Source organism: Lissotriton vulgaris, chromosome 6 (assembly GCF_964263255.1).
Source record: "Lissotriton vulgaris chromosome 6, aLisVul1.2, whole genome shotgun sequence".
In the NCBI taxonomy this organism is placed as follows: domain Eukaryota; kingdom Metazoa; phylum Chordata; class Amphibia; order Caudata; family Salamandridae; genus Lissotriton; species Lissotriton vulgaris.
Genome location: NC_141694.1, coordinates 1,738,010,796 through 1,738,082,884, shown reverse-complemented (window position 1 = coordinate 1,738,082,884; position 72,089 = coordinate 1,738,010,796). Strand labels below are relative to the sequence as shown.

The window sequence follows — 72,089 nt, the reverse complement described above, 5'->3', positions numbered from 1 at the left end:
TTCAGTGCAGTATACCTTGACGACATTGCAGTCTTCAGCTCCAGTTGGGAGGACCATTTGCACCACTTTGGAGAAGTGCTGAGGGTCCAGCAGAGAGCAGGCCTCACTATCAAGGACAGTAAGAGCCAGATTGGCATGGCTCTTTGGTAAGAAGGGGGTGGCAAGGTGCACCACCTACAACCAAAAATTTACACCATTCTGGCTTGCGCATCACCCAAGACCCAGACAGAAGTGAGAGCCGCCTTAGGCCTCACTGGATATTACAAGAGATTTATAAAGGACTACGGCACCATTGCTGCCCCCTTGACAGAGCTGACTTGCGAGAAGCAGCCCCGTCAGGTGATCTTGAAAAGGCATGCCAGACAGCTTTCGACACCCTAAAGGAGGCCATGTGCACAGCATCTGTGCTCAAGGCTCCGGACTTTTCCCAAGAATTTGTGGTGCATACTGATACCTCAGAGCATGGGTGGTAGCCGTGCTCTCACAGCTAAATTAAGCTGGGCCTAGACCATGGGTACTCACAAACTTTCTCTCTGGTGCCAAATTTACAGTGTGGTTTGTGGCCGAGGGCCGCACCGGTGGGGGCGGGGTCAGTGGGGGAGGGGGCGGGGCTCGAGCAACAAAAAAAACTGGTACCATGAGGTTGATCACTGGTCCCTGCAGCGGACGCCTTCGTCTACTGAGCCACCAGACCCGACATACACACTCTCTCTCTCTCTCGTTCTTTCCCAGTCTCTCTCTCTCTCTCTCTCTGTCTCCCTCCCTCGCTTGGTCTCCTTCCCTTGCTCTGTCTCCCTCCCTCGCTCTGTCTCCCTCCCTCGCTCTGCCTCCCTCCCTCGCTCGCTCTCCCTCTGTCTGCCTCTGCCTCCCTCCCTCGGTCTCCCTCCCTTACTCTCCCTTGCTCTCCCTCTGTCTCCCTCCCTCGCTCTCCCTCTGTCTGCCTCTGTCTCCCTCCCTCGGCCTATGTCTCCCTCCCTCGCTCTCCCTCTGTCTGCCTCTCCTTTGCGCTCCCTAGCTCTCCTTTGCTCTCCCTCTGCCTGGCTCTCCCTCGCTCTCCCTTTGTCTCCCTCCCTCGCTCTTCCTCTGTCTGCCTCTCCCTCGCTCTAACTCTGTCTGCCTCTGTCTCCCTCCCTTGGCCTCTGCGTCCCTCCCTCGATCTCCCTTGCTCTCCCTCTGTCTGGCTCTCCCTCTGTCTCCCTCCCTCGCTCTCCCTCTGTCTGCCTCTGTCTCCCTCCCTCGCTCTCCATCACTCTCTCTCGCTCTCCCTCTGTCTGCCTCTCCCTCGCTCTAACTCTGTCTGCCTCTGTCTCCCTCCCTTGGCCTCTGCGTCCCTCCCTCGATCTCCCTTGCTCTCCCTCTGTCTGGCTCTCCCTCTGTCTCCCTCCCTCGCTCTCCCTCTGTCTGCCTCTGTCTCCCTTCCTCGCTCTCCATCACTCTCCCTCTGTCAGCCTCTCCCTCGCTCTCCCTCTCTCTCACTCTAACTCTGTCTGCCTCTGTCTCCCTCCCTCGGCCTCTGTCTCCCTCCCTCGCTCTCCCTTGCTCTCCCTCTGTCTGCTTCTCCCTCGCTCTCCCTCTGTCTTGCTCTCCCTCAGGGAGGGAGATGTGTGTCTGTCCTAAGCCCCCCAACACTCACCCCAGTGTATGTCAGAGGAAAGGAGATGTGTATCTGTCCTAAGCCCCAGCCCAATGGTTTGGTGCCCAACCCGTCAAACCTTAACTGAGACCCTTAATTAAAACTCATTAGCCCCATCTAGACTAAGGATCAAACTCAAATTCCTCTTCATATATAGACATTTTAATATAACATATATTTGCTTTTGTCTTCCCTTAAAAACGTGTGCCATTTCTTGGAACACTTTTTCCCTTTTTAAATAGTGTTTCATTTTCCATTTTCTTCCAGATACAAACAGAATGACAAACCCTTCTATGCCAACCTAATAACATGACGTTGGTGACTCCGCCCCACCTCATTTGATTTCCAGATAGGACCTAAACTGAGAAAATAGCCTGTGCATGTCTATAACAAAAACAGTGCGGCTGAGTTGTCATTTATCAGTAAAAACCGAGAAGGTGTTAAAGGTGAGACAATAGTTGCTGCATACATCTGCCTTTCTGCACTTTGAAAATGCAGTGACCAGCGTAGTAGTCTTTCTTCATCGTTTAGCTGCACAAGTGTGGCTGACGCTGGCCCAGCCCCGTCGGCCTTACAGGGTCTCACTCGTCCAAAGCCCTCATTCCCTTACAGATGCAAGGCTGACCTGAGACTGGTTCTACCCTAGCTCCCCCTGACTTTTAAATGGCGCCATTTGGTAGGTTGGCAGACAGGGATGAACTGTACCTCTTTAAGACCAGGTAGCCATCCATCCTCCCCCTGGTGCCGGTTTGCTCAAAAATACCAAATATAGATGTTTTTAGATTCAGAAGCCAAACTATAGTTGGTATAGCTAGCATCAATCTCAACTAGATTTCCCCTTGTTTAAAGCACAAAGCCTACCAGATTTATACACACCTTTGTCTTCCAATCCTGCCTGTGTGTGCCTGGGCTGAGACAGTTTCCGGGCACACACACACACAGCCGCACCCGAGCAATTAACAGGTCTTTAAAAGACCATTCCCATGTTAAAGAGGCTTTGTTCACCTCATAGGCCCCTGCAGCTCCACTGAATCGCCCGGTCCCGGCCCCCACAGAGCAGCAGTCTCTTGACTCGCGCTGCCGCAGGGGTGTTTGCTAACACTATTAAAAAATATATATATATTAAAACACAGATCCGACGGGGGAGGAGCTTCGCGCGTTTCCAAGATGGACGCGTGAGCACAGGGCTCCCGAGACCCTTTCCGCCTCCTGCATCTATCCTGCAAAGCATCCTGATTTCGACGACGGGTACCTTTTGCTGATGCCCTGCTGATACAACAACTCTTTTCAAAAACCGATTTGGCCGCCGAGAACCGGACTTACTGCGCTTTGAAATTTGCGGCCTATATCGTAGACCATCCACGGGCTTGGTGGTAATTGAACAACAACGGCTGGTGTGACACGTCTACTGCCCCTGTGGTACTTTCGGTTTCGCTCTTGGTCATTGTTGACGGCGATTGCTGCCGATCTGCACGGCTGACCTGATTCCGCTGCCAGTCCTACGCTTGCTCGTGATCATCACCCTCACGCCTCTACAGACTTGCCGCGAAGGGAATCATTCTGACCAGATCCCAACGGTTCCGTCAGAGCTCGTCGCTCATCATGGCGGGCAAGGCGGATGCCGAGAAGCGGGCCACCAGGGGCTCATATCGAGGTGGGGTTACCCAATCCCAGACCATAGATCGCTTTACTCGCCCTAAAGGATCCCCAGGCGGAGCGAGCAAGGTCCCTGTGGAGACTGGCGATGGTCATCCTACAATTGAAGATCCGACTTTGAAGGATGTTATGGGCGCCATCGCAAGTGTTAGAACAACTATGGGTCAGCAGTATGAAACCCTTGCAGCTAAGATAGACACGGTGGCGATCAAAGTCAATCTTATCAGGACGGACTTGGGGAAAACCAATGAGCGGGTCAAGTCCCTGGACATCAAGACCGCGAGCCTGACCACGGATGTCTCGGATATCCAGGCCGAAGTTCGCAATCTCTGGACTTCCAATAACTTGTTTGCCCGCCGGCTGGATGATTTTGAGAGCCGGGCCAGGCGCAACAACGTCCGCATCGTAGGTGTTCCGGAGAACTCCGCGGACGTGTCTACAGACCTTCTGGTGGAAGACCTTGTTCTAAAACACCTGGCACCGAAGGGCCTCAGTAACTTTTTAACGGTGGAGCGTGCTCATAGAGTCCCCGGTGGAAAGCCCAAGCTGGGGGCCACCCCGAGGCCTATAATTGCCAGGATTTTTAATTTCCGGGACAGGGACGCTATCCTGCAAGCTTCACGTACCAATGGTCCCACTAAATTTGAGAATGCGTCGGTCAGTTTTTATCCGGACTTCACACAGGCGGTACAGAAACAACGTATGGGTTTTACGGGGGTGAAGAGGAGACTCAGGGACATGGGACTGAAGTAGGCCATGCTTTTTCCGGCCCGCCTGAGGATTGAATATGAAGAACGTGCGTTCTTTTTTGACCGCCCGAGGTGGCCAGTGACTGGTTGGACACTTTGCCGGCACACCGTACCAGCCCAAAGAGTTCGAGAGGTGCCGAAGGCAGCTTGGAAGAACAGGAGTAGTGAGTCTGCGCTGGCGAGCCAATTTTATGGACTTATGGCAGTGGCTCTGTGACTATTATGTTCAATACAGTGTGGATACCCGGGGTGGGGGGAATCGGGACTCTTCCTCCTCTGGGGACTTTTTTCTCTCTTCCTGTAGGTTAGTTTAATGGGGCGACAGGCACACTGCAAGTTGGGGTGGCTTTCTGGTCTACCGCAGGGGTCCAGGGTGGGGGGGGGTGTTTTGAGGGTTCCATTGGGGGTGGTGGGGGGGTCTTTCCCTTTTTGTATGTATCGAGGCTACGCTTTGTTTCAGATTTTATCCTATGTGCCTGTTTCGTGGCGGGTGAGGCGGAGTGTTTATTACTGGGATGGGGGGTAGGGTGCTGAGGGTGCTGAGCTGGAACGTTAACGGTCTTGGTGAACGGGGGATAGTTTTGCAATACTTGAAGCGATACTCCCCAGATATAGTTTTACTCCAGGAGACACATTTAGAAGGAAATACGAGCCATGCACTGAATAGACGGGGCTACCGTTTGGTGGCCCATTCCAGATTTACCACTGGGTCGAGAGGGGCGGGTTTCCTGGTCAGGAACTCCCTCACCCTGGAGATCGACGACACGGTGCTGGACGATAGAGGCCGCTATGCGGCTATTACGGGTCGGTGGGAGGGGAAGACGATCTCCATTTTGTCTGTGTATGTTCCGCTCGGCCTACAGTCCACCACATTTACTGATTTGGGAAGGGTGATCCTGGAGTTTCCTGATGGCATGTTGGTTGTGGGTGGGGATTTTAATTCAGTAGTTAGTGGAGATGAAGACCGTAGCCCCCCCAGACTCCTGCCCGCGTCACAGCTATGGCTGGGGAGTTTCTTGGACACGTTGGGTCTAGTTGATTGTTGGAGGCAACTGCACCCTGGGCAGCTCCAGTATACTTTCTACTCGGGAGCTCATGGGAGTCTCTCGAGACTTGATTATATCCTCGTACCAGCGGTGCAGATGGTCTCTATAAGGGAAATCAGGCATTTGGCTAGGGGGATTACAGACCACTCTCCACTCTGGCTTACTATTGATGTACAATTGGGGGCCGGGGGCCGGATCGCCCCGATCAACCCCTGGCAACTTCGTAATCCTAAGATTAGAACGGAGGTGGTTAAGTGTATGGATTACTACTTTGCTGAGAATGAGGGTTCGGTGTCCTCCCCTGTCTCCTTGTGGGAGGCTTATAAAACTGTGATCCGTGGTCAAACCCTATCTTTGATTGCTAGCGAGAGGAAGAGCAAAAATGCGGAAGTGGTGGGTCTGGAGAATGAAATCACTGAGTTGGAGGAACAGATGGAGTCTGGGGTCACACCTGAGGGACTACACTCTTTGGCCCTTAAACAGTCTGAATACAGGGCTCTGGTGACTGATGCGGCCAAGGCAATGAATCGTGAGCAGCAGGGGCGTTTGTATGATGTTGGTGATAAAGCGGGAAAGTTGATTGCTTGGCTGGACAGAAGGGATAGACTGAATCGGGTGGTGCCTGTTGCTGAAAAAGTGGATGGTACGCGAGTGGTGGACCCGGTTGAGATAGTTGAGGTCTTTGCCCAGCATTTTCAGACGGTGTATGCGCCAGTCTCGGATGGGCCGGAGGAGGACTCGCACTTGTTGCTGCGGGATATCGCGCTGCCTAGCCTGTCGGAATCGGACAAGGAGCTTATGGAGGCGGAATTTTCCACCGATGAAGTAGCGCTCGCTATCCACTCACTTCGTTCTGGGAAGGCCTCAGGTCCGAATGGTATACCAGTTGAACTGTACAAGCTGTGCCCTGACAAAATGGCGCCACATCTTCGTCGGATGTTCTCGGCATCGCGTGATCTCGGGTCTCTTCCCCGGGATCAGAGACTGGCGTCCATTGTGGTCATTCATAAAGATGGCAAGCCCCGTGAACACTGTTCATCATATCGGCCGATTTCGCTTTTGAATGTGGAACCCAAAATTCTGGCGAAGCTCTTGGCAAACCGGCTGATTACGGTGATCAGTGACTTGATCCACCCGGACCAATCCGGCTTCATCCCCCATCGCAACACCGCGCTCAATCTTCGCCGTCTTCATGGCGTCTTAGCAAGGGCGGGGTCTCTTAAGGAGCCGGCCATCTTGGTTTCACTTGATGCCTCGATGGCCTTCGATACGGTGGAGTGGCCATATCTGTGGGCAGCCCTTGCCAAGTTTGGTTTTGGCCCCAAGTTCATCGGGTGGATCAGGTTTCTGTATGAGCAACCACTGGCTCAGGTTGTTGTCAACGGCAGGGCCTCGGAATCCTTTGCTCTCGGACGCGGCACGAGACAGGGATGCCCTTTGTCGCCACTCCTTTTTGCGCTTGCCCTTGAGCCCCTGGCCGCATGGCTCCACTGGGAACCTTCGCTTAAGGGCATTCGTTGGTCCCCTGACTTCGAGGATCGGATATCGCTATACGCTGACGACATATTGTTGTACCTTACCTCTCCCCGTAAATCACTGGGTGTCCTATTCGACGTCTTGAGTTCCTTTGGAAAGAACTTTGGTTTAGTTATTAATTGGGCCAAGTCTTGTATCTACCCACTCACGGGAGATTTACCCTCGTTACCCCGCGGTTGCCCGATACCCGTTTCTAGAGTCGGCTTTAAGTACTTGGGGATCTACATTTCATTAAACCCCAAAGTCCGCTATGAGCGGAATTTGTTACCTCCGCTTTCCCGGCTTAGGTCAGATGTTGCGGCGTAGTGCGGCTTGCCTCTGTCCCCCTTGGGAAGCTGGTGTGGGGCGGGCGACCGCGCATTGCATTGGCAAAATTGACTTTGCCCTGGTATGACGGTGGTATTGCGTTGCCTGATATTAAACGCTACTACTGGGCATCCCAACTGAGTGCTGTTAACCATGCCATGTACGGTCCTGTTCCGAATCCCGCATTCGAGATGGATAGGTGGCAGCTGCCCGGGGGCGACTATAATAGAGTGCTCTACTCTAGAGCCGCCAGGAAGAACCTGACGGGCCCCACTGGGGTGGCGGTGCGAATATGGGGTAGTGCAACCATGGCTACGGGATGGACGGACAAGCTGACTAGAGCGACCCCCTTATATGCTGCGGAGAAATTGGGTGGTCTATGGACATCGAAGGGATTTGATAGATGGGACCTTATTGGTATCAGTAAAGTGGGCGACCTTTGGGCCAGGGACAGAGTTAAGACCTTTGATGAACTCAAGCAGGAGTATAAATTGAGTGACAGAGAATATTTCCGATATCTCCAAGTCCGACACGCACTCGAATCGGTTTTCCCAGCTGGAACTACGATCCCGGAGCCTTCCCCCCTGGAAGATAGAGTGCTAGACGGGTACGTCCCTGACAGCACTATCTCTCTTATTTATAAAAAACTTATTAACGACCGCTCGGACCTTCTTGTGCAACTTCGGGATGCCTGGACTGGCGATGGGCTGGAATTGGATGATGAAGACAAGCAGGCTGCGATATCCTCCCCTAAAGAGGTCGCGATTCCGGCACGTCTCAGACTGGTGCAACTGAAGATTCTGCACCGTGTTTATTTCACGGGTCCATGTTTGATACATATGGGCTATTCTGTGGATGGGCTATGTAGGCGTGGTTGTGGTATGCTTGCTACTTTGCTTCACATTATATGGGAATGTCCGGAAGTAGTGGTTTTCTGGAATCGAGTGCATGCGGTGATGGGTGAAGTGACGGGTGTTGAGTTATTGCCTGAGGCCAGACGCTGCCTGTTGAATATTTGGGAGCCGAATGACTGCATTGCTGCTCAGACTCAATGGGTCACACTGGGCAACATGATTGCGAAACAAGACATAGCTCAATTGTGGGGATCTCAGAGGGCACCATCAGTCTCAACTTGGAAAGAGAACATGGACTGGTCCATGTTTAGAGAAAAAATTGTGTATGTCTCCCGTGGTAGGCCCAAGAAATGGGGAGGATCTGGGGTCAATGGAATTCGTACCGTGGAGAGATCTGCACTCCCCCCTTCATTGAAGCTCCTGATATTCCTCACTCTCCTTGACTGTGCGTTTCAGATTTTTAGCTTCCCGTTGTATGTGAGGTATCGTTTTGCTCTCGGCCCCCCCCCCCTCTCCAGGATCTCTCCTCTTTCATAGCATTGCTTATTAATCATTTGTCTCCCCTTGCCGTATGAGACAGTCATTGCATTGCACGGTCCCGCCTCGATTCTTTTTTGTGTTCAGTTTTTGTTCTTTATTTATAAAAGTACAAAATATAAAACCTTTCACTTATCCTCTTGTCGCCACATGCTTTCCACTATATCGTGACTTTTCGCTGCCGAGCCCTTGGGTTGTCGGCTGATGAGCTGTGTATTATTGTGCTACTGGTGTTGCGTGTAACTGACCAGCCTCCGTGGTTGTAGGTCTGTAACTGTACTTTCTTTTTAAAAAATAAAGGTTTTCAAGAAGAAAAAAAAAGAAAAAAAAAACACAGATCCGATGTTTGGACGGCCCGCCAGGGAAGGCTTGCCGGGCCGCCACCGGCCCGCGGGCCGTACTATGAGTACCCCTAGCCTAGACCAACCTATAACCTTCATTAGAAGTAGTAGTTTTCAATGTCATATACAAGCCTTAGTTGCTGCTTATTTATCTTATGCAACCAACAACCATTGACAAAGCCAATAGTCCTGACTTGTTTTAGGTATGATGTTGCTTGTATCATATATGTCGATGCAATGACAGAAACAGCAAAATAAAAGTCGGGCGGCACACTATGCTAAGTGTAATGTCCGCAGCGGTCTAGTCGCTGCACGCACACACGCATCCCCACATCCGCAGGCCAGGCGTGGCCTGCGGGGTTGAATAAAAGGATGACGTCCGCTCGGGGGCGTCACTTCCGACTGGTATCCTGTGTCGGTGTGGTTCACTCGCCGCTGCGCGACCTGCCCCCGCGCTACATCAGAGGCCTAAGTGAGGCCCAGGTCTCCCCACAACGTAGCACACAACATTGGCGACGAGCGGAGGGGGCCCAACCCTCGCCCGTGCACTGGGGACTGAAGCGGAGCGACCGGCTCCTCTACGCGGCACCACCGCGTGTCCGTCTGCTGAAGCAGCCTGGCCTGACCCCGCCTGCACAACTCTGCCTCTCCCCACCTTGGCGCTGGAGACTCCTGTACCTGCCCGCACGACACGGTGCAGTAGAAAACAGTACCGGACTGGAGGTGCGACACAATGCTGTTTCTCACGCATCTCGCGTTAGTCGCGGGAGGCCTGCCAAGGCTCACGCATTGCGCGTGAGACGCAGGAAAATTCTCTTGGTGTTCCAGTCTGCGCCCTGGAGGGAGTACAAGTGGCAATCTGACTTGGGGAAGGACATTACCCAGGACCCAACATCCCTACGTCACCAGACGCCTGCAACACGCTCGACGGAGCCGAGGTAGGCCGCCCGGCTACCACGTGGTGTCACAGAACTGCGCAAGGGGGGAGACGATCAACAAGGGCACGCACCATTCCAATAAGTCGTGGGAAATAGGGAAGGAAGGGAAATCCATCCCGACGAGCTGCCACCATGGGGGACGAAGACGCGCCAGCAGCCACCATTAACATCCCGTTCCAACATGCCGCGTCGGGGGTATTACCACCATTTAGAGAGAAGAGAACCCGCATACAGCGTCTCCAAGGTGGAAAATATGGCTCGAAAGACTGGAAAACGACTTTGTAGTCACGAGAGAGACAGACAAAGCAGTGAAGAGGTCGCTCTTATTACACTATGCAGGGGATGAAATATTCAGACTGTTCAAACACTTGCCCAATACGGGGGCGGCGGATGACTATGATGCTGCAGTAGCCGCCCTCAACGGTCATTTTGATCCACAGCTGAATTTAGACTTTGAAGTATTCAAATTGGGCAGGCACGTCAGCAGGAAGGCGGGACCATGGACCAGTTCTATGCCCGTGTAAGGGAGCTAGCCAGCTCCTGCACCGACGAGGATCAACCGAAAGCCATACGAAGACAGATCATTCAAGGGTGCCGAGACAAGGCGCTGAGAGGATCGATACTACGCAAACCAGGGATCTCGCTAGAAGACATACTAATCTTGGCCAGGTCCCATGACCTATCCAATGTCAGGGCCACCGCTATGGAACAAGCACTCCACAAGCCCCAAATTAAATTAGAGACCGTCAAGAGTGAGCGGGCAGATGCGGTAAGGACCCAGCAGCGTGGACCACCCCAGCGAGAGTACCGGAAAGAACAGGCCCGAGCACGGTGTGGGTATTGCGGACATGAGCCCCACGCGGCTAATGACTGCCCAGCCCAGGGCAAGACCTGCTCGAACTGCTGGATCCCAAACAATTTCACGACGGTGTGCCGAAGGAGGAACACGTCAAGGACTTTCAAGAAACCACGGACGCCTACCAAAGCTATTAGGCAGCTGTCACTAGCTGAACCACCACCACCGAAGACAGAGAGGTACCTACCCACAGTAGATGACGACTCGGAGTCGGAGGATGAAGAGGCTACATTGTCTCATTCGCGCGAGAACTCAAACAGCGGCGGCGGCCGCAGCCAACGTGCATTGTACAGATGGCGGTAAATGAAGTCAAGGCAATAATCGACACTGGTGCCACAGTAAATGTAATGGGCCTGCAGCAGTTCAGGAAGCTACGCCCGCGCCCTCAGATACTGCCGTCCAAAACGAGAATATTCACATATGGAGCGGACACACCGCTACCCCTCAAAGGGAAAATCACAATACCCATCCAGGCCGACGATTCGGAGGTGGTGGCGACAATCCACATAATTAACCGAGAGGCTGACACTACTAAGCATCCACACAGCCGAAGACCTCAAATTAATAGCGTTTGCCAACCGCATCAGGGGACACCAGGTAGACGAGCTGCTGGGACGGTTCCCCGAACTCTTCAAGAGCCTGGGTTGTGTAAAATGTGAACCGTTTCACCTACGTCCCTTGGTGGAGAAAGAACTTGAAAAGCTGGAAAACTTGGGGGTCATAGAGAAGGTCACGGGGCCAACCCTGTGGGTATCGCCAATGGTTATTGTGGAGAAGCCTAAACAACCGGGTGAAATCAGACTGTGCATTGACATGCGACTACCGAATGCCGCGATCCGGAGGGAGAGACATCTGACCCCTACCATGGACGATATTATTGTTGACATGAATGGGTCAAAATGGTTTTCAAAGATTGATCTCAACGCTGGATACCACCAATTACCATTAGCGGAGGAGAGTCGTTTCATAACCACCTTTAGCACCCATCTTGGCCTATGACGGTACAAGCGGCTGAACTTCGGCATCTCCTCAGTGGCTGAGGTGTTCCAGAATACCATTAGAGAACTCCTGTCTGGGCTGCATGGGGTAATAAACGTCAGCGATGACATCCTGATCCACTCCGCCACCGCGTCAGAATATCACAAACACCTCAGGGATGTCCTGAAGAGGATGAGTGCCCATGGAGCTACACTGCACAAGGAAAAGTGTCAATTTTTCCAGCCCTCCATAGAATTCTTCGGATACGTCTTTAATCAGGAGGGTATCCAGGTAGACCTGAGAAACTCCAAGGCCATCAAGGACGCCCTGGCGCCAAAATCCCCGACGGAAATAAGAAGTTTTCTTGGGATGGCCACTTACTGTGGCCGGTTCATACCAGGCTTAGCCACCTGGAGTGAACGCCTACGAGCACTGGCCAAGGCAGATGCCATCTGGCAGTGGGTCCGAAGGAAGACGATGCCTTCCAGGGAATCAAGGACGCTCTCCTGGAAAAAGCCACCCTGTCATACTTTGACCCCCACGAAATGTACGGAGGTGCTAGTGGACGCCAGTCCGGTGGGCCTTGGCGCAGTACTGACCCAGGAACATGAACCCGGCCAGTGGACGGCGCTAGCGTTCGCCAGCAAAGCCCTCACTCCAACCGAAACAAGATATGCCCAGATCTAGAGGGAGGCCCTAGCCATCAAATGGGCCTGTGGCCACTTCCATCTGTACCTGCGGGGACATCCTTTTGTCATGGTCACCGACCACCAACCTCTGGTGTCCCTCTTCAAGGGGACAGCTCCACACCCACCGCCTCGCATAGAACGTTGGGTGATCCAACTCCAACCATACGAAATGGAAGTTGTATACCGGCCGGGGGCCAAGAACCCTGCGGACTTCTTATCGCGACACCCATCCCTACCAGAGTCAGTGGACGACGATTGTGAGGAATACGCCCAGTGGGTGGCACTCACGTCATGCCCCCAAAGCATGTCGATAGAAGAAGTGAAAGAAGCAGCCGCGACCGATAACATCTACCTGAGGTCGGCAGGCAGTCCAAGAAGGCTCGTGGGCTGACTACCTCCGCCCCCCCCCCCCCCAACTCCTGGTCGGCGGGAGACAGAGAGTCTCTCACGAAGATGTGGCGAGTCCGGCACGAACTCAGTGCTACTGAAGAAGGGGTGCTGCTGAGAGGGTCACGTCTGGTCATCCCACGAAGCCTGAGAGACAGGGCAGTACAACTTGCCCATGGGGGCCACCAAGGCACGACGAAGATGAAGGCGCGCATGAGGGAGAAGGTATGGTTCCCAGAGCTAGAGAGCATGGTGGAGGAGTACGTGAGAAAATACATGGCCTGTCAGCTGACAAGTGACCCTGAAAGACTCTTACCCGTAATCACTGAAGAAGCTTGTACATCTCCCTGGACCAAGATTAGCATAGACTTTGGGAGCTTTCCAGGGGAGGGACACACACTAGTGGCCATCGACTCCTACTCAAAATACCCCCTAGTGGAGAAGTTGGCCTCCACTGCGTTCACACACGTAGGACCGGCACTAGAGAAAATATTCTCCATGTTCGGATATCCGTCGGAGGTCCGGAGTGACAACAGACCACCTTTCCAAGGGGCTGAGTTTGCCACGTTCCTCCGACAAAGGGGAATTCAGCACCGCCGCATCACACCTCAGTGGCCCCAGGCAAATGGAGACGTTGAAAGATTCATGCGGACCTTAAACAAAATATTCCGGATAGCAGTGGTAGAACAGGCAGACGTGTAGCAGAGGCTACACGAGTTCCTGCGGGAATACAGAGGCACTCCCCACTGCACCACCAAAAGCAGCCCATGGACCCTCATGTTCCAAGGACCACGAAGAGACCTTCTCCCCAATGCCCCGGGGTGGACACCATCCCCAGTCACCACCGGTGAAGCTCAGGAAAGGAGACGCCAAGGGAACCAACGGGCCAGTCGCCGTAGAAAAGCCACCCCCAGGATAATAAGCCCAGGGACCCGGGTGATCATACGGAACAGACGCCCAGGGGGGAAATTCCAAACTCGATATGAGCCAGGCACCTGGACGGTCACATCCACAAGGGGCACTATGGTCACGGCCCAGAAAGGAGAGGAGGAAGTATCAAGGAATGCCTCCTGGTTCAAGGCTATACCGCCCAGAGATGACCAATGTTCAGGAGGGGACGAAGGGGAAACCGACTCAAATGCGACGACAACTCCCGAGGACGAAGATAGCACCTTGATGGGGAGCCACGTAGATGACCCAGGATCTGTATCAGTGTCCCAGACATTGCCTGTCACGACCAGAGAGACCTGCCAAGACGCCGAAGGTGGTAGGACCAATTCACAGCGTTACAACCTGCGGCCCAATCCAACACCAAGTCAGAGACTGAGAGACTATGCTCGCCTGCTGAGACCCTGAAGCTGTCATCAAGGGACACGCAAGTACCTAGGCAGTTGTTTTCAAATGTTTGCTAACCGAGACTGTTCTGTTTTGCTTCACAAACAAAAAAAATATAGAGTTGGATAGGGATGTAATGTCCGCAGCGGTCTAATCGCTGCACGCACACACGCATCCCCACATCCGCAGGCCAGGCGTGGCCTGCGGGGTTGAATAAAAGGATAACGTCCGCTCGGGGCGTCACTTCCGACTGGTATCCTGTGTCGGTGTGGTTCACTCGCCGCTGCGCGACCTGTCCCCGCGCTACATCAGAGGCCTAAGTGAGGCCCAGGTCACCCCACAACGTAGCGCACAACACTAAGCACAGATTTTGGACGTGTGTTTTTAAGCCATGCCTTAATTACGTTGGCCACACCCCTTTGAGACCCCCTCCCCAGTTTTTTCATACCACTTAAAGCCCTGGAATTGCCTACATGCACACACACCCAGAATCGCCCCAGCGGAGATTTTACTATGAGAAGGGTCATGAATATACACCCCCTCCAGGCAGAGGCGCTACTACAGACAGATTTGGGGGGGGGGCAAATTCTAGCTGCAATAGGTGTTACGTTGGCACTTTCTCCGTTTGCCTTTTGTCCCCCTTTTGCCCCCGTCCCTGCCGCGCGACTCTTGGCATTTGCATGCGTTACGTCAGAGAGCTATCTGACAGTTGTGTTTACAGTTTAACGCCATTAATTGTAAGCCGGTGACCGGAGCGCTCTTTCTTACCGGTGTGTTGTATATAACATGAAGTAAAGTGACACCTTCAAGAATCTGTGTGTTTACTTTACAAATTTGGCAACGAGGACGGCACACCGGAGAACCCACAACTTGAGGAATATTTTAAATGACGTGACAAAGTGCACGAAGGCATAGTGAAGAGTGTATTCCCAAACACGAAGCATTACTAAGTTGAGGAAAAAGAGTAACCTCCGTTATTTCCGGGAATTTGATATATGAGTGAGTTTAAATAATTTCCCTTGGACTGTAGGCGGATTATATGAGACCAGTGAATTCTGATTGAACTTTGGGCGTTCTCGTGAAATTGAAATATGACAGAAAAGTAAGACCTAAATTGATGAACACTGGATCTGCGCAAGTTCATGAGGTGAGCCCTTGAAGCCGGGTGTGGAGATGTGAGCAGGGCAAGGAACGAAGTTAAATCTCCAACGTGAATTCGGGCAATTTTGATATATGAGTGAGTTGATATAATTTCCCTTGGACTTGGAGCGGATTAAATATGACCGGTGAATTCTAATTGAACTTTGGGCGTTCTCGTGAAATTGAAAAATACAGAAAAGTAAGACCCAAGTTGATGTACACTGGAATCTGCGCAAGTTCATGAGGTGAGCCCCTTAAGCTGGGTGAGGAGATGTGAGCGGTGAAGGGAACGAAGTAAAATCTCTGACACTGCGTTTGAAATTGATCTGAAACTATGCATGCGTGTGAAGCGTGTTTCTCCTCATAACTTCAACTTAAATTTAAAAAAAAAATGTAATACATACAGGCGTCAAGGGGCCATTTTGAGTACAAAAGCCACCGCGTTGTGAAACTATTAAAACGCGTGTGTTAAAAAAAAACTACACTAGGCTTTTAAGTGAGCCCTGTATGCCGGGAGGAGGAGCAGTGAGTGGAGCTGCGAACGCGATAAATTCTCTTAAACCGCGTTTGAATGACAAAGGAGCGTGAAAATCTCCTCAGCGTGTGGCGCGAACAGCTGCGCAACGAGTTGAAATGAATGGCGCCACCTAGCGATGAAGGAATAATGAACTGAGGCAAACAGTAATTGAACGAAGATAAAAAGAAGAATAACTAGTGATTTGAATTGAAGCTTTGCACGATAGCAGGAAAAAAGATTATAACATTTTGCAAGTAACCCAGCAAGTGAATTTAAAATTAAGGAAGTGTAGTGATATAAGGTGTAAAGAGTTATACAACCAGTGAAATATTATTGAACATATATAACAGTAAGTAGTAACTGAACGATTGAATAACTAATATAAAAGTTGGAATTTAATGCAAAATTAACATGGATAAAAACAAAATGTATAATTTACCGCCACCGGAGCCATTTATTGAAGGAGATGGTACTAATATTGCTGAATGGGAGGAGTGGAAGGAATATTTTAACAATTATATATCCATATTTGACGAGGAGGAAGAACCATTAAAACCAGAGGAGAAGGTAGAAATATTGTTACACAGTTTAGGAGCCAGTGGACAAAAAGTGAACTATAACATAGAAAAAGAAGTCAGTAAGGGTGCAGACAGGAATGCATTTGAAAATGTAATGGATGTTTTAGATGAACATTATAAGCAAGTAATGAAGGTCAATGCACAAAGGAACGTAGTATACAGGGAGGATGAAGATCACAAAATGGAAGTGGAAAAATTTGAGGAAGAGGAAGAACCATTAAAACCAGAGGAGAAGGTAGAAATATTCTTACACAGTTTAGGAGCTGATGAACAAAGAGTGTACTGTAACATTGAAGTGAAAGTCAATAAGGGAGCAAACAGGAATGTATTTGAGGATTTTATGGATGGAATAGATGATCATTACAAACAAAAAATGAATGTCAATGCAAAAAGGAACAAAATTTACGAGGAAGATGGTGATTGCAATATGGAAGAGAAGAAAAGTGAAAACAAACCTAAGTGTACCATTGACATAGGTGGAGTAGAAATTGACGTTATCGTTGATTCAGGGTCACATTGTACAGTGATAAGCAAAAGTATATGGAAGAGTAAATTAGAAGTAACACTTGGAAATGAATTAGAAGAAGCTGACACGTCCCTGACGACATACACAGGAGAAAAAATTAACTTAATTGGATGTAGAGTGGCGAAATTGAGTTACATGAAGAGAAGTACATGGAGTAAAGTATATATTTCAGATGAAGGGACCTCTGTACTGGGGTGGGAAGAGCAAAAGAAATTAAAAATAACGATGAATCCCAACGGTACAGAACCTGTGAGTAGGCTGCCAATAAACAACAGTAGACCAATTACAAGGTTGGAGATGTCAAGTGAGAGAACACCACCATCTAAGGCAAATGTTGGATGGACAAGGGCTGCATGGAGTAATCAATGGAAAAATGAAGCAGCAAATGACGGATCCGAACAAAAACAAAATACGTTATTGAGAAAAGATGTGGTAGATAATATTAGCGGAGATTACAAGGAAAAGATCAGTGAAGAAGATGTGGTAGAAAAAAGGGAACTTGCCTATAAAGGAACGTGTATGGTATCACAATCTACGATGGAAGAGGTGGACTTTTGCAATGCGAACTGCCTCAAAGATGGGGAAGCATGGCGCTCTATGGCACTGATTGAGTCAAAAACTATGACAAGAAAGAAATATGCTGATGACATTGACCAGGAAGAGGAAGATGGTCAGTGTCTGGTTGAGGTAAAATGTAACATGCAAGGAGAGTACTATGACTGGTTATATAGAGAAGTGTCAGAGAAGGAAAGTAAGGAGGCACACAAACACGTACAATGTCCACACCCCAAAGTTCAAGTAGGGATAACAGGGCGCTTATAGAATGCCGGAGAGAATATGAGTTAAGAGACACAGATGACTCAACCACATTCTCATGCGGAACTCACTTGATGAAATTGGAAGAACGACAGGTCTTTGATGAGGCATGTACTGAAGGAGGAGGATTTATTGGAAAGGAGTGTACAAGTGGCATTGGTACAGAGTACAATAAGAGAACTGACGTTAGACCTAACACTGATGGTGAAAATGCAAGGGAAACCAGTTGTATGAGTAGGCATAGACGCAGCGTAATATGGTCCAGGAAATATCCCAAGAATAGGGATCCTAAGGCTGTTTTCTCTCACCGAGATGGAGAAGTTGGTACGAGTAATAACAGACAGGAGCACAATACCGAAATGGATTGCCGAGGCGGGTTGAACTATGAGGAATCAGAGGAAGAGAATAAGAAGGCACACAAACCTGTACCATGCCCACATCATGTGGTAAACTTAGAAATTGACTAGATGCATACTGGATTTGCGGGTCGGCACAAGTACAGTGGATCAGAAGACTCTGCGAGTCCTTATGTGAAGTTCATTCATCCACGTTGGGAAATGAACAGAACTCAGTGTGGGCCTACATGAAACAAAGGAGGGTTATACAATGAAGAGTCAGAGAATGAGGAAAAGGTCACACTCAAACACCTACAGCGTTCACACTCAGAAGTGTACTCGGGAGCTAACTGGTTGCACATAGCGAGTTTTTCAGAGTGCACGAGTTCAGCGGATCATAGGACTCTGTCTAGTCCTCCTGTGAAATTCATTCATCCACGTGGAAGATGGACAGGACTTAGTGTGGGCCAGTATGGAATATAGACTTTGTTGACAGCAACACCACCAGTTGTTCTAGAACAAAGAACAACCAAAGGTCCGCAGTTGGACTCTCCCCATATGATGTCAACGAGGATGAAACCAGTTACCAGAGGCGACTTGCTACCTTGTGAACTGACCCATAGAGTAGTAAGATGTTTGGTTTGACTTACAGTTATATGTTCTTTTCTCTTCCTTTTCTTTCCTCCCTCCGGAAGGAGATGTGTTACGTTGGCACTTTCTCCGTTTGCCTTTTGTCCCCCTTTTGCCCCCGTCCCTGCCACGCGACTCTTGGCATTTGCATGCGTTACGTCAGAGAGCTATCTGACAGTTGTGTTTACAGATTAACAGCATTGATTGTAAGCCGGTGATGACCAGAGCACTCTTTCCTACCGGTGTGTCGTATATAACATGAAATAAAGTGACACCTTCAAGAATCTGTGTGTTTACTTTACAATAGGCAGGGTGGAGAAACAGGGACTCTAAGACGGGGCGACAAAAGAACAAAGCCTCATTAAAAAGCGTATGGTCTTCTGAAGACCTGTGAAGTACTCGGTGCGGCAGTGTGTGTGCACAGGAAGCTGTCTCAGCCTGGGCTGCCTCACACGAGGGGGAGGAAGAGGGGGGGCTGAAAGCCCTTTGAGTCCAATTGGCGTTGCGAGCCTGTCTCCAGGAGTCGGTGTTACGAGTGCGGAGCCCCGTCCCGGCGTCCCCCCTATTTCAGCTGGACAACAGAGGACATGTTGTGACGCGCACGCAGTCGTCGCGGAAGGGTCATCACGTCATACTGCCCCTGTGGCAGCAGGACGTGCGCCCGCAAGAAGTGACGGCGGAGAGTGAACCCCACGAAGCACGGCACTGGTAACGCAGGGTCAGGTCGCGTGGCTCCTCTAGGTAGAAACAACTCGAACTGCGGGGCACGGGGAGGAGTCAGGGCCGAGTTCGTGACGTCGATACCAGCCGGGTGGCTCTCGTCCCCGGAAGTCAGTTCACCAGCAATAACAACAACAACAACGTCCTCGATCGTCTGGCTCGGAGCGGTCGCCCAGCTGTCTCGGGTGTAGACGTCAGCTGTTTTCGGTGTCGACTTCGCCCATTGAGGGGAACGGAAGGCAGGCGAGCGCGCAGCAGGTGCATTGGGTGCTAGAGGTACGTATGGTAGGAAGGTAGGAACCCGGTGGGGACTTCGGTCGGCTGTCCCGCTGTGTCGAGGACAGCCGCGGGCTCGCTCTCCACCCCCACTGCGGCATTCCCGATTCGGCCAGCGGGAGACTGCAGTGGTGTGCTAGATTGCTCTGTTCTGTCCTGGGCAGCGAAGCCAGTGTCAGGACGGGCCTGTCTGTCCCTCGAGCCCCGCATATTGTTGGGAACAAACATTTGTTTCTTGCGCTTTTTTTAGTGTGGACGCGAATATGACTTCTGGATTGTTCGTACGTCCATAAATTATTTTCACCCATGTTTTATCTTTGAGCGTTTTTTGTTCAAACCTCGGGTCTCTTTCTGTTTGTTTACAATGGGCGTTTGCTTGGGGCACAGACACTCTCGGTCGCGTGAGTCATCAGTACTGTCTTATCCAAACAATTGCCTAAGCAGCAAAGCTTCGTAGTCAGGGCAGGCACGGCTTCTCTGCCTGTAGCAGTCCATGTGTGACTAAACAGATCCTTGGTACAGCAATCGATTTCCAAAGCATGTTTATCCCAGTAGAGGACCCACGAATGCTCACCAGACCGGCAGCACAGCAAGCGAGTCAAAACCATCTCAACAATCTAGAACACCCCCTATACATGCCAAATGCAAATTCCAAGCACTAAAGAAACATGCATTATTTAATTTTATTTTAAAGGTTTTATATAGCGCTGGCTAGACCCGGAGGTAGCAGAGCGCTTTACATGAGCATCAGATCATAGTTACAGGTGACATCGTTACAAAGTTATTAGAGCATGGCAAACATCTTATCACTTGTATAGAAATACAACACCCATACTACACCATTCCCTCTTTTATAACAAATGAAAATAAGATACATAATCTTTAAACCTGACAGTAGCCACTCTGATCCTACAACTCCTGAGCAAATTACTTCCATCTCCATCCTGACCATTTCCACCACCTTTATTCCCCTTGTCACCGCCAGTAGGAGGAGAGACTGTGTTAGGTATAGTCTCATGATTGTCATTAGGAGAATGGGTCATCTCACCCAGACCAAGCCAATTATGGTTTTCAGTGTCATTCTTTTCCCACACACGCTGTTGACTGAAGTGATTGTTAATAATGCCCGCCTGTTCGTTGCTCAATTTGACAAGTGCATTCCTATTCCACCACCATTTGTCTTACAACAAAACAGCCTTTTTTTAACACTTTAAGTACTTTTGCAAATTCAGAACAATTAGTGTCCTTTCACCTCTTTCATGGTTTTTTTAATAAGCACACAGACACCAATCTCATATCTTTAACATGCTTACGCTGATCCAAATTTCTTTTGTAGCCAGCTTGCCTTTCTACAGCATGTTCAAGTACCTGCTGTAAATCCAACGCACCATGGACTTGTCCCACGCTATCAACCAACCACGCAGGATTTAAAGTAGAGATAGGTTTTCTTCCTCTTAAAAGAACAACTGGGATAATACCTGTTGTACTGTGAGGAGTAGTATTGTAACTTCATGCTTTATGTTCAAATAATCTGCTACATTACTTTTATTAGCCGTTTGCACTCCTTCTTTCAACCAGCAATTTGCCCTTTCAACAAGTCCATTAGAAGAAAGACAATTACAATGGCATCTGAACATGCTTGATATCCTGCTTACTAAGAAATCTGGCCATTTCCTCTGAAACAAAATGCACTCCATTATATGTCACAATCTCCTTTGTGGTGACCTCAATAAGAAACAAACATTCCAAAAATTCACCACTCTGCTGGAATCAGCAACTTTGACAAAGGTAAAGTATAACCATTTTGAAAAGTAGTCAGTGGCCACAGTGAAAAATCGCTTATCACAACCCAAAGCATTAAATGGACCAGCAAAATCTAAACCTATTTTTCCCAGCAACTTTAGGCCATTCCATGGGACACAAAGTTGTTGTGGTAGTCTTCCAATGTTTGTCCGAACACAAATACTCAGCACACTTCTCAACAGATTGTCTAACTTGACCATCCACACCTGGCCACCAATAACTTTGTGTGATCCTTCTGGCAATAGCTGTAAAACTCAGATGCCCTTCATGAACAAGAGTAATACATTTGTCTGGCAAATCTACAGGTGGCACAAACATGTCTTATCTAACAAGTGTGTCATTAACAAGAGATAACTCGGCCCCCACCTGAGCAAAAGATCTATATCCATGGTTAAACTCCAGTCACATGGCCACCCACCTACCAAAAACTTCTTAACGCTGTTCAAACACTCCTCCTTAGAACAGCACTCATCCCACTCCTTTTTAGTTATTCTGAACTGTTCTGTAATATCACTTATGGTCAAAATAAATTCATCTTAATTCATACATATTTCTTGACTATCTGCATCTTCCACAGGCAGATGCGAAAGACAGTCCTCTCTAACATTTTTACCCCTCTGGCAAATACTTAACACCAACATTGAACTCTTCTAAACTTAACAGTACCTTGATGAGTCTAGACAAAGCCTTGTTAAAACAACTGTCAGCCAATATGTAGCTCATAAGTTTGTGATCAGTGTATAACTCAAACTTAGTTGTCCAGATCTCCATCTTGAACTTTTCTGCTGCCCCTGAGCAATCTAATGCCTCTCTCTCAATAGTGCTATAGTTCTTATCTGCAGCACTAAGTATTCTAGAAGCAAATGCCACTGTCCATTCTTGCCCTTTCACCAGTTGGCTCAATTCAGCCCCCAAACCATTCCAACTTGCATCCACAGTAATGATTCTTCTCTCCCCATGAATAAAAGTTCTGACAGCAGAAGCATTAACAATAAACCTTTTTACACAATCAAAGGTTTGCTGAGTCACCGCAGACCATACATAATTTGTGTTTTTCTTTAACAAGTCTCTCAAAGTTTGTACAATTACGCATACCCCTGCACAAACCTAGCATAGTATTCACTAAGACCAAGGAATGCTGTGAGGGTATCTTCGTCTGTTGGTACAGGGCTTAATTGCTTGAGTTCAACAGAGATAATTTAGGCTTTATTCCTTCACGTGAAATATTATGTCCAAGATAATTCACATCATCAATTACAAATGTACACTTGCCTACATTGACTCATACCATGCTTCTCAAGTTTATCCAAATCTTTTTCTTACAGAACATAGTGCTGCTCAAATTTCTCAGTATGAATGAGGATACCATCCTGCTATGCTCGGATACCAGTTTTCCCCACCAAATATTTGATCCATTAACTGCTGAAAAACACTGGCAGTCGATGCCAGCCCAAATGGCTTGCACATATATAGGCTCCAATTGGAGTTACAAACGTTAATGGTTTGAATTCCACAGTAAGTGGAATCTAGTGGTATGCTGAACGCAGATCAATGGGAGTGAAGTGCTTACTTCCTCCAAGACTAGCCAGCATATCATGAATCCTAGTAAAAGGGTGACCGGCAACTAGAATATTGTGGTTAAGTACTCTGAAGTCCGCACGTAAACCTATTTCGCCTGATCTTTTGCATGCTATTACTGCAGCGGACACCCACTCAGATGAATCCACTGGTGTAATAATACCTTGTGAGCACATGTCATTCAACCAATTTTAAAGTTCTTTGCTTCCTGAAATGGGTATTGGTCTGACATTTTCTGCAATAGGGGTAGCATCAAAGTTAAACTTAACAGTATTCTGAAACCCTTTAACTGTCCCACCCTATCACTAAAAACAGAAAACTATTTCGTGACAAGACCATGCAATACCCTATCATCGTCCCTTTGCTCACGTGTTTCACAGATAAAATGGGTAAATCCCCTAAAACAACTGGCTCAGAATGGCCAGGTCTAAGAATAACGCCCACATTTGTTTAATCTTGCAATCCTAAAATATCCTGCTTGTTCAATGCCATATATATCTTTATAAATACCTCTCTTCCTTTCAACTTAACCATTTTGCTTTTGGGTTAACATCTGTTGGTTTCAATAAGATATTGGACCAAAATATTTCAAACGTAAGATCCGCAAGGATGGCAGTTGGTGAACCAGAGTCTGCCATAACTGAATGCACTATTTTGCACCTCGCAAATAGGACCCGTACAAGTTTTGTGAGAACCAATAATTGTATTAACATTCACCTTTAATAAAACATTGTTCAGACCTTCACACACTGATTCATCCTCTACACTAACCTGGTTAACTTTGTATTTCGTTTTTACAGGTTTGCTTACAGTGTAAAAATGTCCAATTTGTTTGCAATTATTGCATCTCTTATGCAGGACATGTAGTACTATTACCCAGGTGATGTTTAGATCTGCATCAGGAGCATGCTCCTGTCCTCTTATTATCTGCACCTTTCTTAGTTTTTTTCCTTTTAAATTCGTATTAACATCCGTATCATCAATCTCTGCTACAGCAGCAACTTGCATTCCACTTTTAACTTCTTACGTTTTATCCCTGAAATCTTTTGTTAAAATTCTAGGTGAAATCACAGACTGCTATATACTGTGCACAATATCCATGACTTCAGTTAAAGAAGAGTTTTTGTAAGTTGAGATGCGTTCTTGAATTTGTTTGTTAAAGCAGTTAAATACAAGTTGATCTTGTAAATATACATCTAAATTAGTACCAATTTTACATTTTGCTGCTAAGACCCTGAGTACAGCCAAATAATCTTCAACAGACCCATCCAACATCTGCTTACGGTAAAAAAAAATCTCTCTAGAATGACAGACGGCTCATCCACATGCTGTTTGTCCATGCAAGCTAAAGATTCTGCGTACACATTCCAAGTGTGAACACATCCCAAGTGTCATCACCAGCAGGATCAGCCACAATCGGTAGATTATTAAGCACCTGCTGGCCAGTTCTCCTATGTGATTAAACAATAAAGCGTCCCTTCTAATGGCAGGGTACCTAGATGCATCTATCCCCACCAAATACGTTTTTTAAAATTCCCAAACCATTTATTCCACACCACTGATGGTTTATCTGGATTCTGTAAAACAGTGGTGATTTTACTACATCACAGGACGTAACCATTATGAACAAACACAATAAGTAATAATTGTCGTATGCCTGTCACCTTTGTAATAATGCCCAAAATATAATATATACATAACAATCTTGAAAGAAATATGTGCCTGTCACAGTATGTATCAGACACAAATGTACCTTGAAAGAAATGCTACAGAAACTGCAAAACATGTTCCTGTCATGGTATGTGAACATTATGTAGGATGGGACTCCAGAGCCCCAAGACCTCTCGCACAGCTTCATGCCGCCGCTGGCGTGCATGTTTTTTCCCCAAAAATGTTTCCCTTTGAATCCATTCTCAAATGTTCCATCAATACTCTTTAATCTTCTTTAAATACCTATTTCTCTTTTTTCAAATCCACATCAGAGGTATACTTCCATTTTTCAATTTTCTAATATTCAATCTGTGCCAATCCAGGCCTCTTCAAAGAATATGAATAATGCAAAAGTTCATCTCAAGCAGTCTTTTATTTCGCTTAAAAACCCAATGCATTTCGGGCTATATGCCCTTCTTCGGGGGTTACTACAATTAAAATGAACACAAGAATTAATGCTACAAATCATAAGAAATATGTCATCTGCAACATGATTTCATTATTATGTCTTTTTTTTTTAAAATCTTTTTTTTAAAAAGAACATTTCGTTTTAGTACATTACATCATCCTCTGTTTTAGCTCCACCATGCAACAGTCTTTTCCACCCCGACCGTAATCCAACAAGCCTCCAACAGCCCATTTCAACCCACTACAGTTGTCAGATGGTCTCGGAATCTCTCCCTCCCTTCCACGTGTTCTTGCTAAATCCTTCCGTCCTATACTACAAAACGACGAAGCAAGCCCGTTCTTACTTTTAACCTATTCCGATGAAAAGACATTATTTGTGCTTCAAACCACCTGTGGTGCTATGTTCTTCTCACCCTGCTGCAATAACGTATCTGCCTGAAAATGTTCCTAGGCCTCCCGGAGCTTTTAAATACAAGTAAAATGTGTCTTGCATCCCACTCTTCAGCATACCTGCTGTGCTCGTTTGAAAGCCTTCCGTCCTCATCCTCTTCCTCAACCAGTTAGCTGCTCCTCTTCCCTCCCGCGCTCTTAAATCCCTCCACCTGTGAGCCCATAAACCCTCACAATAGGCTGCAACCCAAAATTTCCCGCCTGCTGCGTGCCCCATTTGTCATGCAAACTACATTACCCAACAAACACATCGTTAGAATAATATGCAATGTTCATTTGTATAAACGGAAACATGCCGCTGAACTTTTCTGTGTTCATGTCAATGTGTGCTTGTCCGCTTGCGATGAACTTAGATGTCGCGCCAACTGTGTGGATCTTAACGTTTTCCTCAGTTTTCTTATTTATCAGTCTCTTTCTCCCACGGGTGCAGTCCCTATTGGTAGGGCTATAGTTATGAACATTTTTTTATGATATAGGGATGCACACCTCTTTGTCAGCTTTTTCTTATTCCTCATTTTTTAGTCTCTCTTTCTTATAATTGTGTGCAGAAAGGTGATAGGCATGCCCAACTGCCATAAGGTAATGGTGAACTTTATGTAGGATGGGACTCCAGAGCCCCAAGACCTCTCGCACAGCTTCATGCCGCCGCTGGCTTGCATGTTTTTTCTCCCAAAAAATTTCCCTTTGAATCCATTCTCAAATGTTCCATCAATACTCTTTAATCTTCTTTAAACACGTATTTCTCTTTTTTCAAATCCACATCAGAGGTATACTGCCATTTTTCAATTTTCTAATATTCAATCTGTGCCAATCCAGGCCTCTTCAAAGAATATGAATAATGCAAAAGTTCATCTCAAGCAGTCTTTTATTTCGCTTAAAAACCCAATGCGTTTCGGGCTATATGCCCTTCTTCGGGGGTTACTACAATTAAAATGAACACAAGAATTAATGCTACAAATCATAAGAAATATGTCATCTGCAACATGAAGCTGTGCGAGAGGACTTGGGGCTCTGGAGTCCCATCCTACATAAAGTTCACTATTAACTTATGGCAGTTGGGCATGCCTATCACCTTTCTGCACGCAATTATACGAAGGAGAGACTTAAAAAATGAGGAATAAGAAAAAGCTGACAAAGAGGTATGCATCCCTGTATCATAAAAAAATGGTATGTGAACAGCCACAAATGTAGAATCGTAATAAAACGGTGTGCCTTTCACAGAATCAACAACATGTGCCCATCACGGAAACAGGCAATACAAACCAGATGTGAAATGCGGGCAAAGAACAGCGCGTTGTGCTCAAAGCATAATAAGTAGCAGCCAACTGTTCAAAATGACATGCTTTCTAAAGGAAGTAGATGAAGCAGCAGGCAGGCGCAGACGTCCCAGATGAAGACACAGGACGTCAGGTTTCAGATGTAGATCAGTCTGAAACAGGAAACTGCAGGCGTTCACGCTCAAACTACAGATGGGTGTGTTAAACTGGTAAGTGCGAGTATTAAACAGCATTCCCTCCCACAGACTCCAGAGGCTGCATTACGAGCAGTCATATATTTTAGAGCTTTTAAAATCGATTTTTGATCGTTTTACTATCCCTTGTGTCCGACCCCCCCCCCGAGCTGGATTTTGCACAAATACAGGGGCTAAATTGAAAAAACATTGCAGACTTGCACTTTAATACTCTTTCCCTGCTCCCCAGGTGGTGCTTGGCCGATCTTAGGGCTAAACTCACCGGGTCCCGGATGGTAGCAGTTTGGCGGCCATCTTGAGTAGGGCTGACATTGGTGGAGCGCTCTAGTCGCTCTATTTAAGGAGGGCTTACAGGGCAAACAGGAGATTACCTCCCACAGACTCCAGAGGCTGCATTACGAGCAGTCATATATTTTAGAGCTTTTAAAATCGATTTTTGATCGTTTTACTATCCCTTGTGTCCGACCCCCCCCCGAGCTGGATTTTGCACAAATACAGGGGCTAAATTGAAAAAACATTGCAGACTTGCACTTTAATACTCTTTCCCTGCTCCCCAGGTGGTGCTTGGCCGATCTTAGGGCTAAACTCACCGGGTCCCGGATGGTAGCAGTTTGGCGGCCATCTTGAGTAGGGCTGACATTGGTGGAGCGCTCTAGTCGCTCTATTTAAGGAGGGCTTACAGGGCAAACAGGAGATTACCTCCCACAGACTCCAGAGGCTGCATTACGAGCAGTCATATATTTTAGAGCTTTTAAAATCGATTTTTGATCGTTTTACTATCCCTTGTGTCCGACCCCCCCCCCGAGCTGGATTTTGCACAAATACAGGGGCTAAATTGAAAAAACATTGCAGACTTGCACTTTAATACTCTTTCCCTGCTCCCCAGGTGGTGCTTGGCCGATCTTAGGGCTAAACTCACCGGGTCCCGGATGGTAGCAGTTTGGCGGCCATCTTGAGTAGGGCTGACATTGGTGGAGCGCTCTAGTCGCTCTATTTAAGGAGGGCTTACAGGGCAAACAGGAGATTACCTCCCACAGACTCCAGAGGCTGCATTACGAGCAGTCATATATTTTAGAGCTTTTAAAATCGATTTTTGATCGTTTTACTATCCCTTGTGTCCGACCCCCCCCGAGCTGGATTTTGCACAAATACAGGGGCTAAATTGAAAAAACATTGCAGACTTGCACTTTAATACTCTTTCCCTGCTCCCCAGGTGGTGCTTGGCCGATCTTAGGGCTAAACTCACCGGGTCCCGGATGGTAGCAGTTTGGCGGCCATCTTGAGTAGGGCTGACATTGGTGGAGCGCTCTAGTCGCTCTATTTTAAACGGTCAACCATGTCTCCGCGCAGCGGACGCGTGCAGCGGACTCGCCGGACCTACGCCGGAGTCACGCCTGAGTCCAGCCCGTCTGCGCCCGTCCGTGCCTCGGACGGGCCGTCGGGCTGGACCGCAGCAGGTGAGGACAGGATAGAAAATTATAGCAGAGAGGCACTACTCGCCCTACGGCCAGCTTACAATGATTGTCACAGATTAGACCCCGCCTCAGGGACTGGCCCAGAGTCCTGCCTACACTGTGGCCATACTTTCCTTTGGCCACAGATTATTCCCAGACCTGCATTAAATGATACTTTTAAAGGAGGTCTTCTTAATGCTAGGTCTCTACCTAGACACGCCCAGCATGTCTTCGATCTATTGGTTGAGGACAACTTGGACTGTTTATTTATTACGGAGACATGGCTAAATCCGTGCTGTGTCCCAGATATGGTACACTCCTTGCCACCAGGTTTCAGTATGCAAAGGAGAGACAGAGGAGGAGATAAACGAGGAGGAGGAATAGCTATAATTCACAAGGAGGCATATATATGTTCGGTGATTGAACTCCCTGAATTAAAGGAGGCGGAGGGGATGGGTTTTTGCATTAAAATCAGCGAGACCATGACATTTGCGGGGGCCCTCATTTACCGACCACCTGGTACATGTAAAGACTTCCTGGAAAATATAGGAGAGGCACTGAGTCCTCTGGTGCTCAGATACTCCAACTTTACACTATTGGGAGATGTGAATATACACTTGGAGTCTACCACCGATACCGCAGCTGTCTCTTTTAAAGAATTAATGGAAGTCCTCGGACTAGAGATTGGGACAGTTCAAGCTACCCATGACGCAGGTCATGCCCTTGACTGCATAGCTACCAATCTGCAATCGCTTAAGACAAACTTCCCAATACCTCAAACATGGACAGACCATGCTCTAGTACCATTCATGTTCCCCTTTCAGAGCCCTAAGGAATGTAACAATAAGGTTAAGTACGACCAGGCTGACCTACAAGAATGGAGGGCCTTAATGGCAAATCCAAATCTGATTGAGATGGCTAGAGTTTGTAAGCCTACCGGGTCAGGCTCAGGGTTTTCAGACCCCAGCACTTTCAGAGAATGGATGGTTGAATTAAAAAATATGACAGGGCGGCCAAACAGGACTCGAAAACAGAATACTAAGAAAAAATCAGCTCCATGGTACAATCAAGAATTAAAAATAGCACAGGGGGAGCTCCGTAGAGCAGAACGCAGATGGAGAAAAAACTATAGCACGGAAGAGCGGGGTAAATATAAAAGGGCTATAAGCACCTACCATGCGCGAATTAAATCAACAAAAAGGAAATTCTACGAATCTGCCATAGTTGCTGCAAAAAACAAACAAAAATGTATTTTTAACATTGTAAATGATTTTAATAAACCCACATTTTTAACACAGGAAATTCCACCCTCAAAAGACCTCTGCGAAAATATAGCTGATTATTTTGAGGACAAAGTACAGGGTCTAACCAAAGATTTTGAAATTCCTTCTCTGGAACCCAGTAGAGAAAGTGGAAGTGCTGATGAAATTGTGAACCAGTTAGCAACATTCCGCCCAATTAGCCTGGAAGAAACAAAGCAGTCAATCCTAACCACAAAATCTGGGTCCCCATTTGACCCCTGTCCCATAAGACTCCTGCATCTCATGGTAGATGAAGTAAACACTATGATTAACGAAATCGTAAATCATTCACTTTCCACGGCCAATGTGCCACTGGAATGGAAACTTGCGGCAGTGAAACCCTTACAGAAAAAACCCCTTCCTGACCCTGCGACTCTTTCCAATCTGCGACCTATCTCACTTCTCCCAGCATTATGTAAGATCACTGAATCACTGGTTAACAAACAGCTGACCATGTTCTTAGAAGTTAACGAAATATGGCATCCCAATCAGGCGGGGTTTAGAGCCCAGCATTCAACAGAATCGGCTCTACTGTACACGACAGACACCATTCGTACTGCCCTAGACCAAGGAAAGAAGGCCGTCCTGATTTTATTAGACCTGTCAGCGGCCTTCGACACGGTCTCTCATGCCATCCTATTAGATCGGCTAAAAACATCGGGCGTGAAGGGGACGGTACTAGAGTGGTTGGAAAACTACCTAAGGGACAGGAGACAGGTGATAACCCTGGGGGAATTTACCTCCACGGAAAAACATCAGACGATGGGAGTACCCCAGGGGTCCAGCCTCAGCCCGACATTATTCAATGTCTACACTGCGCCTCTGATTAAACTAATATCATCTTTTGGCATAGAGGTAGTAGCATATGCCGATGATACGCAGTTAATACTGGTTACGGATAGGGACAACCAGTCATGGGAAGAAACATTCAAGGAATGTTTAACTGCCACCTTTGATTGGATGCGGAAGAATCACCTAAAATGTAATACAGGAAAAACAGAGATCATTCCGCTAGGCCCAAATAATGACTTTATTCCCAGGCAATGGTGGCCAGAAAGGGCAGAAATACCGCCTCATACAACCATAGTTGCTCGGAACCTGGGGGTCACGTTTGATTCCAATCTCGCCTTCAAGCAGCAGGCAATAAAAGTGGCAGGAATGTGCTTTGGCTTAATCAAAAGCCTGAGGAAATTCTTTGATTTACTCCCTTTGGAGGCGAGGAAAACTGTTGCAGTAGCGTTGGTAACGTCGCGCTTAGATTATTGCAACAGTTTGTATGCTGGCACAAATAAAGAAGTAACTTACAGGCTTCAGCTAGTGCAAAGCGCTGCTGCCAGATTGGTGCTAAAATGGCCAAAAAGATCGTCAGCCTCAGGGGCATTAAAAGCTCTTCATTGGCTTCCCATTGTAAAAAGGATCCTGTTCAAGGTTTTGATTATAACATTTCGAGCAATGCACAAAACAGGACCATTATATCTACAGAAAAAATTCAAGAGATACTGCCCAACCAGAAACCTACGATCATCAAATTCCAATACTCTGGTGATTCCTAGGTTTCGTTTAAAAACCCGTGGAGGAAAGTCCCTGGCAGTACTGGGTGCAAAGGCTTGGAATACTCTGCCTCTTGCCCTGAGAACTCTGGATAAAGAAACAGAGTTCCGCAAAGAATTAAAAACTTGGATATTTAAACTGCAAGATAGCATGGCCAGAACTCTAGTTTGATGCTTGCCTCTGTTTTTGGTCCAACTCTGAGTCACTTTGTCATCTGGTAATTTGCCGGAGGTAGCGCCTAGATGCTCCATTGGAGCGATTGCTGCGCGATATAAATAAAATTTTACATTACATTTACATTACATTCCACAACAGCACAAGTAGCAGCTCGAGCACCCAATGGTTTCCACAATAGATGAAACTCCAGCAGCCTTATGTATGCAGCTGATCCACAAGAAAATCCCAAACGCACATGTCAGAATGAATCTATACTGCACGTTTGGATGGACAACCAAATCCGACCAAAATCCGTCCAATAAAAGTGTCGCTCCACACTTAAATATTGTAGCTGATAATAATAATGTGATGGTTGTCAGTGGGTCCCAAATTCTTCTCAATCGCTCGTTGCCATATAAATGTAGCATTCCATGAATAAGTAAACAGATCCTTGGGACAGCAGTGGTTCTCCAAAATAGGTTTTTTCCAGTAAAGGACCTGCGGCTGTTCACCAGAATGGCAGCACAGCCAGTGAGTGAAAACCATTTTATTTATTGCGGATTTATAATGCGCGTAGCTGCCTCAGCGACGAGGCATCCCAGCGCAACCAGAAACCCAAAAAAGCCAGGGCCATCCCTTCTCTCTAGAACACCCCCCCCCCCCTCCCTACATGACATAGGCAAATTCCAAGCATTAAAGAAACGTGCATTAAGGCATTTAACATCGTAACACAAAAGTATGGAAACACAACACTACACCAAAACTACACTGCCCGATTGCTGTTTCCTGACCTGCATATTCATAGCACCCGCAGACACCCCCACCTGTTGGTACAAAGGCAGTTGATGTCATTTAAATTAGATGGGATTGAATCCAAGTACCACTGATGTACATTACTGTTGGTCCGTGTTGTGATCAACCACGTACCTTCTTTTAAAAGCAATTTAAATTGTACAGTTATACCTCCCAGTTCGGGGATAGAGGGGTCCTTCAAAAACATATATTGCTGGTAAAAAGTCTATTTTTACATTTACTGTAAGTGAAGTGGGCCTCACAGTAGGTAAGGAACTATTATAGAAATGCCAGTACACTACTGTTGTGTTATTAGATGCTTAGAATTCCGAGCATTTATGTTTCTTGAACCTCTGTTATTTGTATTGTTATCCTTTCAGCACTGGGCTGGTGCAGGCAGCTTTGGGCCCTTGGTGAAGTGTACATATATATGGAGACGAGCATCGCTCATGCCTATTTTGTGCTGCTCCGTGAGGTTATAGAAGAGGGAGGGAGCGCAGCTAAATTTGCAAGGGCCGGCAGGATCCTGATCTCGGTCTCTTGTTGTTGACGAGTAAATACCCCGAATTAAGCGTGGAGTAAGCCTGGGTGGAGTTCGCGGAGAGTGCAAAAAAAAACTCAGCCATGCAACTTGGAAATCCGCAAGCGGAGAGTGAGTTAGATAAATGCTGTTCGTGGTGATTTTCAGTACCATGTAATAGTACGCACTGCGCAATCTTCGCAAATTGCACCATGCAGAGTGCAAGCGGCCTCTGCTTCCTTTCTGCCCCTCGAGAAGACTTTTACTTGAGCGGCAGCATTCTCAACGAGAAGGGACGCTTTCTCAACGCGAACGGTCGCGAGCATACGCGAATACTCACAATGAGAAATCTGACCGCCTGCGTTGTGAAATCTCACCAGGAGGTTGATTTTCCACACTTGCGCTTGGCAACTTGAAGTTGATGGTCGCGAATGAGGAAAAAACTCACCGGTTGGTGGATTTTCCTCACTCGCCAACTTGACTTTGACAAACGCGAACGAGGGGAAAAAACAGAACAGATTTTTTCAGAACTCCGTGTCAGGCGGAGTGCTGAAAACTCTGCAAACTCCGCGAGCAGAGCGGAGTTCACCGCCCAAACTTAGCGTGGAGGTGCGCGCATAAGCAAATTAATGAGGAGAGCTGAGGCAGGGCTCTACCTGACTGTAAAAGCCTGACCATGAGCTAAGCCACAAACATATTCGGCCTGTCTTCCTGAGTAATCGTTTCTATTCAGTAAGCATATGTTTGTTAAGTTTAGCAAACTCAGTCTCATTTGGTGGTGCAAGTAATTGAACCATTACAAGAAAATCAAACTTCCCACAAGCTACTTTCCATCGAATGTGCAAACAATTGTCTTAGCACACATTGTCGGCATGAAGCCAGATTAACATGCCTCTCCTAAAGAAGTATGTCATTCCCCTCCATGTCTAGGTAAAGGAAGTAGTCTTCTCCATACCCATGAAACTGCACTGACTTGCTGCATCAGGCACATTGAAATTGCCAATAATACAACAGGTTACCAAGCCCAGACACAGTGTCTCTCTGAATGAACATCTACTACTCTGACCAACCTCAGCTAGACTGAAGGTACAAGACACGCAAGTCGCCTCCTTCCACATCCACATACTTGTGTCATTCTCCCATTTTCTCCGAAGCATTCAAATTTGCTCCTGAAATTCAGTGAAGATTACAGATGCACTTATTGTTTCTGTTGTGCAAGCTTTAACATCGGCCCTGAAGCCCTTTTAGGTTGTTTCACTTTTTCCTCCTTTTTTAGTGACTTTTGCATACTTTGTGTAACATCACCTTAGAGATATGTTCTCTCTACTGCATTTTGATCGGTAGTTCTTTGAAGGTCCTAACATTGTGCCTGCACTGTAGAAGTACCCTAATTAGAGAAGATTGAGTGAAACAATTATTGGCAATGTTCCATTTTTGACTTCTGGTAATTGTGTTGGTTAGCATGCTATGGGGGTCATTATGATGGCGGAAGGACCGCCACCGCCGGGGCGGTGGGTATCGCGGAAGACGCTAAGTCCGTCCGCTGCTTTTCCACCATAGGCAATCGCACCGATTGCCTGGTGGACAGTGCAGGGCCCCTGAAATGGTGGCGGTGCCTAGCAGGCATTGTCCACCAGATTAGGATGTGGGTCTGGGAAGGCATTTCCATGGCGGCGATGCCGCCATGGAAAAGCTGGAGTGGATTGGGTTTGGGGACCCGTATCGGGCCCCCCTTGTGGGGTGGGGGGGTGTCGCTGCACTGGGGGGGTACCCATGGTACACCCCCCACCCTCCCTCATTTTCAGACACCAAATGGCAGGCACCCCCGTGGTGCCTGCCATGTAGTGCAGGGAAATGCTGTGCATGCACTTTTCACATTGCATGCTGTGCTGCAGCCAGCAGCCCCACCGCAATGTGAAAAGCCCAGGATGAGAGCGCCCGTATGGAAGGCGCATTCTAATCGCTACCATAGCGGGCGGTCGTAATCGCCTCCTATATTTCCGTCTTTGCCTTTGTTTACAAACTGACAGTTTACTGTGAAAAGGAGTGAGCTTTTGTACTTGATTGCTGTCTTGGGTTGGTTTCGAAGAACTACGAGAGGTGATATTCAGATGATCCCACCGGCACATGCAACCTTTGGATATTCACACTGACTCTCCATTTCATGGTGCTGTATTAGCAGGTGTGGGAAATGGGAAGTTGAAAAAAGTACGCTAAAATGTGTGACAGCATTCATTGTCACCAAGAATGCCCTAAATCGTCATGTCTTCCGGATGAGAAATGGCTTACAATAGCTTAACATCTTTTTGCTGGTAATCTATGAGTCTCCATGTGATTTATTTTTTAATTTGTCCAGAAAATGGCACACTCTGAAACAGTTAATTTGCACTCCCTCAGCTGTGCTCTTCACTCATTATATCTAACAACAGTGGTCCCATGCAAGTTTAGAATCAAGAGATAATCATATAGACACAATCGAACTATATTTGTTTTAGAGTGATTTGTCCAGCCGGACAGTGATCACAGGAATTTTTACTATATATAATGAAAAACAACAATTCTCTTACATTCAGCAAAGAGTGAGACACAAGCCTGTGCCTTCACGCTTACAATTCGGCAAGGTGAAAGGAAAGGAAGAAAAAGAATCTTAGGCAGAAAGTGAGCGATTTCTGTAAAATATAACAATGACAGAAATTCAACTACACCATAAATAGCATATCTCAATGAATATACACATTCATATATGGTGCGACAAGAGGTCGACGACGTTTCGATTCCATAGCCTAAATATAAGGAATCATCATCAGGACAAAAAGTGTTATGCCTAAAACCTGTTCTACACAATAGCCTGTATGGCAATTGCCTGAGAACCCCGACGTCTAAGTGCAGGGATGGCGCCAATCATGGGTTGGTCTGGGCCAGGTCCTATTATTGAGGTTTATAGGAGACTGTTCGATCAGTTGTACTTCCGAAAACCGGAGGTGCCTCGCCTCTCTGTGTGTCGGAGGAACAGGGAGGTCACCGGTAAAGTTCAGGATTGTCCACAATGGGGCACTGGGTAATGATACAGCCGCCAAATGAGGCGCAGTGAGGCGAGCCGGAGGCTTCGCAGGGTCCAGGATACCAGCAATGTGGTTCCGCGTTGTACCTTGTACCGTTGCCATACAGGCTATTGTGTAGAACAGGTTTTAGGCATAACACTTTTTGTCCTGATGATGATTCCTTATATTTAGGCTATGGAATCGAAACGTCGTCGACCTCTTGTCGCACCATATATGAATGTGTATATTCATTGAGATATGCTATTTATGGTGTAGTTGAATTTCTGTCATTGTTATATTTTACAGAAATCGCTCACTTTCTGCCTAAGATTCTTTTTCTCCCTTTCCTTTCACCTTGCCGAATTGTAAGAGTGAAGGCACAGGCTTGTGTCTCACTCTTTGCTGAATGTAAGAGAATTGTTGTTTTTCATTATATATAGTAAAAATTCCTGTGATCACTGTCCGGCTGGACAAATCACTCTAAAACAAATATAGTTCGATTGTGTCTATATGATTATCTCTTGATTCTAAACTTGCATGGGACCACTGTTGTTAGATATAACGTAAGTTACCCGAGGTCCTCTGCTGACTGACTGGGTGCCCTTGTTGTTTTCTGTTAAGTTACTTCACTCTCTCATTGGCATTCTGAGTAGGTCCAGCCCAACACTACACTTTACACTCTTCAAATTATTCCAGATGGTATTCAAATATTTTGAGCTATTTTTCCATTTAAGGAATATCTTTACTTTATTCCTGGTTTCTCCATGTATTCTGTACTTACTATATATTTGATGGTCTGTGTTGGTGTCTCTACCATTTGAAAATGATCTACTAATCTACCATCAATCACATAATGATACATACACTTCTTCAGTTGTGAAGAGGGAATATCTTTTAGGACAGTGATCCTCATTAACTTCTCTATGAACTGTCTGTAAATTAATTGAATTACATTTTTGGGTAGCTCACAAGCATATGAGCATAATCCTTCTTGTAGTTTGCCTCCATGCCTCTTCATCCTTTTTTTTTTTTTGCTGATAAATATAGTGTTTCCCAACTTTTGTCTGAGTTGACATTCTTTGGTAGCCCTACTATCCAGGCATTTTTAAGTAGAAAAATCTGTTCATACTTATTTCTGAAGACATTATGATTTAAAGAATTCTAATAACTTTATAGTTAAGTCGAAGCTGTCCCTACATTTGTATCCATATCTTATACAATATGCATGTGCTTTTTGTCCCCAGCTGCTTGGGGTGATATAATTCTGTAGCTCTCTGTTATGCAACTTTGTTTCTTCCTTGGATTTTCTCTTTGCTTATGGTTATGTTTGTAGTTGACTAGTTCCATGTAAATTCCTCCCCGTGTTGTTAATATTTAGAATAAGTTACATGACTTGCTATTGATCTCGTATATCCTCTCTTAATTTTTATATTGAGAATGGGCAGGTTAGATATCTGCTTTGGTGTCTTTAGAACTGGGTGCCTCCCAAAAAGTAATCATGTGCTATGGGCTTTCTACATGCAGAACTCTTACATATAACATAATGCTTATTTGGCAATGTCCTAACATTCTGTTTGTCTTGCTAGGTTGTCTTCTGTGAAAAGAAAGGTGTAATAATGGGCAGAATTTTCTTGGACCATATTGGAGGAACACGCCTCTTTTCCTGTGCAAATTGCGATACAATTTTGACCAATCGGTCAGAGCTCATATCAACTCGATTTACTGGAGCTACAGGACGAGCTTTCCTTTTCAACAAGGTACTGACTATTCCTTTTAGAAGGTAGCAAACTTGTGGTCCAAACTGAACAAAATATTTTTGTGAGTGAGTAGGAAATTAAAAGCAGATAGTTGGTTTTGAAGAAGACACTCACCTACGTGAAAATTGTATGTATTCAACATTATAAAAATGCTTTCAATTGTAAATACTTTTTTGTTTTCATTTCTTACGGAAGAAAGAAAAAGAGACAATGAAGTCACTGCAGACTATCTGAACACACCACTTTCAAGGTACAAAAAGGCTGATTCGCAGATGTGTCTGCCAGAATGAGCTAATTCAGAAAAAAAATCACTAGCAAGCGCACAATGTTATTGTGTGCCGGATAATTTCTGAGGTCTGTAATTGCCCCAAGACGCTCTTATTGTGTAGGTGCACTACTCAGAGAAGACAACATTGAGTCACTATATCGCAGGAACTACATGGAGACTCACTACATCACAGGAACTACATAGGGATTCACTACATCATAAGTAAATATATGTAAGCATTAAAATATATTTATGAATACTTTATAGAAACTAAGAACAATAGACCATGGTAAAAGATTAACAAGCTATGACAAAATAATGAATACAATAGAGAATACATTCAAAAATAACATTTTTTTTAACACACTTTATTGGTGACCGCAATATCAGGTACATCTCAAACAATGTTCTGCTAGATACAGTCTTTTTGGGATTTTTTAACCCCGTCCCAGGGTAACAGTCTCATCACAAATATATATAATCAGTTGTTTTACAGCGTTTCGAATGGTATAAGTGTCACAGAGGTCAGTTTCGAGCTGGACACATGATTAAACGGACAGGAGACATGATGTATCGTCAGCGGCCTTATAAAGTTGTGTAGAATTATGTTCAACTAGTTAAACTCATACACAGTCATTACCCCCCCCCCCCCTAATCCCACCCTAACCCTCTCCTGGTCAATCCTACTCCAGCTACCACAGTGATTGCAGGGAATGAGCATTTATAACACCCTCCTAGAGGAAACCATGGACAAGGCAGTGGCACAATACCTCTGGTTAGCGGGGCAGGAGTACAGATAGTAGCCGGACCCTTCTAATTACTGAGACGCTGTGGCGGGTGGGGCAGATGAGTCTAGTGCCTCCAACTCGAGTATCATAGCCTCCCATTCTAAGGAAATGTGTTGTTTTCTCAGCCCTCTCTCCTCCTCCCTGCGAAGAGCTGCGCCCTCTTCCCTCCCCCATTGGAGCATGTCTGACTGACAAACAACCACCATTGGACACCAAGGCAACTTCCACCTCATAGTGAGCTCCCTGATCGCCAACATGAAGACTAGGTCAAGAAACTTCAGCCGCACCTTCTGGACCTTCGAGCGTCTACGGAGGCCCATATGGCAGGTCACAGCCTCGTCCTGGACTGGTAGTTGTGTTATCCTGGCCAAGGAGTGGCGTACTCCCCCCCCCCCCCCACCCCCCCAGTAATCTTTTAGGCGAGGGCAGGACCACAGCATGTGAATAAAGTCTGCTTCGTCTCCCCGACAACGGGGGCAGCAATGGGGGGCATATGGAAACATGCGGTGTATCTAATGTGGTGTAAGGTACGATCTATGGAGAATCATTGCCTGTATGAATTTGAGCCTCGCATTACGTGACACTTTTTTGGGTTGTTCTAATATGCGTTTCCATGCTTTGTCCATAATCACCATCCCTGAGTCCTCCGCCCAGTGTGAGTGTAATTGCCCCATGTGCTCGTATCCCAGTGTAGAGCCAGCGCACCAAATGCCCACCCGGTCCCATGTAATATGAAAGATGTACCAAGGTATGTTGTGGTGGTTCAATCCTCTGTGGGGCCCACTTTGTTTTGATATAATGCGCCACGGTAGCGTGTAAAAGGTACAGGCGTGGTAGCGCCCCGGTAGCTTGCATGAAAGAGTCATGATCCAGCATAGTGCCATCCCCAAAGAAGGCTCCTATTTCTTCAATACCGTTGTCTGTCCAGGCCTCTGTCCTAGTCCGTGTGAGTCGCCCCTGTGGTGTGGGGATGCCGAGCAGAGGGACATTTGCAGCATATGGGATCGTCGCAGACGTGTACGAGAGGGCTTTCCTCCAACAGAGTAAAGCAGTCCGCAACAGGGGAGGGCAATTTGTGGGGATCCTAGCCTGTGGTAATAGTAGAGTGTGGAGTTCCCCTTGATTCAGACTATGCGGGGTGAATCCAATCTCATTTAAATTTCGTCCCTCAGTCCAGTAGGATAACCACTGAAGCTGGCTAGCATAATAGTACCCCCGAAAGTCAGGAACTCCTAGGCCGCCGCTCTGAATCTCCAGCTGTAGCTTCCGGAGACTTATCCGCCTCCGGCCCGCCCCCCAAATGAGAGTAGTCAATATGGTATTAAGTGTGTTAAAAATGGATTGTGGGAGGATCATGGGCAGATTCACAAAGTAATACAATAGGCGAGGCAACATCACCATTTTGGAGATAGCGATCAGTCCCATTACTGACAGGGGTAAGGAGGACCAGAACCCCACACTTGCACGGAGCCCCGTTATGACCCGCATAACATTGCCCTCAATTTGATCCTCTTGTGCCCTGTACACATATATACCAAGGTATTTAAAGGTGGCAGGAGCTACTGACAGGGTATAGGTGCCGAATTATAAGTGGGATATGTGTGGCGTTTCCTGGAAGAAGTAACCGGTAGATTTCTCCGTGTTTATGGCCAGTCCCGACAAGCGTTCAAAAACAGCAAATATACCCGGGAGAGGGGCATTATCAGCCGTTAGATCTCGTAGATATAGGAGTATATCATCCGCGTAGATGGATATTAGATGGTGTACCCCATCGATGCAAATGCCCCACTGGCCCGCCGATCTCTGAAGGGCCAGAGCTAGAGGCTCCAGTGCTAGCACAAATAGCAGAGGGGACAGAGATGTAGCAACCAGTACAGCCCTGGCCGTAGGGGACGTGTACAGTAAACAGACCCGTTTAAGGTATGTGTCCGGAAACCCGAAACAAAATGAAGTAAATTAGTAATGTAAAACATATTTCAAACAGTAGGTGTGCAAAGCCAATAGATCTGATGTTGGCTACCAGACTTTTGCATTTGTAACAATCATGGTTTTGTCATGGTTTTTGCAGAACTTAATTGTTGGGGAATCTGCTGGGCTCATGTCATTTTAAATAAATAAACTTTGACTAAAAGCACATATATATTTTTTTAGTCTCATAAAGCACACACTGTTGTAGCAGTCCCTGGCACTGAAGGGAAATAGTTTGTGTGGATACGCTCCTTGTGAAAGGGCAGAATGGCGTCTCTCAAAGTGAAGTTAGCCAGTAGCTGAAGTGGGCTTATCTTCAGCCTCATTGCATGCTCTAAAGGGGGAAATTAAAATGTGAATGACACTATAATAGATAGATGGATGAAGAACACTGTCTGAGACCCTATAGGTAAGTATATATATTCTTCATGTAGTTTTAGTCAAATCAAAAAGTCGTGGCTAACACCAGACCTAAAGAATACATTTAAAGTAGTTTATGAAATAAGTATTTTAAAATTAAAGAGGTATATAACTAGGAATATGGGAAAGGAAACTTGTATAGGCAAATAGTTGATGTGAGTATGTACACTTATGGATATATATGTCAGTTTATTTAGTTTTTTTTTTTTAAAGGAGCGGGGGGTTATCCATATAAGGGTATAAATATCTGATTCACTGAGTTTCCATTGAAAGGAAGTAAAAAAAATGAACTTTGTTTGTAGTTTCAATATTCTGCACAAAGCTTTCAACATACTTTATCTGATTTAGATTGCGCATGGAATAGAGGAAGGATGGAAAATAAAGATGGAATTAAAAAAGCACAGGATTCACATAGGAGAATCTCCGCTACAGAAAATGAAAAAACCCTAGATGGAATTACATCAAACATGGTGTGAAACAATAACTTTACCAATGAAGAGACTTTGCTTGATGTGGTCAGAAACTGTTAAGTCATTTTTGAGAAATTAGTGCATTAAAAAAATCTGTGTGGGCTATAAACTGTTAAAAGTTGAGATAGGAAGTCTGCAAACTGCCCTCTAACCCAGGTTTGAGGACATTTGGTTGACCCAAATAAAAAAATTAAGTATATACAGAAATCTGATTGGACAGGGGGGAGCCTGTACAATCCCTGCCTCACACACCAAATGCATTGCTTTTGACACCACAATATTTATGCCAATAACCACACCTAAAAGTGTGTCAATTACAACACCTAAAAGTGCGTCATTTACAACATATACAATCAATTACTAATATTATATTCTGTGTTGTCTCACTGATACCGTTCATGGTAATGTGTTATGATAATGTGATATGTAATCTGACCTGTAAAATCATTTGTGACATTTGTAATTCCAACTGTTACATCACAGTTGAGGTCATGAGCATTTCTTTAGGTGTCTGAGTTAAAGTTTGCTTGGCTGTGTTGTGAGTTGGATTGTGGAGCTATCCATCCTTTCGCAATTTCAGTCTGTTGTTTTTGTTGTTTTATTTTTAGTTTGTATCCATAACAGTACATATTGTTTTTTTTTTTAATAATTACATTTCAGAGTGAAATTTTAAAAAGTGCCACGTGTTATAACCAATCCTAGCCATAGCTTCACTTTAACTGTAGTTTTTTAGGTCTCGCCTGAGCCAGCGCATGCGCTGCTCTGCAAGACATTTAGTATATGGGTTTAAAAAGTGCTACCAGACCTCGCTGGCCTAACACTTGTCTTCACGCGAGCTTGCACGCGCGCAGCTGCCATCTGCCTCCCTTTAAGTGCGATCACTGCTGCGCGTGCACCACTCGCGTGCTTACCACCGAGCACGTGATCGTGATCACTTTCGCTTTGATAGCGAACACTTTCGCTTTAACGGCCACGCGGCAGCGCTGCCAATGCTTATTTTCATTACATCAGCTCTTCGCGGTTTCTTGGGAGTCTGTTTTCTCTCTCTGACAGCTCCAGTAAGACGTGTTTCTCTGATATCTTTGTAAGAGCAGTAGACCGCTCAGTATTCTATCTCTGTACCTTCCACAGCGCAGTATGAATTGTCCGGGTTTCTGTTTCTTTACTGTCCAAGGTTTCTTTCTCTGTACCTTCCACTGTCCAGTAGGCAGTGTCTTCGGGTTTGTATCTCTGTACCTTTACAGTGCAGTAGGCAGTGGCTTTGAGTATCTGTGTGTGTTCCTTGATAGTGCAGGAGGTGAGACAGTAGATCGTGGTTTCTCTCTCGGTCCCTTCCACAGAGCAGGTAAAAGCGTGCCCTTGTTTATATTTGAAGAATGTAAAAAGTGCAGGAATGCTTTAAAGGCAGTGACGCAAAGTGCCCAGCTTCTGCGTATTTTCTCGCCAGGGTGAGGCTCCGCAACTGGAGTTCCTTTGCTAACATTGCAACTCTTAATGCTAAGTGTAGCTGAATTCCAAAGAGTTCACGCTCTCAATGGTGTGGGTTATCGGGTGAGTAGAATTATCCACCTAAAGGACATATAGTCAGTTTGTTCTATTGTCTCTATTCTACGCTAATAGTCTCATAAGGGAGCGGGCCAAGTCCCCACCTAAGCATCATTTTAATTCACTAAAGTTCAGGCATGGAAAAAGTCCAGTGTTTGTTTTGAGTGTACGCTTTTCTGCTTTATTTATTTGACTGAACGCTGACTATTTACCGACAAATAAGCAATGACTCTCTGGAATTATTTAAAAAAATTAAAAATTACACCAATTGTGCTACTGTATACAACAGAGCTCTTTAACTCTACATTTCTCACAGTAAGCCTTTATGTCGGATTAATCAGCTAAAATGGGATACGCGTGTGCATTTTGCTTTGACACAGAATATGTATCATATGAAATGAACAATGTATCTTCTGTGTCAATGCAGAATGTAAGCCTTTCATTGTTTCAATGATTTGCCTCTAAGAATCTCCATTCTTACAGTTAATGGTAGAATGGTTGTTTATTGTGTTGTGTTTGGAGTGACCGATTAAGATTTTGCTATAATGCTAAGATCAGGAGGGAGTTCCTCAATCCTCAGGGTTGCTTACGAGGTGAACATGTTTTAAGAATGCTTGGCAGGACATCCAAATGAGACTTTGCAGGACAGGGCTATTATTTTCTAGGACTGATTTAGTTTACCTAAGCCATTTTAAAGTACTCTTACTGCTATGGTCTTGTCGGGCGTTTCTTTAGTGCTTTTCAGGCAACAGGAATGATTTCACAGTAGCCAAATGAGCATCAGTATCTTTCTTCAGTCTGCAAACACTTTTTCCTTCACATTTTCTTTGTACTGTTACAGTTGGACGGGTGTGCTTTATGATTGACCTGGTGGGTATCTCCACATCATAACCCTTTCAGTACCTACCTTTGTCCCATGGAAAGTTTCATGGCCTTTCTTCCCTCTATTTACTCTGTGAGACAGCGTGCCTCTAAACAAAACATTGTTTTTCTTTGCCTCGCCTGGCAAAGAGCTTCACTGTGGAGGGTATGGGAAACTTTGTGTCCCTGTGGTTTCTTGTTATGGCTTTTTCCACGTGTGCATCTTTACCGGTCCAGGTACTAAATATGGTTGTTTTTGACATAGCTATCCCAGTCACTGCATGTGGTACTAAAGTTTCCCGCCCTCGTGACTGAGCCAGCAGACACCTCTGCTTTGGTCATCCATCCATCCTACCTTATTCACCTTAAAATCTAATAAATTAGAGTTTACCTCTCACTTTATCGATTCACTGTTAAGGAGCAGGTCTATCCGGCCTGGCATACTGTGGCTTTGGCAGGGGGCTAGCTAGCAGTGCCTCCTGCCCCCAGTTTAATAGTCACACCAGCTGTGGCCCTGAGGCACTTTCAGCGCCTCCCCAGGTAGGTTTGCCGAGGATCTGTGAGGAACCATTCTATTTCAGCAGTGACTTATGTTCTGATTGGTTGTGGCTCCGTCTCAAAGTGAACAATTTGGGCACTTATGTTAGTCTTTTTAATCTCTCAAGTATGAAGAGTGTAATCATTTACGGGCTGTAGTTTAAGCAACTGGTTCCAGTGTGACACATTAGTTGCCCTTGCTCTTTTGTTGTGCAAGAATTTACTGGCAAGTAAGCTTTCTTTTCGTTAATAAGCCAATTATTGATTTTATCATAACAAACCATACAGAGCAAGCGGCCATAAACTCTCTAGTATGAGATTTACATACAGAGTTTACATGCTGGTTTGTACAGCCCATAGCAGTCCCACCTTTAACCCCATATGCTCTTGTGGGGACATCCCTGTGATCATCTGATTGGTTGCATAGGCTAGTGTAGGTTTGGACAACTGAGCTTTCAAGGACTTGGTTCCCTGTTTCTATGTGGTTCTTTAGAAAGTAACTCCTGCTTTGTAGAAAACCCAAACTGCAGAAAAGTATCTGTAAAGAACGTCTCCCCAAGTTAACCTTTCTTGCCAGCTCCACTCCTCGCCATAGGTAAGTGTTCTTTCTTAGCACTTGGCGTCCACTTGAAATTTAAGGAGCTCTGTACTGACAGCACATCCTCTTTCAGGTTATGAGTCTCAAAAGGTAAGACTGCCATTATTTATAAAAAAAAAACGCTGTTTAGAAAAGGAGCAGTTTTTTAATTTGTTAAGTGTCTGATTAGTAGAATGTTTTCAGTGATTTTTCAGTAAGTGTCCAGTTATTTAAAAGTTTAGCGTACTGTAAAGTTAGATTGTTTACTGCCAGAGATTTGATGGGTTTGGCTCTTTACATAGAGCTGATCCCATGTCCGCTACCAATTGATGATGTTTTCTGGAATTCAAAGCTCTGCTAAATGTATATATTTGCACATCTGGGGCAGATCTAGTCCAAGTCTAAATGAATCTCACAATTTCTGCTGTTCTCGCCACCAGCCCTCTTCCTGGTTGGTAAAAAAACAAGCATTGGCATACCCAATAGGTCTCGCCTATGGGGCCTTATAAATGTTTAGCCATGCAACAGTTGATGTTGTTGCACTAAGGATATTGTGATGCATAACTAAATACTTATAAGGTCCCAAAAGCGAGGCCTATTGGCTATGCCAATGCTTGTTGTGTGTATGTGTGCATGTGTGTGTATTAAGCATGTATATATCTGTGTGTGTATATGTATATATATATATATATATATATATATATATATATATATATATATATATATATGTATATGTGTGTGTGTGTGTGTAGATATATATATAAATATAAATATAGGATGTGTGTGTGTGTGTGTATATATATATATATATATATATATTACACATATATAATATTTGTAAAACCATCAGAGAAATAGAATAAATGTAATAAATAAATATTCACACTTAATGAAAAAAATTGAACTTATGAAAATTAAAATATACCTATGATATAATGGCCGCCATTCAAGCGACTCCTACTGCAGAAGCATGCAATCATAGTGAAGTTTTAAGCTAATGTCTGCCCGTATTCAAATCCCGGCATCTTGTCCTTTTCTATTTCCTTATTGATCTAGCACCTTCACCTAAAATGTGTACAGAATGTGCTCTCCAATGAAAGAAGCACCATTTCTAAATAATTGATGAAAAAGGTATTTATTAAACTATTGTTAAAGAGGATGAGGTGCCGCTGAAAACACATAATTGAGGTTCATTCTTGCCTGTAACATCATCCCACACAACTCATCAGCCAATACCTCCACTTGGTTAATAACAATAGTTGTTTTCTACTACCTTAAGTGTTGTGAATTTTGGCAACTCAATCAAGTTTCAAGTTCAAGTTCGGTCATTTGTATAGCGCACTACTCACCCAGAGGGTCTCAAGGCGCTAGGCGGGGGAGGGTACATTATTTGTCGAATAGCCAGGTTTTGAGCTCTTTTCTGAAGGAGATGTGGTTCTGAGTAAGGCGGAGGTGGGTGGGGAGTGAGTTCCAGGTCTTGGCAGCCAGAAAGGAGAAGGATCTGCCGCCCATGGTGGATTTCCGGATGCGCGGGACTGCGGCGAGGGCTTGATTGGACGATCTTAGTTGAAGGGTGGGTTTGTAGAAGGACAGTCGAGTGTTGAGGCATTCGGGACCTAGATTGTAGAGGGCCTTGTGTGCGTGGGTGAGAAGGCGGAATGTAATTCTTTTGCTGACGGGAAGCCAGTGGAGGTCTTTTAGATGTCCGGTGATGTGATCCTGGTGCGGGATGTCTAGTATGAGTCTAGCGGACGCGTTTTGGATGCGCTGGAGTTTTTTCTGTAATTTTGTTGTGATTCCGGCGTAAAGTGTATTACCGTAATCCAGTCGGCTCGTGACCAGAGCGTGAGTGACAGTCTTTCTTGTTTCGAGGGGAATCCAGCGGAAGATCTTTTTGAGAATGCGAAGTACGTTGAAACAGGAGGATGAGACGGCGTTGACTTTTCTGGGCATCGAGAGGGAGGAGTCTAGGATGAAGCCAAGGTTACGTGCATGGTCTGTGGGTGTGGGTGCTGTGCCCAGAGCGGAAGGCCACCAAGAGTCGTCCCAAGCTGAGGGGGGGATCCTAGGATGAGCACCTCCGTTTTGTCTGAGTTGAGTTTTAGGCGGCTCTGTTTCATCCATTCGGCTACTTCTTTCATTCCTTCGTGAAGATTGGTTTTGGCGGTGTGGGGGTCTCTGGTGAGGGAAAGGATTAGTTGGGTGTCATCGGCGTAAGAGATGATGTTTAGGTTGTGAAGACGCGCGATGGAGGCGAGAGGACTCATGTAGACGTTGAAGAGGGTGGGGCTGAGTGAGGATCCTTGAGGTACGCCGCACATGACTTTGGTGGCCTCTGAGTAGAATGGAGGAAGTCGGACTCTTTGAGTTCTCCCGGCGAGGAAAGAGATGATCCAGTCCAAGGCTTTTCCTTGTATGCCGATGTTGCTGAGGCGTTGTATAAGGGTGCTATGGCAGATTGTGTCGAAAGCGGCGGAAAGGTCGAGTAGGATGAGGGCTACTGTTTCTCCGTTGTCCTGGAGTGATCGGATGTTGTCGATCGCTGCAATGGGGGCGGTTTCGGTGCTGTGTTTGGCTCGAAACCCGGATTGAGATGGATCAAGGGAGTTGTTGGATTCAAGGAAGGCGGCGAGCTGGCTGTTGACGGCTTTCTCTATGACTTTGGCTGGGAATGGGAGGAGGGATATGGTTCAGTAGTTTTTAAGTTCAGAAGGGTCTGCTGTGGGTTTCTTCAGAAGGGCCCTGAGTTCGGCGTGTTTCCAGCTATCTGGGAAGGTGGCGGAGTTGAAAGAACAGTTGATGACATCGCGGAGATGGGGTGCGATGATGGAGTCAGCTTTGTTGAAGATGTGGTGGGGGCAGGGGTCAGAAGGCGAGCCAGAGTGGATTGAGTTCATGAGGCGAATGGTGTCTTCAGTGGTGATTGTGATCCAGGCGCTGAGGTTGTTAATTCTTTGACGATGTTGAAGAGTTCCTTGCTGTTATGAGTGTTGTTGTCGAGACGATTCTTGAATGCTGATTTCTTGGCGGAGCGAATCAGTTGGTGGTGTTTGCGGGTGGCGGTCTTGAGGGAGGCCTTGAGTTTTAAGCACGCTACTCACCCGTAAGGGCCTCAAGGCGATGGGGAAGGGAGGCGGGTAGCAGCTGCGGTCAGTCGAAGAGCCAGGTCTTGAGCGTCTTCCTGAAGATGTGCAGGATGGGGGCACGTCTGATGTCGATCGGGAGCTCGTTCCAGGTCTTGGCCACGACGTTGGAGAAGGTTCTTCCACCCGTCCTTGCTCTGCGGATCCGCGAGGGTTCGGCGAGGTCGGACGATCGGAGGTTCCTCTTGGGTACATGGAAGGGGATTCTATCATTGAGATATAGGGGTCCAGTGTTGTGGAGGCATTTGTAGGCATGGGTGAGTATCTTGAAAGTTACTCTCTTCTGAACGGGGAGCCTGTGGAGGTTCCGCAGGTGTTGGGTGATGTGTTCGTGTCGAGGGATGCAGAGTCTGCCTGCGGTGTTCTGTATGGTCTGGAATTTGTGGAGCAGAGACTTGTTGATCCCGGCGCAGAGGGCGTTTCGTAGTCCAGTCTGCTGGTTATGAGTGTGTGGGTGACAGTCTTCCTTGATTCGGTGGGGATCCATTTGAAGGAGTTTCAGAGGGTGTTGAAGCAGGTGGAGGCGACAGCGTTGACCTGTCTGGTCATGAAGGGGGCGGTCCAGTAGTGGTCCGTGGGGGTGGGACGGCTGCCGAGGGCAGTGGGCCACCAGGTGTTGTCCCATGCAGAGGGAGAGGGCGCGAGGGCGAGGACTCTGTCTTCTCTGAGTTGAGCTTCAGCCAGCTGCTGCTCATCCAGGATACGACGTCCTTCATTCCTTCTTGGAAGTTGTGTCTTGGGGTGATGGGGTCCTTGGTGAGGGAGAGAGTGAGCGGAGTGTCGTCGGCGTAGGATACTATGCTGAATCCGTGCTGTCTGACAATGGCGGTGAGGGGGGCCATGTAGATGTTGACGAATGTGGGAATGAGCAATGATCCTTGGGGTACTTCACAGTTGATTTCCGTGGGTTCGGAGATTGTTAATCTTTGATCCCTTTGGAAGCCTTTACATTTATTTTTATGACTTCTCTTTTAAAGGTATGTTTTCAAAAAATAAAGTATTATGATGCTGCATACAGAGCTTATTGCATTGTTTTAATTATAAAATAGGGTTCTGCGAATCACATCTACCTGTTGTACTATTTTTTTATTTATTGTTTTAGTTTGGTGCCTTGTGCCTATTTGTTGCTCCAGTCACATACTGTTTTTCTATGTTTTAAGTTAATTGCTTTGTCTAGGGTCTTAGTGTCATCTAGCTTAGGACCTGATTTAGAACTCTGCGGACGGGTTTCTCCTTCACCACGGTGATGGCTATTCCGTCCGTTGAAATAATAAATCCCATTGCATCCTATGGGATTCATATTTCGGGGGACTGAATATCCGTCACAATTGTGACAGAGTAACCCGCCTGCTGAGTTCTAAATTCGGCCTTTAGTATTACCTGTTATGATTGTAATCATCATCGATACAATATTAATTGTGTAATGCTGACCCATGGTTATAATTCTTTCCTTTTTGGTTGGCTACAACCAGTATATTTCTGATTGCATCTTTAATTTAGACACTTAGTTGTTGCTGTTGGTTTTGTGCAATAAATCTGCAAGAAGTGTTGTTCATTTGGATTATCTCCATGTGATCGTTTTTTAGGTCTCGGCTAGAAGCGCGTTCTAGCCGAGAACTATAGTCGTCGCCTCCGCTTCCAACGAGCGAAAGTGGAGACATGAGATGGGCACGCGCAGCAGGATTTGGTTGCGCGCTTGAACACGCGCTTGCTGTGCCCATCTCCTGTTTTCACTTTCGCTCGTTGGAAGCCTCCAGTTGCTGGCACCACTAAGACCGCCTCCCCAGCCTCCCCTTGCTTTCTCATACGCACGCGCACACAGACACACACAGAGAGACCCACACACGCACACACACGAGCGCACCTACACGCACGCACACACACGAGCACACACATACAGAAACACACAATACATTTACCACAACATACTATTGTATTTATTGGTGAACTAAGACTTAACATATGCCACAGGGGTTCAAAGCGGCAGCCATGTTTTAATATGTATCTATCGTTCAAATCTAGTTATGTGACACTGAAACGCATGTTAGATTATTAAGTATACCTTGCCGTCAGAAGGAGTGGCGCCTAAACCCGCCCATGATTATTCTGAAGAGAGGGAGTGAAGGGACGTTTCGATAGGAATGCTATTTTTAAATGCTGCGCCGCGAATCAAATTCGTGTGGTTAGTTATTTCCGAGAGGCTTCTAGGTCCAGGCGTCCGTTTTGAAGGCGACTTTTGCCACTGCTGCTCTGTGGGTGCCCGCTGCGGCTACCGGGTGATAACTTGCACCATCACTAGGCCCGAGTAACTCCTCAAGCAAGCCTCGCACAGTTTACAGCTGCACAGCAAACTCACACTGCTTAGTAAATAACCCATAGGTAATTAGTATCATCAAAATACATACACCTTATAGAAAGAAGGAAGACAGCTACCTGGCAGTTTTTCTTTAATATTTCTTTATTGATTTTAATAAGGATTGCATTTGCAAACATATCTATCATGACAAAAATTATTCAGAGTTGTACAAAATAAAACAGTAGCTTTTACACAGTAACATATAGAAGGAAGAATGAAACGCACACTCGTTCTACCCTCGTCCCATTCCTCCCACTCCTGAACGAACAGTGAGCCTGCAATTACAAGGGAGGACATGATTTGTATTTGATCGACATCATGTTTTGCTGCCATGACCCCTCTCCTCCATGTTTTCGCTCATGCTGTTTGTTCTTTATACAGGTAGAAAATCCAGGTAAATTTGAGTCTGCCAACGTGCATATTTCCTAAAACATGGAACAGATAATCCCATCCCGAAGCTGAAATCCCAGAAAGCTCGACACCCGCAGGTGCTGTATGAAAGCAAACGGTGGGTTTCGTATCCCTTGTATCCAGTAGGAGCTCCCCCCAGTGCCTACATCTTTGTACGGCCTTGGCGTCCTTGTGTATTCCGCTCTGTGTATTAAACCGAAAACTGACATGAAAAACTATTTATGCTTGACATATAATCTGAATCCACCCAGTCCTTTGCGTTTTAATTAACGGACACAGCTACCATCTGGATTCCTGAGGTGTGTCCAAATACACAGAACTTTTGATGGGGGTGCTTTTCCTTATATACAAACCCTTTTAACCCACAGTATCTACTTTACAGAAAAGAACCCACGACTGAAGTAGAAAATTTAGAATCGTTTCATTCTCCATTGTACCAGTCTGAAATTGGTGGGTGTCTTTTCTTCAGGGTCTGGTGGTGTCCGAGCATGCAAGAGTTTCACCCTCCATGCAGTGCCTCAAATAAAATTACAAAATCTCAAGTCCCAATTATGATACAAATTAAATTAGCAAGGAGCATCTCAGCAGGACCTCGGGGACTGCGAAGTATTGTATAAAACCTAGTCTGCATGTTATAAATATCTACGTAAGCTGTGTCAGACCTGACGTTGAAGCAGCGCATTAAGATTCCGTGTAAGCGCCTCTTGCCGTTTCCCGCCCCTCACCTGCCGTTCTCTTTCAATTTAGCACCTAATGGCACCTGTCCTGACGTCAGACCCTATTGTTGTCACACGATCTAGCATTGGTTTAATCTAAACTTTTCTCGTCCTCTGAGGATTGAGCACACCTGCGGACTGTGTACTGACTGAATGCATTTACCACCTACGATATGATGGATTTTGCATTTGGACTACTAACGTGGAGAAAAAAATTGTACTTTCCTTCTAAATTCGACCATATGGCTTCTTTAGGCAGACTTAATTTGGTAAATGTACAGAGCGATGCAGAAACAGTAACTAATCTGCTTCTGCTTGACACCCCTTCCTTCCAAGGAGTTGGGCAGCTCTCAGAGGCAACATGCTGATTTTTGCTGATAAAATGGGTAAGCAACAGCTAACCATTCACAAACAATGTTTATATACCAATTGCAAATTAAAAAAAAAATTAATGCAAAGCATTGTCATTTACAATGCCAGTAACTCAAACTTTAATGCTGCGAAACCTATTGCATTGTAAATTCTTGTTAATATTTTGCGATTGGGGCTAATTTGTTATATCACTATGTCATAGCTGTAACTGATTAGAACATTACTGCCAAGTCCAGGTAAACATGCACCGGCAGTCATCGTCTCACACGTGCTGCTGACAGCTTTGTACCCAAACATATACAGACTTCAACTGTTTCACATTATATAAAGTCTTTCTTATTGGTGAGAAAGCTGTTGTATCTCGAACAGTTTATCAAAGCCATGTGCCTTTTGTTTCCTCAATAAAAATGAGTCTGCAATGGGTTGTTTCTTTTGCACGAGTCACAAAGTGAATGAACTTTGTTAATGCTACCTATAAGAAGATAGCCCAAGAGGCTAAGACATAAAGGGGTCTATTACGATGTCCGGCGGACAACACCATCTTGGAAACGGGAGCGACCGAACTCTGGTCGGCAGTCCCGACCGCCTCATTATGATGCGACAGAACACTGTTCGGTCGCATTCCGACATTTCCCTATTGGAGCATGTGTTACGGCCGTAAACTGGCCGTAGTACATGCTCCCTTAGGGAAATGGGAGGTGGTGGTAATCCCTGCACCCCGTGGCAGGCACCATAAGGGGCCTGACATGGAGTGCCGGGATTGGTGCCCCCTTGGCCACCAAATGGAGGCCACAAAGGAAAGGAGGCCCAGCTGGGGGCCCCCAAACACTCTTTCTGACTGGGTTTCCATATCGGAAAGGCCTGCATGGAAACCCTGCCGTAAACTGTGCATAGTAATCTTGACGCTGTAATCCGCCATCCATTCAGATTACAGGCCGGTTCCGACAGGCCGACGGGCTCCTTGAGCCCATCGGAAGCCATTCGGACTGACCGGCCAGTTTCAATTCCAACCAGCTGAATCAAAATCAGCCAGTCTAAATTGAAACCAACGATGTTGGTCGTAGTCGGAGGCCTTACGACCGACATCGTAATAGGCCCCAAAATGTGTACTGCTCCACCAGTACCTCAAAAGTCTGCCCTGGGCATTCATAGCCTGTCTAGAGATTATGACAGTGTAAGGTGAGCCGAAATTAAGAGCAAATTCACACAGGTGCTGTCAATTGATCCCTGCTAATGGCCACCTCCCTGGGCTGCTAATATGCACACTTTGCACTGTCAGCAGCACAGGTCACAGAAATGCAAACTGAAGAGCCATCAGTTATTGCAGCTATGCGGCAAATAATGATTAGGGCTCCCTGTTTTCCGTTTTTACGGATTTTTACAGATAAATACAGACAGAAAACAATCTGTTTTCTGTCTGTATTTATTTTTTAAAGTGGATAAATACAGAAAATTGTGCTCCTTTGAAGTGACACTCCGTGCTGTCTTTCATGAATCATAGGCCAGCAGTGAGCAGATGGACAGCATGGGAAATTAAAAAACAGGATGAAATTTCTTTAAATAACGGCATATATCAACATATATTTATGGTATAATGGTAGTATTTACCACTGGATGTATAATTATGTAATATTTGGCAGCTTAAATAGCTAAAACACAACAGACATCAAAGTATGAGTGCGCACCTATCAGTTAAATAGATATAGAAATGTACAGTTTTACCACTTTGTTTATACGCAATACACAAAATAAATATGGATAAATACAGATAAAATAGCCCAAAAATAAATATGGATAAATACAGACGGAAATGACCATAAAATAAATACCATAAAACCGGGAGCCCTAATAATGATTAACACCACACACTAGCATTAAAGGAAGAGGTGTGGCGCAGCGGCCAGGGCGACTGGCGCCGGACGCTGGGGATCACGGTTCGATCCCCGGCACCGGCGGCAGGGGTCTGCCCAGTACCATGTGACTCTGGGCAATAGCTCGCTTAATCTGCCCAACAACCCCCAGCGCCGGGGCACCCATGGGTATCTGTGCGCTTTACAAATACTGGATTTACATTTTTTTTTTTACATTTAGGTGCTTGAAACCGAAATGCAGACCGTGCCTTATTGGAGTTGGATGCTGTAATCTTTTTTATCTTGCTTTATTGAAAAATGCCCTCATGTATTTTGAATGGCTAAAATGTTACTTTTTCCTTGGACTAACGCTATTGGGTAACTTCTGATGAAGGGCAAAGCCCAAAATGCATTGAGTTGTAAACAATGATTAAAAGCTCACGGTATCCAGGGGTGCTAAATATTTGCATTAAGTCATGTGCACTGTGTATAAACTGGAACAACTTGCTTGTGTACTTATGCATGGGTGCAGGAGTAAAAAGTTCCCCTGAATCACTCTCTGTGTCGGTCTTGATCATGATGGAGGAGAAGGCCACACTTTTTTTAAGGGTTTCCCAGAGTGAGATCTTCATTGCTCTTGGTTTGGTAGACCAAAGGCCCGGTGAAGCTGCCCAGTGGGGATCCCCCCACCCCCCAAACCTATCCTCTTTTGCTATCTAGCTGATTATCTCACTCTCTTTAAATTTCTAGACTCTACGTACTCCCTTCCAGGAATACCCAGTTCACTGCATCAACTCACTCAAACTGTACTCTGCTTGAGACAGCAGAGTGTTTCATCCTTTGTTCCTCATCAGAGACTTGAGGTTATACTTTCTCCTGGTCAAGTGCATTTTGTGCAGGGATCTGGCAAACATCCAGTGTAATGGAATTATTCTCTGTAATTATACTTCAAATACACAGTAGGGGTGGCATTGATACAAGTACCTGGTACTGCTGAACCCTTCTTCGGCTACGTCCAACCCCAAAGTTTGAGTCTAGTTGCACACCTCCATGCAATGGGATTAAAAAACCTTTATTGTCAGCCACTTTACATCTACTTGCACTCGCAGTCCCATTTGATAGAAGTCTAACGCCCACAATAACTTTATCTTTTATAATTGAAATGCGTAAGTGACATTGTCTGATCACAGTGGTTTTAAGGCAGTAGTTTCACTCTTGTTCCTGTCCTTCCTTTTAGGTGGTAAATCTCCAGTACAGTGAAGTTCAGGATCGCGTAATGCTAACCGGGCGTCACATGGTGCGAGATGTGAGCTGCAAGAACTGCAACAGCAAACTTGGGTGGATCTATGAGTTTGCCACTGAAGATAGCCAGCGCTATAAAGAAGGCCGCGTGATTCTGGAAAGGGCTCTTGTCCGTGAGAGTGAGGGTTTTGAGGAGCATGTGCCATCGGATAATTCCTAAAGCATATAGAAATGTGTCCTCTTATCCAGAGGTTTTCTTAAACGAAATGTTCAAAAATCGACTTGCGTACACTGTCACCTTAGCATCAGAACTGGATTAGTAATGAGCAGCGTGAGAAATGGAATAAGTATTTCAAAACCCTTTTTTTCATTTGCTTTTACCCAACCACCATTAAGACTTGTGGTGTTCTTCCTTTATGATTAGCTACATTTAAATTATAAAGTTTTGTAAGTGTTGGGGCAAAAAATGTTTTTTTGTTAGGCTGATGTTGGTTCTATAAACCATCAATATATCAGCAAACAGTATAGGTCTACATTTGTTATCCATTTTATATAACCTTATTATTTATCATTTGTAATACGAAAGAGGTTTGAATATGCGATGAGCGCTAAAGGTCCAGTGTTGGTATGGCTTGTGCTGGCCATTACACCATTGTCTTGTTGAGGTTGATTGCTAGCAGGGAACCCATTTTTTGTGTCATTCTTGGGCAAAGATATCATGATTCCTAGGTTTGTTGTGTTTTTTTATGACTAGGAGGAAGATGTTGATTGGAAACTTCTTTTTGAACTGCAGCAAAAGCTTGCTTTTATATAAAGTATATGTATAATAATATAATAAAGTAATGTGTTTCATTATATATTAAGGTGCTAGAAATTGTAGCGTTTGACTGTTGTGAACTATTTTACTGTAATTTTTCTGAAGATTTAAAAATAAAATGGAATGTTCCGACTGCTAAATCAGTCCAACGTATTTTTTCTCATGATATTGAATAATTAGGAGGTACTTTGATAAATCTCTTTAACTGAAGAGACATTACCTAAGTAAAGGTTTAACTGCACAGACTCATCTTCATTTGTGAAATTCCTACCTAAATGTAGCCTGCAAATGTGAGTATGCAGGATATGAGAGTGTGTTTAGGCACTGCATTTCAAAAGGGCATTTAGAATTGTATGAGGCTTTGGTGATTGATGGGGGAAATACTGGCACCCTCCCAGGAGCAAATGAATGAAACTCACCAGACACAGCAGGTTTGCTCAGAAACAGAGTGAAATGTGTTTATTGGTACCAAAAGCATGCATCATTGCTAATTAGCAAGGAAGAAGTCAGGTCTCCAGCCGTAGGGTCTCTCAGACTGCTTCTTCCTTGAGTGACCAGTTTCTAGGTGCTATATACAGTTTGAAATGCCATGTCAGCGGAACTAGAATAAGGCACCAAGCCAAATATGGCTAATGTGGATCTGCAATTTCTGCACCATGCAAATTATAAACAGCCAGATATGGGAAGGCCAGAAAGGCTGGCTCTGCCCTGTGTAAGCAACTTGCACAACCTGATTAAGAAATATCAAGTAGCCAGGACAAGCAAGGTGACCTCTAAGGGGGTACAGAATAGCTTGTTGAAGCTTGTCCAGTCAAGGTCAGATAGGAAGCCCTTTTGAGCTCCAGGCCTCATGTTAATGTGATCTATCTAAGCATGATATCTTTTGAAGTTCATACACATGAATTTGTATGGATATTCATATATATTTTGAAGCAGTGCTAACCTAGGAGCTCCTAGTGCTACAGTGGTCATAGAAATGACCATGGTACATTGGAATGGTTGTCTCCGGTCCCTTTAAGTAACATGAACCATTAATACTTGTCTCCTAGACGTTTTGCTTACAAAGCATGCTTCAGCTCCACTCTCAGTTTAATTAGTGAATTTGTCACTTAAAATATTTCAGCAATCAAATGTATATGTTATTGAAATTTATAAAGTGACACCTGCCACCCAAAAGGGCATCCTAGTGCGAAGCAGAGTACAACAGTGTGAGCAAGAGTAACACAGTGAGCATTACTTAAAGAGTGGTGTGCTACTACTTTCCTAAATAGAAGGTGATCAATTTTCTTCATAAAAGTTGGGCGCTTGTTCCAGTGCTAGTTCGCAAGCACACACAACGTAATACTCTTGGTGGATGAGTTGGAACACATCTTAAAATATATCCTGAAGATCTCTATGGCCTGAACTGAAAACAGCACGGTGGGTGAGACAGAGACTTAAATAAAATTCTTTGATTTAACTTTGTCTTCGTAAGCCAAATACCATATAAAGAGCAGTTTTCTACATTGTTTGTAGTACAGTAGTCATCCTTTTTAGGTTGAGCTTCGATTGACCTGTTATATCTCTTCTGTGGAGTTTGGCAAACCCACTGATTGCCATTGGTTACTATCTGTGGCATTCAGAAATGCTGGCTTCTTATTGGTGCTTTTCTGTCCAAGTCCCTCCTTTGTGTGTTTAGTTCTCTTTCCAGTGATTTCACTCTGAGAACAATTTAGTTGGCCATCACACAGTACAGCGTGTGATGGCCTCGCTTCTCTCCTCTCATCTGGCTATTGCAAGTCAGGCGTAGCTGAGCTAGAGTCACGTGGCCAGCTGCAGCTGCCCCAGCTGCGGGAGCACAATGTTGCAACATGCAATTTCTTTTTTTCTGCCTTGTCTGTCGAAGTAATTATGTGTACATGAGTGAGCATATCGTCGGGTTTGTGATATTTGCTGTGTCTGTCAAAGTAATTATATTCTTTAACGTGCTTCGACCACTGACTATGAAGTACACATTGCTCATCAACAATACTGTGAGTTTGGTATTTGTTACGTCATAAGCGCATGCTAAACTATGAGGAAGATATTGAAGGACAACATTGTAAATCAGGTGGCCATCTTAAAAATGTATGTTTTATTTAAGCGGTAAACGAGCAGTCTCTTTTCTCTTAAATTACTGAAAAGCAGGAGAAGCCTGCTTGCAAGCGCAGATATTGCAAAGCACTTATTTCAACTACAAGCAAAGTGACTAATTTTCATGAGAACAATAAAAACGTAATAAAATATGATTTTCAGAATGGCTATAACTAAAACATGCAAATCTCCTCAAGGTTGTCAATTTTTTTTTTAGGAAGGAAATACGTTTTTTCCAAGGGACTGTCTGCTTCACGAACATTGAGCTTAATTTTAGACTTAGTCCTTCCTCTTCTCCCATACCAAGATGAGCTTACGGGAAACAGTAAATGAAAAGAGACAGCCATATTGAAATGTAACGCCTACTAACACATCCTTTCATTATTAATATATGACTGAAGAATTCATAATAGTTTATTAAATTCTGTTATATCCCAATATCCCAGTACACCGCGTGATTTGCTTAGCTTATAAAAATAGGTTATAATTTGAAACAGTGGCACGCATATATAAATATGCAACTTCATAGTTTTTTCCAAAAAGTGGTTATGTATTTTTTAATAGTGAGTAAAAGTGGCAGTTTCCCATTATTTGCAGGAGTTAATCCATTTCATGATGGCGGACACCATGGCCTGTCGCGGGTCTGCTGACCTTCCCCATTGATGTACCCGTAGCGGAAGTGCAAAGGACTTCCAGGTGAAACTGGTGGTTTCACTCAGCCCTAGGAAGGCGTATTGTTGTAATTGGAGGAGATTGAAAGACTTTGGTGTCATGGCCATGGGGCTGTTCGGGAAAACGCCGGATTCTCCTCCCAAGGAAATGGCATGTCCCGTCGGCCTCCTTTACATTGTGATGCAGGGACTTGAGGGTGTTGTTTAGAGAATGGGAAGGTTGTTATGATTGAGTTATCATATCACTGCTGGCCTGTTGCTGCATGTGATGTATGACAGGGAGCGCTACATCATAATTAAGCAGCTTACTAGCTATAGCATCTAGCAGGAGGGTCAGACACGTCCCACATACACAATATGCATGTTTCTTAATGTTAAAATCTTTTTTCGTCTAAAAAAATAGCTGGTCCTGTATTTTAGAAATAGCTTGCCTGCACAAATAATGGTTACTATCAGTAAAAATCCACCCTAATGCAAACGTGTCTAATATTTGTACCTCTCCCAAATCTATCAGTAACTCTTCCGATCCATCCAGATATCATTGAAGTGTATATACTACTCTTTGTTCCCAGAAATGGAGAACATTGGTTTAAATATGAGTTGAGTTATACAAATCAAGCCTTTTCCTGGTGTACATACAGCAATAGGTGCTGACCCGGCCTGTCATGAGTTCCTAAAAAGTTTGTCTAACTTGATTTATCAGCTGTTTGTCTGGAAAGAGTCTGAAATCCCTCCAATTTAATGGGCCCTACATTTTCACTGTCGGTAAGTTTTGTTTTGTTGCAGGGATTCTGCACATATACAGAACTATGCGCAGGAAACCAGGACCTCAGTGATTAGGGGTGTACCGACCTACCACATTAGTACCCAAAATCACAAACCGACTAGCAATAGTGTCTCAATCGTTCTTGGACTAACAGCAAAGCTACCAATGAGAACACAACACTCCGACCCTTTCAGGGGTCGCGGGTGCCAGACAACTCTTTCGCTCACTCACTCATACTTGTCCACAATGAAAATAATCAGTCATGTTCTAGTTTAAAATGTTTATTGTAACTAATGTGCTCTATGGTACAGTACACATGCCAATACTAGCAGCAAAATGCATAAACACAATATAGTTAGCATTGTTACAAGTCCATAGAATACAAACGGGGAAATCATTTTTTAAAAACAGTGGAAAAGGACTACAGTGCCTGACCACCCTCCCCCTGGTAAAAAGGAATTTATTATAAAAAGGAAGACCTCTGGGCTTTGTCTGCAGACCCCATACCTCAAGGCCTAGATGAAAGTTTTACAAATCAGGGCATGCGCAGCTCTTCTCTCTGGAAAGGTTTCTCTTCAAGCGCCTGAACAACATGTTTGCTTGCAGTATTAAAGCGTACGACTTTCAGTAGTGCAGCTGTGTGTCATGTTATGTGTAGGTGTGAGGGACTGACCAGAACAGAATAACAAGTGGCATTGTTGATCGACCTTGTCCATCATATGCAGACTAAACCTCAAAGCACAGTAGAGAACGCGAAAGGCAGACAGTTCTCATGTGAAAGGGGCACAAGCAGAGTCGTGCAAAATAAACCTGTGTAGTGTTGTGCGCAAAAGCAGCCTCATGGCAGCGAAGCTCATGCTATCTTAGCAATCTCCACAATGAACCCACCATCCATACTACAGTTTGAATGCGGATTTTTGTGCGGTGCGCTCGCACTATGACTTAAAAGTTCCCGGGAGAGCAAATACACCTGACAAAACAAATATTGCCCAAAAGACAGCTAGCATAGTAGAAGGTGAATAGCAACATTTTCAACTGCTTATGGATTGATAATGTCTTCTGAATTTTGCCTATTGGTTCTGGGCTGAAAGTTGTTTGAGTCAGGGTTTATGGTAATAAAGCTTTTTCTAGTGTTTTAACGAAGTAAAGTTTCAATGTTATTAAAGGCACTATACCAGTCCTGAAGGAAAGCATTCATTGCCAATGCTAACAAATCTGGTCTCCAACTGAAGAAGCACTGAAGGTGAGAGTTCAGACTGGCAAAGAAGCCTATTGAACAAGCATTTTCAATGCAATAGTTCTCGCATATGCGAGAGTTTAAGCTATTGGCATTGTAAATGACAATTCTGTTTATTTATCTGTTTTAAAAACAACACATGAATAAAAGGCCTTGTCATTTACAATGCCATTAGCTCAAACTCTTGTAATAGCGAGACCTATTGCATTGTAAATGCTTGTTGCGATTTGCATATAAAGGCTGTTGCTATAATGAAGTCTGGAAATAACCAGAGCGTGAAATACTTGTTTGGGGGCACTCCCTCTGTGAATAATAAATGTGTGGTATTCCACCATATTTGTTCTTTCACAACCCTATATTTGGTGAACCCGGGTTTGTTGACTTGAGGACTCTGCATACTTTACTACTGCTAATCAGTGGTAAAGTTGATATACACCTGATCAGGCGCCCCCACCCATTGGTCTGCAAGGGCTTCAGCACTCCCCCTTAAGTCATGCTCCGTAGACCGGACTGAAGCTGTGTGGGTGTTTGTCCCAGGGAAAACCTAGGCGAAGTACGGCTGGAGAAGACTGCGCTGAAATAAACATTATCTTTTCTCTGACCGAAAGCTTTTCTTGCTACTTGCAGTGTCTTCAAAGGAAGCGATGGGGGGTCATGGTGAATCACAACATCCAGGCCACAAACCCCACAGTGGGGGTTCAAATTGTGCAAGGCGGTGTGCTTTACTGATCACCCTTTGTTTTAAAGAGAGACCATGCTTGTCAGTCAGTCAGTCAGTCAATTGTGCTTTATTTCGATTTAGAATATAAATCATAAAAAGCGAACAGCAATCAATTACAATACATTTGATTTACAATAAATTCAATATGTACAGATAAAAAGAGACGAACCAAGTCCCACAGGTATGTAACTCAGTTTAAAAATAAGGAATACATTTCTTTGTCACTTATAAGATCAAAATTAGAAGCTGTGTCTATGGGTTCTAAGTTCTTACTTTTGGTTTGGTTTAAAAACATAATAAATAGTGTTAAAAGTTCGCTAAACGTTCATAAAATGACTCATTGATAAGGAACAAATAGTTAAGTTAAAAACGCTCTATGTCTAACCGTACATTTGAGAAAATTCACAGCAAAATAGGTTATCTTCTCTCCCTCCAACTGCTGCAAATATAAAAAGGCTAGGCGACCATTGTCTGTGTCCAGTTTGTCGTAGCAGTGGGACCAGCCACGTTTTCCTAAAATCGTGGAAAAATTTACAAAAGAAGGTGGTGTGTATGGTCGATTGTGATGAAGTATCGTCGCAAGGACACAGCGGAAGGACTTTAGCCCAGTTATTTCGGGTGGGGAATGTGACCAAACGATGAAATAGATTCAGCCTAAACCTTACAAGGAGATACCTCTCGTAACTTGTGTTGTTAAATGTAAGGTATGGTTGAATAGAGGCTGTTATTTGTATTTGCAGAGTATGTTCTACTGATGGTTTTGTTGCCTCTTTTGTTAGTCTCAATTCCTCTAAATGGGCTAGACACTTAATTTTTAGTACCTTTCTTGAGACTTCAGACATTAAGGAGGGGTCATAGTAATACCTCTCCCATCCCAGATCTTGAAGGAACTTCTTGATGTAAGACAACCACCTAGAATTGTGTACATTGTCCAACGCTAAGCAGTCAGTAAGGATAGACTGGGTGAGAGTAGCTTTATCGGATCTCCAAATTCTATGCCATAAAAGTAATGGCTCAGCTTTTGCTAAATCAGTAACATATGGCAGACCCAACTCCATGTGGCAGGCCATGGTGCCTGTGCTCCTTGGGACCGACAGAAGGTACCTCAAAAATGAGTTTTCCACTTTCTGAATGTCAACTGTGGATACAAACCCCCAAAGCCCAGCTCCATAGAGAGCCACTGATGTACATTTGGCGTTGTAAATTTTGAGTAATTCGAGGGGAGGTCTCTTGCCCAGCTTTCTGGAAAAGTTAACAAGAGCTGCTGTGGTTCTTAAAAATAGTAACTTTCTGGTTTCCACAGCGGTTTTCCAGGCTAGTTTGTTGTCTATCGCTATGCCCAAATAAGAGTAATTTAGTGTGGTCCCTAGTTTTTGGCCATATAGGCAAATATCCCTCATTTTTCGTTTATGCCCAGTGCCAGCCCTCATAACAAAGGTTTTGCTGGTATTGATTTTCAGGTCAAGACCTGCCATAAAAGTAGAGTATCTGTCCACGCTCTTTTGGAGTTCACGGGGGGTACGTGCTAAGATGACGGCGTCATCTGCGTAAAGGAGCGCAGGTATTGGTCGGCCGTTCACCATCGGAAGGTCCTGGCATCTCCTGGTCATTGCACCCTCCAGACCGTTAGTGTACAGGGTGAAAAGGAGGGGGGCCAGGACAACACCTTGCCTAACTCCTTTTTCCACAGCAAATTCCCCCGTTAGTTCCCCCTGAACCCCATAGCGAACCCTGGCTGTGGCGTTGGAATAGAGTTCCCTCACGAATTTGATCAAGTTTAATGGTACACCCATGTCACCCAATAGGGTCCAGAGTTTCGAATGAGAGACACAGTCGAACGCGGACGATAAGTCCACGTAGACCATGTACATATCACCTCTTTTGACATGGACATATTTATCCACTAATAATGTCAAATTAAGCGCCTGCTCTATGGTCCCCAACCCTTGGCGGAACCCATACTGGAGGTCCGAGATAATGCTTGTCCATTATCGCTGGTATAGGAGACCGAATATGCACTTTAAAGGCATTCTCTTCCATCTACCTGTGCTTCCAAGCAAACGAGGCAGAAATCCCAAATTGTTTAGATTTGCAATTATATAATGCTTACTACTCCTGTGATGGGTAATAAACGCTAAATTAATGATAAAAAGTGAAGAAGAGTTTTTCGTTTTTTAAATGCAATAACCATCTAGCAGTCCAGACGTTTCAGCAAATTGTTTTGATTTGTAATTGCATTTATATAGTGCTTACTACTCCTGTGAGGTGATATAACCACTAAATAAATGCTAAAAAGTAAAGAAGAGTTTTTTTTAAATGCAATTACCATCCAGCAGTCGACTTTTCGGTCAATAGCTGGGGCGGATGGGGGAATTTGTGATTTTGGTCTAAAAGTGCCAAGTACTGACTAAAACATAAGAACATGCAAAATATTGTTGGTAAAATGTTGGTAAGGTGGATGGATAGCAATGGTAGCAGTCTCAATCATCTGAGTAGAATGTTTCTGGCTACCTATTTTTTTATATGTGCAGTTATATATAGAGCAAGCCCAGGCCAAAGGCATCAGACTGCGTTACGTAAGCACCAGATTACATTACAATCAGATTTTTTTTTAAGCACAGGTAGATTAAGTGATTTGTCAAGGATCTCAGGATGTTGAGGTGACCCTGGGATTCAAACCTTGTTCCCCAGTTCCAAAGTTGGCAGCTCAGGCCGTAAGGCTACTTCTAGTCAGTTAGAATAGGCATCAGTGGCGGCTGGCGATCTTTGAAAGTGGTAGCGTGTAATACAACCTTGGCGCATGCCCTATTTTTAAAAAAATTGCCTCAATCATACTCATTCCTACTCACATTTAGACCCAGATTGACAACCATTTGTAGCTGAGTTTGCATCACAAAAGTGATGCAAACCTGTACAAACTGATGTTTAATATGTGCTTTCCAGTGCAAAACATGTTTTGCACTGGAAAGTTGCCTGAAAGTAACGCAAAGCAGTGCAAATCGCTGCTTTGTGTTACTCTGCATTAAGTTGTCATTCCATGGGTTGTACAAGAGCCTTCCTATACCACCACCAATGATTTTTGACCTAAAACCTTATCTACTAACAAAAAAAGACAGTGCTTTGTGTCAAAAAACAAACGCCACTTGAAAGCAGGCATTAAAAAGGAGAAATGTTTTCTTTCCCTTAACATTTCCCGGTTTGCGTGTGTTTTTTAAGTTGGTGAAAGCACAGTATTTTGTACTGGAAGGCACCCTTCCACTACAAAACCTTTGCTAGACTCATGCAGACACCTTTATACTAGAGTTAGAGCTATTGAAGTTGTAAAGGACAATGTATTTTACCTATGCGTTTTCTGTTCGGAGTGGAGGGAATGTGTCTGGTGTCAAGTGGACATATATGGTTTGGATTAGAATTGTTAGTTGTGGAATTGTGTAGCGTGGATTGGATCTGTGTAGTGAAATAATGTGGCATGGTGTGCAGTGTAATTATGTGGTATTGAGTAGAGTGGGATTGAGTGTCTTGGAGTGGGATTATCTGGAATGGTATTTTGTGTTGTGGAGTGGTATGTAGTGGAGTTTACTTATGTGGTGTGTTGTTAAATATTCTAGCATGATGTGAAATTTTGTGGTGTAGATTTGATGTATGTGGTGTGTTGTGCATTGTGGTGTTAGTCTGAATTATGTAGTTTGTTGTGAATTATGTGGTGTGGAATGGAAATGTGTAAAGTTGAATTGTGTGACGTGGAAGTTGCGGTGTTGAGTGAAATTATGTTGAGTGGTGTTATGAGGCATGGTGTGAAGTGTAGCTATGTGGAGTGTTGCTACATGGCATAGACTGGATTTATGTGGAGTGTATGTATGCAGTATGGAGTAGAGCATAATTATGTGGAGGTTAATTATGTGGAGCTCAGTGGTATTATGTGGAGTGTTATTATGCTGTGTGATAAATTGTGTGGGGAGGAATTGTGGAATTGTGTGGCATGTGAAATTATGTGGCGTGGTGTATAATTATGCGGAGTGGAATTATGCAACATGTTGCAGAGTTGTATTTTGTGGAGGTAATTTTAGAGTTGAGTGTAAATATGTTGTGTGAAGTGTAATGATATAGGTTGAAGTGTAATTGAGTTGTGTGAAGTGTAATTATGTGGTTGGGAGTGGTATTAAGTTGTGAGGAATGTTATTCTATGAATTATGTTGTATGGAGTGAAGTAGAAATATGTGTATTTTTAGTATTGTAATCATGTGGTATGGAATGTTGTAGGGTTAAATTATTTATAGCTGAAATGTGTGGCATGGAATTATAAGCAGGGGCGTTACGCCCCAGGGGCGTAAAACGAGCTCCCGCAGCCCCTGCGTTGCGGGGGGCCCTGCGCTCCAGGGGCCCCCTCAGTGGTACCAGCAGGCACCACCCATCTGTGACCGCCGTCTAGGATAGGTAATTAATGAATATAGGTAGGTTATGTAACTTACGCTCGCTCTAGACTTTTCTTCATAAATTAAATGATAACATTTTTTTAAATGGTAATGGTGCACACTACGCAGCGTGCAGATGTCTCCGCTGCCGTGTCTGCGTGGTCTTACTCTTCTCCCTCAGGGAGGGGCTCGTGACCAATTGTTATGTGCATTGCTGACTGGTGAAGCGAGGAGGCATCCCAGAGGCCAGAGTGGAGACAATTGAGAGGTAACGTGCGACGGCGACCGCCGGACATAATTTAATTATTTCTCTGGCTAGCCTTGTTTGTCCTGTCTTCTGCGGCCCGCGCAGGTGAGTCTGTCTGTTCCCCCAGCCTATGCCACCCCCGCCCGCATACAAGTGCACCCCACCAAAAATTCATTGTGACAACCACTTGTTTGCGTAAGGTCTCCAGTTTAGAGTGAAGGCATTTAGTAAAAGAAAGGCGCCTTTGGTACATGAAGGTTGTTTGGAAAAGAGGGGGGGAGGTTATGTTACACATTAAAGATTAAAAGGGCGTGTCATCAGTTTCACCTGCGATTTATGTTGATTTGCGGATTTTACAGAAAACACAAAAATCGTCATTGAAGTTTTTGGGTGCAATAAAATGTACCCTTCACCTATGAATTAAACCTTTGTGTGTGACTTTTGGAGAAGTTTCCCGGTTTCGCTCGACTTTGTCAAGGCAAAGTGGTACCCACTTCCCCCCCCAAAACTGACCCGATTTCTTGTCGCTTATTTCTAGTTGCCGGGTGATGTCAGTTCTGAAGGGGGAGGTCCAGCTGAACTGGACATCGGGGTGAGTGGGTGGAGTGGGGAGGAGGATTGGGGCAGAGAGGGTGAGGGTTGGGGCTGTGGTGGCAGTGGTGCTACATAAATTGCAGCTTGCAGAAAAATGGTTGCTAGCTGAAACAGATAAAAGTTACTAAAATATAGCAACATGCATTGCTGCACAGTTGCATGCCCTTCGCTAAAATTAACAGAGGTTACTGAGGTGAAACATTTGCCAGAACAGTCTTAAAAGGTGCAAAAATTACAAAAAATTAGGTATAAGTATTACAAAATGTGTGGCATTAGACCGCATAATTTGCATTTTCCTGCTGCATAATTGAGTACCTCCAGCATAATTCTGATGGCACTGCATACCATGTACTTCCCCTCTGTTTACTGCTGTCGCAAAGAGCCACCAATCCTACCTCATTGATATGAAAGGAAATATATAACATTTACAGCCTTTCTACATTTATAAGCATGTACTACCAGAGGTTGCACGTGATTTCTGTGGAAACGGGCACCAGCGCATGTAACTCTTCTCTTTCTGAACTTTTTTTTTTAACACCTGCACCACCTACCTCACTTACGACCTTTGAACTGTGGGGCGCTTCGTGCACTTTTCCCCCCTGAAGCCGTTGTACTCCGCTCAGTAGCAGTAAAAGGATCAATGTTTCTGGTCCATAAATGGCTCCAAATCCCTGACTCTGTGGGTGTGACAAGATCACCCAGCATCCTGCCCCAGAAACCTGCCAGCCACACAAACCTCTCCAGGCAGAGAAACCCGCCAGCCCTACAGATCTCTCCGGGCACAGAAACCTGCCAGTCCCACAGACCTCTCCGGGCACAGAAACCTGCCAGCCCCACAGACTTCTCCGGGCACAGAAACCTGCCAGCCCCACATACCTCCCCAAGCAGAGAAACCAGCCAGCCCAACAGACCTCCCCAGGCACAGAAACATGCCAGTCCCACAGACCTCTCTGGGCACAGAAACCTGCCGGCCCCAGAGACCTCTCTGGGCACAGAAACCTGCCAGCCTCACAGACCTCCCCAGGCAGAGAAACCAGCCAGCCCCACAGACCTCCCCAGGCACAGAAACCTGCCAGGCCCACAGACCTCCCCAAGCACAAAAACCTTCCAGCCCCACAGACCTCCCCAAGCACAGAAACATGCCAGTCCCACAGAACTCAGGCAGAGAAACATGCCAGTCCCACAGACCTCCTCCAGGCAGAGAAACCTGCCAGTCCCACATACCTCCCCACGCAGAGAATCCTGCCAGTCTCGCAGATCTCCCTGGTCAGAGAAAACTGCCATCCCCACAGACCTCTCCAGTCTCAGTATCTGCCATCCTCACAGACCACTCCAGGCGGAGAAACCTGCCAGCCCCACAGACCTCCCCGGGGAGAGAAACCTGCCAGTCCCACAGACTTCCTCGGGCAGAGAATCCAGCCAGTCCCATATACCTCTCCAGGCAGAGAATCCTGCCAGTCCCACAGATCTCCCCAATCACAGAATCCTGTCAGGCCCACAGACTTCCCCAGGTGGAGAAACCTGCCAGTCCTACAGACCTCCCCAGGCAGAGAAACCTACCAGCCCCACAGACCTCCCCAGGCACAAAAAACCTGCCAGTCCCACAGACCTCCCCAAGCACAGAAACCTGCCAGTTTCCTTGACCTCCCTGGGCACAGAAACCTGCCAGCCCCACAGACCTCCCCGGGCAAAGAAGTCTGCACGCCCCACAGACCTCCCCAAGCACAGAAACCTTCCAGTTCTATTGACCTCCCCAGGCACAGAAACCTGCCAGCCCCACAAACCTCCCCGGGCACAGTAGTCTGCCAGCCCAACAGACCTCCCCAAGCACAGACACCTGCCTGTCTCACAGACCTACACAGGCACAGAGTCCTGCCAGCCCCATAGACCTCACCAGGCAGAGAAACTTACCAGTCCTACAGACCTCCCCAGGCAGAGAAACCTTCCAGCCCCACTGAACTCTCTGAGGACAGAAACCTGCCATCCCCACAGACCTCTCCAGGCACAGAAACCTGCCAGCCTCACAGACCTCCACGGGCAACTAGCCAGCCCCACAGACCTCCCCAGGCATAGAAACCTGCCAGTCCCAAAGACCTCACCAGGCAGAGAAACCAGACAGCCCCTCAGACCTCCCCGGGCACAGAAACCTGCCAGCGCCACAAACCTCCCCAGGCAAAGAAACCTGCCATCCCCACAGACCTCCCCAGGCAGAGAAACCTGCCAGCCCCACAGACCTCCCCAGGCAGAGAAACCTGCCAGCCCCACAGACCTCTCCAGGCCGAGAATCCTGCCAGTCTCACAGACCTCTCCAGGCAGAGAAACCTGCCAGTCCCACAGACTTTCCCAGGCAGAGAAACCTGCCAGTCCCACAGACCTCTCCAGGCAGAGAATCCTGCCAGTCTCACTGACCTCTCCAGGCACTGAAACCTGTTAGCCCCACAGACCTCCCAGGGTACAGAAACGTGCCAGTCCCATAGACCTCCCCGGGCACAGAAACCTGCCAGCCCCACAGATCTCCTCAAGCACAGAAACCTGTCAGCCCCACAGACCTCTCCAAGCACAGAAACCTGCCAGTCCCACAGACCTCCAGAGGCACAGAATCTGCCATCTCCACAGACCTCTCCTGTCAGAGAAACCTGCCAGCCCCAAAGACCTCCCCAAGCACAGAAACCTGCCAGGCCCACAGACTTCCCCAGGCAGAGAAACCTGCCAGTCCCGCAGACCTCCCCGGGCAGAGAAACCTGCCAGTCCCACAGCCCTCCACAGGCAGAGAAACCTGCCAGCCACACAGACCTCCCCAGGCTCAGAATTCTGCCAGTCCCACAGACCTCCCCAGACAGAGAAACTTGCCAGTCCCACAGACCTCCCCGGACACAGAAACCTGCCAGTCCCACAGACCTCCCCGGGCACAGAAACCTGCCAGCCCCACAAACCTCACCGCCGGAGCACATCAGAAAGATTTTCTATTTTTGTGCTGTGGCCAAAATAGAATAAGCTTACTATGGGCTAATTATTGGTGCTATGTCAGTGCAAAATGAATTTGTTCTGTTTTTTACCTGGTTCGGATGGCTCCGAACCAGGTAATGGCTCGGAGTTGTAGGTCTGTTGTTTTTCTAATGAGATAGCTCCATAACTGAAATAAGAAGCATTTTTGGCATCTTCACAGTGGTGTAAGATAAGCCCCCGCAGCCCCCTTGGTGCAGGGTGGGCCCTCAAGCTCCAGGATGCCTCCTCTGCAAAAGTGGTAGGTGGTGGTCAGGGGATGGTGCCCCCTCCGTGTACTTTGCAGCGGGGCCCCTTCAACTTTCGTTATGCCACTGATTGCCTTATGCTGTCGATGCTCACCGCAACAAGAATAATTGTAATTTTTACATAGATTCTGCTCCTTCCCTAATATGGCTACCAACACTATGATTTTGATGAATTTCTGTTGTAGCATGCACACATTTACATCTGTACATCGTTGTCTCGCCTTTCATTTGGAAAGAATGAAACAGTGACTGAGCACAAGTTTGGCTTAGGCGTAAGTGTCTATTTTATTTCATTAATTTTGAGCTAACAAATTGGAATTGGCTGTATAGTTGTAATTTACAATAGAGCCTCATTTCTTTCATAGCAATTTTTAGCCATTTTGCGGAAGTATTGCAGGGCCAAAAACTGTAAAAAAGATGCACAACTGTTTGAACGCTACCTTAGATGACAGAAAATACCACGTTAAAAAAGATACTCCTCTCCACCAGGATCTCTGCTCCACACTGATGGGTACAATGAAGGTTACTGAGAAGTCATTACACCTTCGAGTAAAAATGAATGTATAATATGTTTTGTACTTTTTATTGCTCAAAAATCTACCTATTTTTAAGGAATGGTGAAATCTGGAAAATATTTCACGGTTATGTGTGAAATACAGATGTTTTTTGCCACTGTGGAAAGGTTTTACATTATCCAGGCTACTAAGATTATGCAGCTTGGAGGACCAACATTATCTAAATTATGCAACAAAAAAATTCAAATTCTTTGCCATTTTGTCTGGCGGGTTATCATTTGCATTCATTAGATCTGGACACAACAATTTCGGTGAAATCTCATAATTTGGAAACGATCTGACAAATTCAGTAAATCCATAATGTTGCTGTAAACTCTGCTGCCATAGAGGCACAAAATCCACTGCTCTCACCATTGCCTATTGTTTTAACAAGAATTTATTTGTGATGGGTAAAAAAATCTCAACATTTAATTCCAGTCAATGCCCATTGTTAGCTGTCCTTAAAAAAAGCAGCTTGTAATATAAAAAAATATATAATGGATACATTGCCATCTCCGACTTGTGGTGACATTTACAAACTACAAGGCCAAAGATATCACCAGAACCCACCAATGGTAATATTGGACCAGATTACACATAACCCATTAAGCAAGCTCTTGTATGTACTGGAAATTAAACAATTGTGAATATGCGAAAGGATAAACCTCCGCTTTAAACAAGTGACAACTCATTTAGATGCTACCCATGTATAAAACATAAATTCCAAAATTATTTGCATAAGGTCTACTCACTAGACATCATGAGAAATGTGGCATAACGGCTGTGTCAAAACACCATAAGAACATGAGTGTGAAATAGAATGTTTGAAGCTTTTTTTGAAAGTTTGCGTCATTAGCTAGGGAAAGAGATGTGGGCTAGTGGCTAAGCTGTCAATCTAAAGACCTCGATTGGAATCCAGCATGGCCTTGACTGAAAATTATGCAGTTCTGGCACGATGTGCCCTAAAACTTAAATGTGTGAGTTACTAGTGTAAGTGTGTGATAAATAGATATAAGCCACCACTTGCGAAATACAATCTGGAATTATTTTCCATCACCTCCCAAAATTGGCAAAGCTCTGTTGCTCTCGGGTTAGGTCCATGCTATAGAAATACTAACACGTCTGCTTTTAGATTGCAAATGGGTACCCAGCTCATTAATGTCTGTGGATAGCCCTTCCTTTAGAGCTGCTGGTGAGCCACCTCATTTTGTGACTGCTAGATAAAAGCTCCCACGATTTTCTTTATCCCGGTTTATTCTTCACACCTCAAGTCTACTTCTTAGTTTCTGTGGGAGAACTTTATTGGGCACACTGGGAGATTCCCGCACACACATCTTGTTCCCTGGAAGTACGTTATCACTATGCAGTTCATGCTACTTTTAATCAGAAAAGACACTTTTCTAGTAAGCCTTCATTGCTTTAATTTCTGACATACACAAGACTCGATTGGTACCAACTATGTTGCAGACATCCAATGCTCACAGATCTGGTGGACACTCTCTGAGCTCCAGCAGTGCTCTGTCTCAAGGGAATGCATTGGTGAAGCCAAAATATCTGGCTTTAATGTGTTACAGCAGTAAAGAACAGGCATGGACATATGCCTTTCCATGCATCAGTGCTTTCAACCGAGACCTATCAGATTTCCAAAAGTGCATTCGAATGCTGTTTTGGCTCTCAGTGTGCAACATGATAGCCCCAACAAAACTGTTTAATGCTAGACCTTCCCTCCTCCTGAAGTTCGGGTCTAGTTATGCCCCTGCACCTGATTGTTGCATTTAATTTACTTTACAGGGCCTGGCTACTTCATGTTCC

At 45.4% G+C, this 72,089-nt stretch overlaps 1 protein-coding gene across 2 annotated transcripts; it reads left to right on the top strand.

The window, feature by feature from the left end:
- The first annotated feature begins 19,194 nt into the window (after nucleotides 1-19,194).
- Nucleotides 19,195-55,852, top strand: YPEL5 (yippee like 5). Of its 2 annotated transcripts, none has more exons than XM_086927972.1 (3): nucleotides 19,195-19,379; nucleotides 37,201-37,371; nucleotides 54,891-55,852. In XM_086927972.1, the coding sequence occupies exons 2-3, from the start codon at nucleotides 37,231-37,233 to the stop codon at nucleotides 55,113-55,115; spliced, it is 366 nt and encodes a 121-aa protein (XP_086784098.1). In that variant the 5' UTR covers nucleotides 19,195-19,379; nucleotides 37,201-37,230; the 3' UTR covers nucleotides 55,116-55,852. The 2 variants fall into 2 exon arrangements, with proteins under 2 accessions (XP_086784098.1, XP_086784099.1); XM_086927973.1 differs by having other exon boundaries at nucleotides 19,196-19,361.
- Nucleotides 55,853-72,089: the final 16,237 nt, after the last annotated feature.

What these genes read in the sequence shown, in the direction of transcription:
- YPEL5 (XM_086927972.1), top strand. Translation starts at nt 37,231, where the DNA reads ATGGGCAGAATTTTCTTGGACCATATTGGAGGAACACGCCTCTTTTCC. An exon ending in GAGCTTTCCTTTTCAACAAG is followed by an intron (nt 37,372 to 54,890) that starts GTACTGACTATT and finishes CCTTCCTTTTAG; the next exon opens with GTGGTAAATCTCCAGTACAG.